General features: G+C 41.6%; 1 protein-coding gene across 1 annotated transcript; it reads left to right on the forward strand.

Moving 5' to 3' along the window:
• Window positions 1–25,528: 25,528 nt before the first annotated feature.
• On the forward strand, window positions 25,529–46,475 carry SDR16C5 (short chain dehydrogenase/reductase family 16C member 5). The gene is made up of 7 exons (XM_045162817.1): window positions 25,529–25,603; window positions 30,577–30,923; window positions 36,948–37,079; window positions 39,006–39,105; window positions 40,032–40,176; window positions 44,193–44,318; window positions 45,695–46,475. The coding sequence occupies exons 2-7, from the start codon at window positions 30,603–30,605 to the stop codon at window positions 45,819–45,821; spliced, it is 951 nt and encodes a 316-aa protein (XP_045018752.1). The 5' UTR covers window positions 25,529–25,603; window positions 30,577–30,602; the 3' UTR covers window positions 45,822–46,475.
• Window positions 46,476–72,089: the final 25,614 nt, after the last annotated feature.

Raw genomic sequence — 72,089 nt, forward strand, 5'->3', positions numbered from 1 at the left:
ACTGGAGGGAAGGATGGGACAGTGCTATCTCCTTTGCCTTCTGGTCTGCAGCATTGTTGTAGGCTGATATGAGACTTCCGTTTTGATGTCCCCTACAGTGGAGGATGGCAGCTTTGTTTGGTAAGAGTGCTGCCTCTAGAAGTTTGTGGATCAGGTCTGAATTAATAATGGGGGATCCTTTTTGGGTTAGGAAACCTCTTTCTCTCCATATTAGGATGTTTGAGTGAAGTATGTTATAGGCATATTTGGAGTCTGTGTGGATGTTAACCCTTAGATTGTTAGCCAGTGTTAAAGCTCTGGTGAGAGCTATTAGTTCTGCCTGTTGGGAGGTGGTGTGAGGTGGCAGAGGTGAACCTTCCGTTGTCTGGGTTCCGTGATTGTGACGAAGGTCCCCTGGATGATGGCATATCCTGCTGCAAAGGGTGGGGATTTTTGAGAGCTGCCATCAACAAACCAGTGTGGGGTGTCTGGGTCTAGGATGGGCTGATCTGTTAAATGTTGGAAGGGGTTTTAGGTAAGATCTACTGTTAGGCTGCAGCTATATAGGAGGGAGTCTGTTGTAGAGGACATGGGTAATAAGCTGGCAGGGTTAAGGGGAGAGCAGAGGGAGAATGAGAGCTGAGGGTCAAGGAGAAAGGCATGTAGGACCTATACCCTGGAAGAGGGAAGGGAGAGGAAAGCCTGATGTGATAGTAAGTCTTGGAAGGTGTGTGGAGAACAGACTGTTCAAGGGGCTTCCTAGAGAGTTTATTTGCTTCGGGTACGAGGGCTGCGATAGCAGCCATGGCCTGTATGCAGGGAGGCCACCCCTTGGTCACCATGTCAAGCTGTTTTGATAGCTAGGCTATGGGAGCCCAGGTGTCTCCAGCCCACTGACATAGAAGTCCCAGGGCCTGTCCTTGGTTGGAATGTGCAAAGAGAAAGAATGGTCTGGTGTGATCTGGCAGGTGGAGAGTTGGTAGTCAGAGGAGGCTCTGGGTGAGCTGGCGAAGAGGATTGGCCAGAGAGGAGGGATTAAAGAGGGGCTCATCCAGACATTCTTTAGTTACCTCATAGAGTGGCTTTGCAATGAGGGAGAAATTAGGCATCCAGATACGGAAAAATTTTGGGAGGCCGAGGATAGACAGGAGTTCCCTTTTCGTTTTTGGAAGTGGACAGTTAATCAAGGCCTGGATTCTATCTGGGGGAATAGTTATTTGTTGGTGGGATATGGAGAGCCCCAGGTAGGTGACGTTTGTCTGGGCTATTTGGGTCTTAGATTGGGACACCCGATAACCCCAGGATCCCAGGGCCCCAAGGAGTTTGGCAGTATGTTGGAGGCAGAGTTTTCGGGTTGGGCTACAAAGGAGAAGGTCATCTACGTTTTGGAGATGACTCGGGGCTAGGTCGAGTGTCTGTAGGTCCTTTTGTAAAGTCTGTCCAAAAAAGTGGGGACTGTCTCTGAACCCCTGGGGGAGAACTGTCCATGTTAGTTGTTGGGAAACATGAGTCTTGGGGTCTTGCCAGGTGAAGGCAAAAAGGGGTTGGGAGAGGGGGTGGAGGGAGATGGTGAAAAAGGCGTCTTTGAGATCTAATACCGTGAAGTGGGTTGCAGTCGGTGGTATGGTAGACAGAGGGGTGTAAGGGTTAGGGATGACTGGGAATGTCGATGTGATGGACTCACTGACTTTTCGCAGATCCTGGACCAGTCTCCAAGAGTTTGGTCCCTTCCTTACTGCCAGAATAGGGGTGTTGTGTGGTGAATGGTTAGGAATTAGGATAGAGGCTTGAAGAAGATGATCTATGATAGGCTTAAGTCCCTTGTGGGCCTTCGGGGTGAGCGAGTACTGTTAGGAGATTATAGTCGAGGGGTCTGTTAGGGTAATGTGGACTGGGGGATGATGTTTGGCTATGGATGGGTGATCAGTGTCCCTGACTTGGGGGTCTAAGGCGGGTAGATTCAAGGGATGGTCAGGGATGAGGGATAGGGATCATCCAGGTGCCATCTGCATGCAGAATACAGAGACTGTATCGAGGAGGGGGATATGGTAATAAAGACCCCCAATTTGGATAACAAATCTCTCCCTAGGTGTGCCATCGGGCACTGAGACATTATGAGGAATGAGTGTATAAGGGTCGATTTTACAAATTGACAGAGTAATGGAGGGCTGATTTTTGGCCTTAGGGGAACTCCAGAGACCCCCTTGATTGTGAGTTCTGAGTCTTAAGTTGGGCCAGAGTAGGAGAAGGTGACAGCACCCCACTCCAGTACTCCTGCCTGGAAACTCCCATGGACAGAGGAGCCTGGTAGGCTGCAGTCCATGGGGTCACTAGGAGTCAGATACGACTGAGCGACTTCACTTTCACTTTTCCCTTTCATGCATTGGAGAAGGAAATGGCAACCCTCTCCAGTGTTCTTGCCTGGAGAATCCCAGGGACGGGGGAGCCTGGTGGGCTGCCGTCTATGGGGTCACACAGAGGCGGACATGACTGAAGTGACTTAGCAGCAGCAGCAGGAAGTTAAGAGAGAGAAAGTGGTTCCAGTGTCTACTATAAAAGGTCTTTTTTCCGGCCACTACCCCGTCTACCCTAAGTTCCAAGCTCATGTTCGGGACACAGGCCGGGGGGCTGGAAACTGGGCCCCGTCATTGGAACAACTCTCGTAGGGTTGGGCTGGGGTTCTGGGGAGAAGTGGGAATCTCCCCAGAGGTGCCAGGGCGTCCCTGGGGACAGTCCACCTACCAGTGTCCCCATTGGCCACAGGTTGGGCATGCTTTTGTTGGGGGGCCCTGGGTCTGGGCATGCCTTTGCCCAGTGTCCTGACTGGTTGCATCAAAAGCAGGGTCCTGGGTGGGGGGCGGGGGCGGGGCGGGTCTTAAGCCCCGTTCTGGGATGACTTGGGCCAGGCTGATCTCTTCCCTTAATTGCTGCCGCCAAAAAAGCATATTTAGCTTTTCTCTCACGTTCTTTTTCTCTCTTAGCCTCCTCCTCTCTATTATTGAACACCTTGAAGGCTACTTCTAGAAGGTCTCTTTGGGGGGTCTCAGGGCCCTTTTCTAATTGTCAAAGCTTGCATCTGATGTCAGGGGTGGACTGGCTGATGAATTGAACGTGAAGGTAGAGTAACCCAGCAGGGGTGGTGATATACTTCTGGACTGCCTCTGTAAGGCATGCTAAGAATAAGGCCGGATTTTCATCTGCCCCTTGGATGATTTCTCTGACTTTATCATAATTGACATGGATATGAGTATTTTTCTGCATTCCTTCTAGAATGCAGGTAATCATATGATTGAGTCTCCTGTTACCTGGGTCCGGGGCTGGTAAGTCCAGTGGGGATCTAACTGAAGCACGGCCTCATCAGCAACTGGGCTATCCTGGTCTTGGTTATGTAAGTGATCGACATGGGCTTTTGCCACTTGCCAGATATAGTCTTTTTCATCTGGGGTGAGAGTGGCATTTAGGATATAATATACATCTCTCCATGTGAGGTTATAGGCCTGGGAGAGCCTCAGGAATTCTTTTCTGTATCTGGTAGGATTTTCAGAAAATGACCCTAACTTTTCTTCTATCTGGCTCATATCTGACAATGAAAATGGCAAATGGACACGGGTGGGGCCCTCTGGTCCTGCCACCTCTCTCAGGGGAACATGTGTTGGGTATGTGACCATGCTGGGGGCGGGGCGGGGTGGGGGGGAGAGGGAGAGTCAGGGAGATGGGGTAGCGGAGTCTAGGGGGATTCAGGAGAGGTTTCTGGGCCAGTAGGTGAGTTGGATGAAGGGAAAGGAGAGGGTTGGTGGGGTGGCGGGTAGGGAGGGGGCTTGTCCGCGGGGTCGAACTCCGGGGGTGCGGAAGGTCACGGTCTGCGGCTAGTTAAGGAAGAAGAGCCCTTTTGCTTGGGAGGCAAGGCACATAGAAGGACCTCGTGTGTGGAGCAGGCCTTGCATAGGGAGGGCCTGCTCCGAAGGACCCAAAAGCCTTGGGAATATGGGACCTCCAACCACTTGCCATTCCATTTAAGGAAATCGGTGAGATTTTGAAGAATGTTAAAGTCAAATGTGCCGACTTCAGGCCAGTGGTCTTGATTGTCTAATTGGTATTGAGGCCAAATCTGTGTACAGAGTTGTTTTAAACGGTTAGCTTTGAGTTCAGTGAGTGAGAGTGCTTTGAGATTTTTGAGAACACAGGTCAGAGGGGAATCTTTTGGGACAGATTGTCCAGAACCCATAATTGAAAGGCAAGCAGAGGCTCCTATTGGGAGATTGAGTTGTCATCCGTAGTCGCAATAGGAGTTATGAGAAGAGAGCTCTGTGTCGAGGCGGAACATCCCCCAACTTCACCTACAGAGTGGCCCTGGGCCAGGGGTCCCCAAAACCTGGAGAGGACTGAGTTCTAGGGCGCCTCTAGAACACCGTCCAGATCTTACCTTAATCTAGGGACCAGCTTGAGTGAAGTGTTGCATGTAGAGCAGTCGAATGGCAAGAGTTCCCTGTTCCGGAGATCGTCAGAGAGAGAGAGAGAGAGGGAAAGGGGGTAGAGCCGAGGCCTGGGGGTACGCAAAGCACCAATAAAGCCTTAGCTCAAGGCTTGCACCGCTCACGAAGTCACTAGGCATCCCCGAGGGGAACCTGAGCCCTGGCAGAAAAGTGAGCTCGGTGGATGTTCCCCCTCCCAGACTCTAGGAAAAGGGAAAACAACGAGAGAGAGGGAGAGTGAAAGAGAGTGAGGGAGAGTGAGATGAGTGCCTCGCCCCTTCCTGGGTTTCGGCACCAAGAATGTAAGGTATAGTTCAGGCTGAGGCAGAAAGAGGAAGATGACCTCAACAGAAGTAAGTTACCTTTATTCAGGCAAGGAGGAGCGACAGTTGGGCTAACGACAAGGCTGAGCGCACAGAGGGATCAGGGAGGCTCCATATTTATAGGGAGGTTTGTGGAAGCGATAAGGGAAACGTTAATCAGGCAGGATGTTTTGGGTATTCTTTAGTTGAGATGACATTTGTAGTTGGGCAGAGGGTGATAAGTCTTCTGGGCAGGTGTAGGGAGTGGACGGTTTCTGGACAGGGGATGATAAGTTCCAGATAGATGCAACCAGCCTGAAGCATCAGGGCGGGACCTAAAATTCTGTTTTGTGTTCTCCAAAGTTAGATGATTCAGCAAGGGCCTTTGAGACTGTTTTCTTTTCTAGGCCCAAAAGACTCCTTCACACCAGACATGGAACGGGGTGTGTGCTGGGTAAGTGGAGTCTGTACTATGGCCGGCAGAGGCTAGGGCAGGCCACACACACACACACACACATACACCCCAATACTAGTTGCAGAACCAATATGAGGGCAGATGTTGGGAGGTCTCGGAGAACCCTGCCTGGCCTAGCCCTGCTCCCTAGCTCCCTCCCCACAGCCTACAGGGTCACAGCTAAGCTTCCTGGCTCAGAGCCCTGTCCTCCCGAGTAAAAAAGACAGAGAAAGAGAACTAGGTACAGCATAGGAGCTTTCTGTCTATGCCTCAGCTGTGGCAAGATTTTAACCTGCTGCCTGAAAGAATCCCTGAAAACCACCCTTGTGAGAATCAAGGAAGGGATGAATACTGGTTTATACAACCACCGTTGCATATATCCTGAAAATAATGCTTTTCATTAAGAAAAAGAAAAAACAAGAAGAGCTTAAACACTTTCTCTGCTCCAGGAGCTCAAATTTACCTGCCAAAAATAAAAAGTAAACTCTCAGTTGGGGGGAGGGGAAAGGAAAGGAAAGAAAACAGTGGAAAAGGAGAGTGAATACTGAAGAGTGGCCTTTATGCTGTTGTTCAGTTGCCAAGTCGTGTCCAACTCTGTGCAACCCCATGGCCTTACCAGACAGTAAATCAGAGATAAAAAGTATCAAGGCCCATAAGCAAACAAGCAAACCAAGAAACAAAGTAAAAAGTTAGAAACACACAAATATACTTGAGAATTTAGAATATGATAAGGCAAAATTTCAACTGAGTCCATTAAAATGGATTTCAGAAAGAAATTCTATGGGTGTGACAAGTGTGTGCGTTAGTTGCTCAGTCATGTCCGACTCTTTGTGACCACATGGACTGTAGCCCGCCAGTCTCCTCTGTCCCTGGAATTCTCCAGGCAAGAATACTGGAGTGGATTGTCATTTCCTTCTCCAGTGGGTTTGGTAATCATTTAAAAAGGTAAAACTGAACCCACACTGTGCACCATGAATATAAACTGGAGATTGTGGAGCTGAAGCGACTTTTCGAGTGGCGCTAGTGGTAAAGAACCTGTCTGCCTGGTAAAGAACCTGCAGGAAATGTAAAAGATATGGGTTCAATCCCTGGGTGGGGAAGATCTCCTGGAGGAGGGCACAGCAACCCACTCCAGTATTCTTGCCTGGAGAATCCCATAGACAGAGGAGCCTGGCAGGCTACAGTCCATGGAGTCACATAGAGTCAGACACGACTGAAGCGACAAGCACGCTGCATGCACGCATGCTAAGCATGGTTAGAAACTGCTGAGTTCTAAGCTGGAGGGGTCCTATCACTTGATCCAAATAATCAAAGATCTAAAAATAAACAATAAAACTATACATCATCAGAAGAAAACACGTGTGAATTCCTTCACTTTTTTTTAATTTTATTTTATTTTTAAACTTTACATAATTGTATTAGTTTTGCCAAATAACAAAATGAATCCACCACAGGTATACATGTGTTCCCCATCCTGAACCCTCCTCCTTCTTCCCTCCCCATACCCTCCCTCTGGGTCGTCCCAGTGCACCAGCCCCAAGCATCCAGTATCGTTCATCGAACCTGGACTGGCGACTCGTTTCATACATGATATTTTACATGTTTCAATGCCATTCTCCCAAATCTTCCTACCCTCTCCCTCTCCCACAGAGTCCATAAGACTGTTCTATACATCAGTGTCTCTTTTGCTGTCTCGTACACAGGGTTATTGTTACCATCTTTCTAAATTCCATATATATGCGTTAGTATACTGTATTGGTGTTTTTCTTTCTGGCTTACTTCACTCTGTATAATAGGCTCCAGTTTCATCCACCTCATTAGAACTGATTCAAATGTATTCTTTTTAATGGCTGAGTAATACTCCATTGTGTATATGTACCATAGCTTTCTTATCCATTCATCTGCTGATGGACATCTAGGTTGCTTCCATGTCCTGGCTATTATAAACAGTGCTGCGATGAACACTGGGGTACATGTGTCTCTTTCCCTTCTGGTTTCCTCAGTGTGTATGCCCAGCAGTGGGATAGCTGGATCATAAGGCAGTTCTATTTCCAGTTTTTTAAGGAATCTCCACATTCTTCTCCATAGTGGCTGTACTAGTTTGCATTCCCAGCAACAGTGGAAGAGGGTTCCCTTTTCTCCACACCCTCTCCAGCATTTATTATTTGTATGACAGGCTTTTCTAACTATAACACAAATTCAGAAACCATGAAAGGAAACATGGATAAATTCAACTATTTTTTAAAAAGTATGTATGACCAAAAAATATCACAATCATAAAGCAAAAAGAGAACTGAGAGAAAATATTGAGTACACTTGTCACATTTAAAGGGTGAATCTGACTAGTATCTATATGCATACATATATATGCATATATGCTAGTAGAAATCAGGAAGAAAAATCAATATCCTAGAAAAATAGGCAAAAAGCATAAATTACAATTCACAAAAAAGAATTATAAATGATGCTTGAACAAATGATAAAATTCCCGATTGATTATTAGAAAAAGGAAAATTAAAACTACTCCCGAAACCTGGTGTTCATTCATCATATTTTTAAAATCCCTAAAGTTAACAACAGAGAGTGTTGGCCACCCCAAGAGCTGCACCTTTATACACAGAACAGAAAGAGAGCAAATGTAATGGCAGGAGCTTGGCATTAGCTCAAGTCATGCAATTTCTTCTTTGACCCAATAAACCCATATCTAGTCATCTGTCCTCCAGGTAGCCCACAAGGGTATACGCTGAAATTCATTGCATTCATTCCATCACTGTTTGGAATAACAAAAGGCTGCAAACCATCCACACCACTGAACACTATGAAGCATGAAAAACAAAGAAGAGCAAGGTCTCTATGTGCTAATATAAAAGTATCATCAGGATATATTTCTAAAGGAAAAAAAAATCAAAGCATCAAACATTACATCCAGTGCTATTTCTGTGTGTGGAACAAGTGAGAATTCAGAATATGAATATATAGAAACACAGCCATATACAAATATTAGTATTTATAAAAATGAACATCAGTTCAGTTCAGTCACTCAGTCGTGTCCGACTCTTTGAGACCCCATGAATCACAGCACGCCAGGCCTCCCTGTCCATCACCAACTCCCGGAGTTCACCCAAACCCATGTCTGTTGAGTCGGTGATGCCATCCAACCATCTCATCCTCTGTCGTCCCCTTCTCCTCCTGCCCTCAATCTTTCCCAGCATCAGGGTCTTTTCAAATGAGTCAGCTCTTTGCATCAGGTGGCCAAAGTATTGGAATTTCAGCTTCAACATCTTTCCTTCCAATGAACACCCAGGACTGATCTCTTTGAGGATGGACTGGTTGGATCTCCTTGCAGTCCAAGGGACTCTCAAGAGCATCAGATAGAGATAAAAGAAAATACTAAAAAATTATATTTATAGGTATATGTGTGTGTGTGTACAACATATGTATATGTGTGTGTGTAAAGAGAAAGCAGAAAAAATGGGGGAGAAGTAGGCAGAGCTTCAGTGGACAGGGGACACAAAGAGGATTTTGGAGGACTGGTAATTTTTTTCCTGACCTTAACTTTGAATCCTTTGGAAGACCCATTGAATTATGATGTGCACTTTTTGGTAATAACAGCTTGTGTATGTGTGTGTGCTCAGTCGCTCAGTCATGCCCAACTCTTTGCAAATCTATGGACTGTAGACTGCCAGGCTCCTCTGTCCATGGGATTTCCCAGGCAAGAATACTGGAGTGGGTTGCCATTTGCTCCTCCAGGGGATCTTCCCAACCCAGGGATAGAACTCATGTCTCCTGCATTGAAGGTAGATTTTTTACCACTGAGCTATCGGGGAAGCCCCAATAACAACGTACTTTAATAAATAAATTTATTGTTTAAAATGATGGGGCCATAGAAAAAGTTTTTAGGCATCAGTTGGAAGGTGACCCCACACATCAAAGTTGTGACAATGTCAGCCTAAAAATTTTTAATGGATTTAATTGATTCAAGTGTATTTAATCAATGAAAATTTAAGACTTAATAATAATAATTCCCCCAAAATAAGAGAATGTGAACTATTGATGCATGCTACAAGTTGGATGAATTATGCTAAGTGAAAAAAAAAACAGTCCCCAAATGTTACCTACTGTATGACTTTCTTGATAAGATGTGTTTGAAATGCTAGCATTCTAGAAATGGAGACCAGAGGAGTGGTTGTCATGAGTGGGTGAGCAGGAGGAGGGGATGAGGTGTGGGACTGTGGAGGGTGTGGTTACAAAAAGGCAATCTCAAGGGATCCTGGACTGTGGTGTAAATATATGTGAGGAAACTATAAAACAAAACAACACAGCAACTTCCCTGGTGGTCCAGTGGCCAAAACTCTGTGCTCCCAAAGCAGGAGGCCTGGGTTCAGTCCCTGGTCAGAGTTCTAGATCCCACATGCTACAACTAAAATCCAGCACAGCCGAAATTAATTAATTAATTTTAAAAAATAGATACACACACACTCACAACTGAATACAAGCAAAATTCACAGAATCTGATAGGAGGTTGACTGTATTAATGTCAATATCTCAACTACAATATTGTACTGTAGGTTTTATGGTTGTAAACTCAGTAAAGGATACTCAGGATTCTCTCTGTATTATTTACTATAACTGAACATGAACCTACCACTGTCTCAATCAAAAATCAATTTCAGGGGGAGGAGCCAAGATGGCGGAGGAGTAGGACGGGGAGAACACTTTCTCCCCCACAAATTCATCAAAAGAGCCTCTAAACGTCGAGTAAATTCCACAAAGCAACTTCTGAATGCCGGCAGAGGACATCAGGCACCCAGAAAAGCAGCCCAACTCTTCGAAAGGAGGTAGGAAAAAATATAAAAGACAAAAAAAGAGACAAAAGAGGGAGGGACGGAGTTCTGTCCCGGGAAGGGAGTCTTAAAAAGAGAGAAGTTTCCAAACACCAGGAAACCTTCTCACTGCCGAATCTGTGCCGAGCTTTGGAAGCACAGAGGGCAACATAAAAGGGAGGAAAAAAAAAAATAAACAATTAAAAATCGCAGATTGTGAGCCCTACAGTAACTCCCCCAGCGGAGAAGCAGCGCAGACGCCTGCACACGGCATTAGTAAGCGGGGGCTGGGCAGGGAAGTGCGGCGTGGGCTGTGTCCCTTAGAGTAAGAATCGGGCCTGAATGTCCTGAGCGCTATCTGAGCGAAATAATTTGGGCTAGCAAACCAGACTGTGGGATATCTACCACGCAAAAAGCCAGCCCTAGCCTAAGACACCGCCAGGCCCGCGCACAGAACAAAGGACTGAACAGAGATAGCCGGCTGCAGACCTTCCCCCTCTGGTGACAGGCAGCCAGAGCCGGAAGGGGGCAATCGCAGCCCCAGAGAGACACTATCTATAAAACTGTAAGCAGGCTTCTTTGCTAACTAAAACTTCTTGGGGGTCTGGACGGTCAACATCTGCCTGAGAAGGTGCGCCGGTTTTACACCCAGATAACCGAGTGGCGGGGAGGCGATAAGTCGCAGCATTGGCGCCCGCCAAACACATCACCTGAGCTGCTCGGATCTGGGAAGAACACAAAACGCAGGCCCAACCGAGTCTGCACCTCTGAGGACTACCCGAGTGCCTGAACCTGAGTGGCTTGGACCTGGGAGCTCAGCCCAGGGCCGGCCTCTGATTGTTCCCGGCGGAACAACCTAGAGCCCGAGCAGTGTGGGCAGGGAGGCTACACGCGCCGTGAGCGGGGGCAGACCCAGTGTGGCTGAGGCACTGCGAGTGCATGCCAGTGTTATCTGTTTGCAGCATCCCTCCCTTCCTCCCCACAGCGCGGCTGAACAAGTGAGCCTAAAAAAAAACAAATAGTGTCCTCCACCTTTCCCTTTGTGCCAGGGCGGGAACCAGACACTGAAGAGACCAGCAAACAGAAGAAGCTATAACAGAGGGAAACGCCATGGAAGCTACAGGCCATAGATTAAAACCCTGTGGTTACTACGGATTACATAGGAAGGGGCCTATAGATCTTGAGAAATATAAGTCGGACTAAGGAACTAGCCAAAAATGAAATGAACCCACAATACTCACAACAAAACCAGAGAAAGACCTAGATATATTTTTACTATTTTTACGGTCAATCTTTCTTTCTTTTTCCTTTTTTTATTTTTAATTTTTTTTTAAAAAAATTTTAAGTCCTCTATTGTCCTTTAATTTTCACTTTTATAACTATTACTTTGCAAAAAAAAAAAAGACCCTATTTTTTTTTCTTCTTCAGCAAACTTCATATATATATTTTATAATTTTTTGACCGTGTTTTGTTTTTTTTTTTCCTTTCTTTTTCTTCTTTTCTTTAACATTGTATTTTTGAAATTCCAAACTCTACTCTAGATTTTTAATTTTAGCCTTTTGGTATATGTTATCAATTTTGTACCTATAGTTTTTTTCATAATTTCTGTGACTTTTTTTTTCCTGTTTCTTTCTCTTCTTCTTTTATATAACATCGTATATCTGCAATTCCAAACTCTACTCAAGATTTTTAATTTATGCTTTTTGGTATTTGATATCAATTTTGTACCTGTATTTTCTTTATAATTTTTGCGACATTGTTTTTGTTGGTTTGTTTGTTTTCTCTCTTTATTTTTCTTCTTCTTCTTTTTTTTAACATTGTATTTTTGAAATTCCAAACTCTACTCTAGATTTTTAATTTTAGCCTTTTGGTATATGTTATCAATTTTGTACCTATAGTTTTTTTTTTATAATTTCTGTGACTTTTTTTTTCTTTTTTTCCCCTCTGCTTCTTTCTCTTCTTCTTTTATATAACATCGTATATCTGCAATTCCAAACTCTACTCAAGATTTTTAATTTTAGCCTTTTGGTATATGTTATCAATTTTGTACCTATAGTTTTTTTTTTATAATTTCTGTGACTTTTTTTTTCTTTTTTTCCCCTCTGCTTCTTTCTCTTCTTCTTTTATATAACATCGTATATCTGCAATTCCAAACTCTACTCAAGATTTTTAATTTATGCTTTTTGGTATTTGATATCAATTTTGTACCTGTATTTTCTTTATAATTTTTGCGACATTGTTTTTGTTGGTTTGTTTGTTTTCTCTCTTATTTTTCTTCTTCTTTTTTTTTTAACGTTGTATTTTTGAAATTCCAAACTCTACTCTAGATTTTTAATTTTTGCTTTTTGGTATTAGTTATAAATTTTGTACCTGTAGTTTCTTTATAATTTTCACGACCTTGTTTGTTTTTCTTTGTTTGTTTTTTCTCTCTTTCTTTTCCTTCTTCTTTTCATTAACATCACATTTTTGAAATTCCAAACTCTACTCTAGGTTTTTAATTTTTGCTTTTATGTATTTCTTACCAATTTTGTACCTTTAAGAACCCAATCTTCAGGACCCATTTTTCACTAGGGTACGAGATTACTGGCTTGACTGCTCTCTCTCCCTTTGGACTCTCCATTTTCTCCACCAGGTCACCTGTATCTCCTCCCTAACCCCTCTCTACTCTACCCAACTCTGAATTTCTGTGTGATCCAGACAGTGGAGAACACTTAGGGAACTGATTACTGGCTGGATCTGTCTCCCTCCTTTTCATTTCCCCCTTTTATCCTTCTGGCCACCTCTGTCTCCTGCCTCCTTCTTCTCTTCTCTGTATAACTCCGTGAACATCTCTGAGCGGTCCAGTTGTGGAGTGCACATAAGGAAGTGACTACTGGCTAGCCCACTCACTCCACTATTGATTCCACCTCATCTCATTTGGGTCACCTGTAACTCCCTCCTCCCTCTTCTCTTCTCCATGTAACGCTGTGAACCTCTCTGAGTGACCCTCACAGTAGAGAAACTTTTCATCTTTAACGTAGATGTTTTATCAATGGTGCTGTATAGAAGGAGAAGTTTTGAAACTACTGTAAAAATAAGACCGATAACTGGAAGTAGGAGGCTTAAGTCCAAACCCTGACTCCAGGGAACTCCTGACTCCAAGGAACATTAATTGACAGGAGCTCATCAAACGCCTCCATACCGACACTGAAACCAAGCACCACACAAGGGCCAACAAGTTCCAGGGCAAGACATACCAAGCAAATTCTCCAGCAACAAAGGAACACAGCCCTGAGCTTCAAGATACAGGCTGCCCAAAGTCACCCCAAAACCATAGACATCTCATAACTCATTACTCGACATTTCATTACACTCCAGAGAGAAGAAATACAGCTCCATCCACCAGAACATCGACACAAGCTTCCCTAACCAGGAAACCTTGACAAGCCACCTGTACAAACCCACACACAGCGAGGAAACGCCACAATAAAGAGAACTCCACAAACTGCCAGAATACAGAAAGGACACCCCAAACTCAGCAATTTAAACAAGATGAAGAGACAGAGGAATACCCAGCAGATAAAGGAACAGGATAAATGCCCACCAAACCAACCAAAAGAGGAAGAGATAGGGAATCTACCTGATAAAGAATTCCGAATAATGATAGTGAAATTGATCCAAAATCTTGAAATTAAAATGGAATCACAGATAAATAGCCTGGAGGCAAGGATTGAGAAGATGCAAGAAAGGTTTAACAAGGACTTAGAAGAAATAAAAAAGAGTCAATATATAATGAATAATGCAATAAGTGAAATTAAAAACACTCTGGAGGCAACAAATAGTAGAATAACAGAGGCAGAAGATAGGATTAGTGAATTAGAAGATAGAATGGTAGAAATAAATGAATCAGAGAGGACAAAAGAAAAACGAATTAAAAGAAATGGGGACAATCTCAGAGACCTCCAGGACAATATTAAACGCTACAACATTCGAATCATAGGGGTCCAAGAAGAAGAAGACAAAAAGAAAGACCATGAGAAAATACTTGAGGAGATAATAGTTGAAAACTTCCCTAAAATGGGGAAGGAAATAATCACCCAAGTCCAAGAAACCCAGAGAGTCCCAAACAGGATAAACCCAAGGCGAAAACACCCCAAGACACATATTAATCAAATTAACAAAGATCAAACACAAAGAACAAATATTAAAAGCAGCAAGGGAAAAACAACAAATAACACACAAGGGAATACCCATAAGGATAACAGCTGATCTTTCAATAGAAACTCTTCAAGCCAGGAGGGAATGGCAAGACATACTTAAAATGATGAAAGAAATAACCTACAGCCCAGACTATTGTACCCAGCAAGGATCTCATTCAAGTATGAAGGAGAAATCAAAAGTTTTTCAGACAAGCAAAAGCTGAGAGAATTCTGCACCACCAAACCAGCTCTCCAACAAATACTAAAGGATATTCTCTAGACAGGAAACACAAAAATGGTGTATAAATTCGAACCCAAAACAATAAAGTAAATGGCAACGGGGTCATACTTATCAGTAATTACCTTAAACGTAAATGGGTTGAATGCCCCAACCAAAAGACAAAGACTGGCTGAATGGATACAAAAACAAGACCCCTACATATGTTGTCTACAAGAGACCCACCTCAAAACAGGGGACACATACAGACTGAAAGTGAAGGGCTGGAAAAAGATTTTCCATGCAAATAGGGACCAAAAGAAAGCAGGAGTCACAATACTCATATCAGATAAAATAGACTTTAAAACAAAGACTGTGAAAAGAGACAAAGATGGTCACTACCTAATGATCAAAGGATCAATCCAAGAAGAAGATATAACAATTATAAATATATATGCACCCAATACAGGAGCACCGCAGTATGTAAGACAAATGCTAACAAGTATGAAAGAAGAAATTAACAATAACACAATAATAGTGGGAGACTTAATACCCCACTCACACCTATGGATAGATCAACTAAACAGAAAATTAACAAGGAAACACAAACTTTGAACAATACAATAGACCAGTTAGACCTAATTGATATCTATAGGACATTTCATCCCAAAACAATGAATTTCACCTTCTTCTCAAGCGCACATGGAACCTTCTCCAGGATAGATCACATCCTGGGCCATAAAGCTAGCCTTGGTAAATTCAAAAAAATAGAAATCATTCCAAGCATCTTTTCTGACCACAATGCAGTAAGATTAGATCGCAATTACAGGAGAAAAACTATTAAAAAATCCAACATACGGAGGCTGAACAACACGCTGCTGAATAACCAACAAATCACAGAAGAAATCAAAAAAGAAATCAAAATTTGCATAGAAACGAATGAAAATGAAAACACAACAACCCAAAACCTGTGGGACATGGTAAAAGCAGTCCTAAGGGGAAAGTTCATAGCAATACAGGCACACCTCAAGAAACAAGAAAAAAGTCAAATAAATAACCTAACTCTACACCTAAAGCAACTAGAAAAGGAAGAAATGAAGAACCCCAGGGTTAGTAGAAGGAAAGAAATCTTAAAAATTAGAGCAGAAATAAATGCAAAAGAAACAAAAGAGACCATAGCAAAAACCAACAAAACCAAAAGCTGGTTCTTTGAAAGGATAAATAAAATTGACAAGCCATTAGCCAGACTCATCAAGAAACAAAGGGAGAAAAATCAAATCAATAAAATTAGAAATGAAAATGGAGAGATCACAACAGACAACACAGAAATAAAAAGGATCATAAGAGACTACTATCAACAATTATATGCCAATAAAATGGACAACGAGGAAGAAATGGACAAATTCTTAGAAAAGTACAACTTTCCAAAACTCGACCAGGAAGAAATAGAAAATCTTAACAGACTCATCACAAGCACGGAAATTGAAACTGTAATCAAAAATCTTCCAGCAAACAAAAGCCCAGGTCCAGACAGCTTCACAGCTGAATTCTACCTAAAATTTAGAGAAGAGCTAACACCTATCCTGCTCAAACTCTTCCATAAAATTGCAGAGGATGGTAAACTTCCAAATTCATTCTATGAGGCCACCATCACCCTAATACCAAAACCTGACAAAGATCCCACAAAAAAAGAAAACTACAGGCCAATATCACTGATGAACATAGATGCAAAAATCCTTAACAAAATTCTAGCAATCAGAATCCAACAACACATTAAAAAGATCATACACCATGACCAAGTGGGCTTTATCCCAGGGATGCAAGGATTCTTCAATATCCGCAAATCAATCAATGTAATACACCACATTAACAAATTGAAAAATAAAAACCATATGATTATCTCAATAGATGCAGAGAAAGCCTTTGACAAAATTCAACATCCATTTATGATCAAAACTCTCCAGAAAGCAGGAATAGAAGGAACATACCTCAACATAATAAAAGCTATATATGACAAACCCACAGCAAACATTATCCTCAATGGTGAAAAATTGAAAGTGTTTCCTCTAAAGTTAGGAACAAGACAAGGGTGCCCTCTTTTGCCATTACTATTCAACATAGTTTTGGAAGTTTTGGCCACAGCAATCAGAACAGAAAAAGAAATAAAAGGAATCCAAATTGGAAAAGAAGAAGTAAAGCTCTCACTGTTTGCAGATGACATGATCCTCTACATAGAAAACCCTAAAGACTCCACCAGAAAATTACTAGAACTAATCAGTGACTACAGTAAAGTTGCAGGATATAAAATCAACACACATAAATCCCTTGCATTCCTATACACTAATATTGAGAAAACAGAAAGAGAAATTAAGGAAACAATTCCATTCACCATTGCAATGGAAAGAATAAAATACTTAGGAATATATCTACCTAAAGAAACTAAAGACCTATATATAGAAAACTATAAAACACTGGTGAAAGAAATCAAAGAGGACACTAACAGATGGAGAAATATACCATGTTCATGGATTGGAAGACTCAATATAGTGAAAATGAGTATACTACCCAAAGCAATCTATAGATTCAATGCAATCCCTATCAAGCTACCAACAGCATTCTTCACAGAGCTAGAACAAATAATTTCACAATTTGTATGGAAATACAAAAAATCTCAAATAGCCAAAGCGATCTTGAGAAAGAAGAATGGAACTGGAGGAATCAACCTGCCTGACTTCAGGCTCTACTACAAAGCCACAGTCATCAAGACAGTATGGTACTGGCACAAAGACAGAAATATAGATCAATGGAACAAAATAGAAAGCCCAGAGATAAATCCATGCACATATGGACATCTTATCTTTGACAAAGGAGGCAAGAATATACAATGGATTAAAGACAATCTCTTTAACAAGTGGTGCTGGGAAATCTGGTCAACCACTTGTAAAAGAATGAAACTAGAACACTTTCTAACACCATACACAAAAATAAACTCAAAATGGATTAAAGATCTAAATGTAAGACCAGAAACTATAAAACTCCTAGAGGAGAACATAGGCAAAACACTCTCTGACATACATCACAGCAGGATCCTCTATGACCCACCTCCCAGAATACTAGAAATAAAAGCAAAAATAAACAAATGGGACCTAATTAAACTTAAAAGCTTCTGCACAACAAAGGACACTATTAGCAAGGTGAAAAGACAGCCTTCAGAATGGGAGAAGATAATAGCAAATGAAGCAACTGACAAACAACTAATCTCGAGAATATACAAGCAACTCCTACAGCTCAACTCCAGAAAAATAAATGACCCAATCAAAAAATGGGCCAAAGAACTAAATAGACATTTCTCCAAAGAAGACATACAGAGGGCTAACAAACACATGAAAAGATGCTCAACATCACTCATTATCAGAGAATTGCAAATCAAAACCACTATGAGGTACCATTTCACACCAGTCAGAATGGCTGCAATCCAAAAGTCTACAAGTAATAAATGCTGGAGAGGGTGTGGAGAAAAGGGAACCCTCTTCCACTGTTGGTGGGAATGCAAACTAGTACAGCCACTATGGAGAACAGTGTGGAGATTCCTTAAAAAACTGGAAATAGACCTGCCTTATGATCCAGCAATCCCACTGCTGGGCATACACACTGAGGAAACCAGAAGGGAAAGAGACACGTGTACCCCAATGTTCATTGCAGCACTGTTTATAATAGCCAGGACATGGAAGCAACCTAGATGCCCATCAGCAGATGAATGGATAAGAAAGCTGTGGTACATATACACAATGGAGTATTACTCAGCCATTAAAAAGAATACATTTGAATCAGTTCTAATGAGGTGGATGAAACTGGAGCCTATTATACAGAGTGAAGTAAGCCAGAAAGAAAAACACCAATACAGTATACTAATGCATATATATGGAAATTAGAAAGATGGTAACAATAACCCTGTGTACGAGACAGCAAAAGAGACACTGATGTATAGAACAGTCTTGTGGACTCTGTGAGAGAGGGAGAGGGTGGGAAGATTTGGGAGAATGGCATTGAAACATGTAAAATATCATGTATGAAACGAGTTGCCAGTCCAGGTTCGATGCACAATACTGGATGCTTGGGGCTGGTGCACTGGGAGGACCCAGAGGGATGGAATGGGGAGGGAGGAGGGAGGAGGGTTCAGGATGGGGAACACATGTATACCTGTGGCGGATTCATTTTGATATTTGGCAAAACTAATACAGTTATGTAAAGCTTAAAAATAAAATAAAATTAAAAAAAATAAAATAAAATAAATCAATTTCAAAAAATTGGTAACTAAAGAGAAATAATTCTCTTTAATGCTTCATTTTTTAAGCATTTCCAACAGGCTCTGTATTTCAGGGAAAACAAATGAAGACTGATCTTTGCAGGAAAAGGTAGCTAACAATTAAAAGGAATGATCGAATTAGAAAATCATCATTTGGTAACACCTAACAAGAATACTGACTCATACCAAAATGATGCCAATATTAAACGTATTAGGTGTGTTTTAACTACTCATAAGTGGGAAAATGTAACCATCTAAAGAAGTAACCAGAGGTTTATTTCACCAAGGAGCAGACCATCACAGATATTTACATTTCCTGATGTGATACAATACAAATTGCACACTTCTGATCATTTGTCTAGATAAAAACGTTTTTGCATATGTCCTGTGAGATAATGGAAAACATATATTGGTCGCTGCCCCCAGTGCTTGGCACAGAGCCCCTGAAACTCTTGTAATTTCCCAAACGATAAGAGCAGGAAGTGCACCTTTGGTTCTGTGGTGGTGGTTCTGGGTAGGCTCCTGGATGAGAGTTGATCACCAGAAAGACAGAGCCAGGATTAGAAGGGTGGGATTTTCAGCCCCACCCCCATTCTCTAGAGAGGGGAGAGGGGCTGGAAATGGGGTTATTAATAATCATTGTTTATACCTATGTCAGGAAGCCTCCATAAAATCCCAAAATATCAAGTTCAGGGAAGTTCCAGGTGGATTAACACATCCCAGGTGGGTACTTAGTCATGTCCCAGGTAAGTACTTTCTAAGTCCCAGTCTCAGTCATGTCCTACTCTTTGCCACCCCAAGAACTGTAGCCTGCCAGGCTCCTCTGTCCATGGGATTCTCCAGGCAAGAATACTGGAGTGGGTCATCATTCCCTTTTCCAGGGAGAGTGATACACCACAGTACCTGCCCTCAGGACCCTCCCAGACCTCACTCTATCTCTTCATCTTCTGCATCCTTTTTATCATATCCTTTCTCTTAAGAACATCATAGTCTAGTGGAAGACAGAAACGTGTTAATCAGAAATTATGGCATGATAAATAGTTTGAAAGATATGACAAATGCTGAGCTTCTATAGTTATCAGATCTCAAAATATATCTCTTCTGCCATAATACCTTTCTTTCATGTCATTTTCTATTTTCCAAGACCTTGACAATACACTGAGAGCTTATTGACTACAGTCATAATAACATTTGAAGCACACTATTCAATTCAATTCAACAAACAATTACTGAGTACTTGTTCTATGCCAGGCATTGGTCTAGGTTTTATGGGGAAAGCAAAAAAATGAAGGGATAACAATTAATCTTCATGCAGCTTTCTGAGTCCCAAAAGGGCACAAAGCATGCTAAAGTTAGATGAGCAAGAGAGTCATTCTTTTCTTTAGATTCCCCACTGTGAAAGAGAGATTTTGGGTTTTTTTAATAGCAAAACTTTTCCTGTTACAGAAAAAGACTTTAATAAATGTGGTAAGGATGCTAAATTAGGAATTTACCATTTTTCAAGCTCCAGAATAATCACTGATTCAGGCAAGGGTTATGGGTGGATGTTAAAATTACTGAAAGCACCCACACCTACTTGAGTGGCTAAGATGCAGACACTGACAACACTCAGTACTGACAAAGACGAGGCACAACAGGAATTCTCATTCATTGCTGATGGGGATGCAAAATGGTATAGTCCTGCAGTTTCTCACAAAACTGAATATACTTTTACCATACAATCCAGCCATCACACTGCTTGGCATTTACCCACAGGAGCTGAAAGTTTTTGTCCACAGAAAAACTTTCACACAGATGTTTTTAGCAGCATCACTTGTATTTGCCAGCTAAGGTACAACTCAGGTGTCCTTCAATGGGTAAATGGATAAATAAACTGTGGTATACCCAGACAGTGGAATATTATTCTGCAATAAAAAGAAATGGGAAAAGAATTTGAAAAAGAATAAATACATGTCTATGTATAACTGAGTCACTTTGCTGTACACCTGAAACTGACATGATATCATTAATCAACTATGCTCCAATATAAAATTTAAAACTTTAAATAAAATAATCATAAAAAAGAAAAGAGCTCTCAAGCCACACACACACACACACAAAGAGAAAACTCAAATGCAAACTACTAAGTAAAAGAAATTAATCTGAAAAGACTACAGACTGTATGATTCCAACTATATGACATTTAGGAAAAGGCAAAACTATGAATACAATGAAAAGAACAGGGGTGGGAGAAGGGAGTGATGAATACAGAGAATTTTTAGGACAGTAAAACTACTCTGAATGGTACTGTAATAGTGGATACATGTCATTATACATCTGTCAAAACCTAAGAATAGAAGGAAGCCTAAGGTAAATTATGGACTTGAGGTGATGACGTGTCAATGTAGGCTCATCAATTGTAACCAACGCCCTACCTAGTGCAGGTGTTGATAGTGAAAAGGAAAGGAGTGTATGGAAGCTTCCTGTGTTTTCTGCTCAATTTTTCTATTTTCAATTTTCAAAAACTGCTCTAAAAATATAAAATCTACATATTTTTAAAATCATTAAGTGAAAGATTGTTGGGAGCAATATAGTCCTGGGGTGACCAGGTGCCCCAACTACACCACTAGGAATTGTCAAGGGGAAAGGTGCCTTTTCCGTGGAGAAAGCTTGTGGGTCCACCTTCTCCAAGGGACCAAATTTAGCATCTCTGGTGGTGAAACAGTCTGACACTAGACATTATGCCAGTTGCTGTAGGATGTGCTCAACAGTAGGTATGATATTTCCTTACCAAAAATACTTAAACTGTATATAACCAAGGCTTTAAATCTAACTGGATGGCATCACATACATGAGATTAAGTAAGCTCCGGGAGTTGATGATGGACAGGGAAGCCTGGTGTGCTGCAGTCCATGGGGTCACAAAGAGTCAGACATGACTGAGTGACTGAACTGAACTGAAATCTAACTTAAAATCTGCAAAGGGACATCCCTGGCAGTCTAGTGGTTAAGACTTCAGCTTTCAACACAGGGGATGTGGGTTCAATCCCCGGTCAGGGAGCTCAGATCCCACATGACTCACAGCCAAATAAACCAAAACATAAAGCAGAAGCAATATTGTAATGAATTCAATAAAGACTTTGAAATGGTCCACATCAAAAATCTTTTTTAAAAAATAAAATAAAATTTGCAAAAAAAAAACAAAAAAAAAAAAACAGGGAATGGAAGTCAAATGACACCAAGAGAAAAGACAGACAAATAAGGAATTATAGGACATTCTAGAAAACATGACAATGCATGACATTTAATTGGATCTCTGGGAGGAGGAAACGTCAACCCACTCCAGCATTCTTGTCTGGAGAATTCCATGGACAGAGGAGCTTGGTGGGCTACGGGGTTGCGAAGATTCAGACATGACTGAGCAACTAAGCACTGGGACAAGTGGGGAAATTTAAATACAGATCACTGCTAGATAATGTTTGGAATTAACATTAATCTCATGCGGTGTGATCATTTTACTGTGGTTTCGCATGATAACTTCCTCTTCAAGAGATGAGTGTAAGATACTTGTAGTGAAGGCTCATGCCTACAATGTACCTTGAAAGAGCTCACCTACAGAGTGAAAGAAATAAAAAGTAAATACAGTAAAATGTCTACATTGTTTACATATAAGTTTTTTTAATATTAATTTATTTATTTTAATTAGAGGCTAATTACTTTACAATATTGTATTGGTTTTGCCATACATCAACATGAATCCGCCACAGGTATACACGTGTTTCCCATCCCTAACCCCCCTCCCTCCTCACTCCCTGTACCTCTCAAAAATATACAAGCAACTCCTGAAGCTCAATTCCAGAAAAATAAACGACCCAATCACAAAATGGGCCAAAGAACTAAATAGACATTTCTCCAAAGAAGACATAACTGATGGCTAACAACCACATGAAAAGATGCTCAACATCACTCATTATCAGAGAAATGCAAATCAAAACCACGATGAGGTACCATTTCACGCCAGTCAGAATGAGGTACCATTTCACGCCAGTCAGAATGGCTACGATCCAAAAGTCTACAAGTAATAAATGCTGGAGAGGGTGTGGAGAAAAGGGAACCCTCTTCCACTGTTGGTGGGAATGCAAACTAGTACAGCCACTATGGAGAAGAATGTGGAGATTCCTTAAAAAACCAGAAATAGAACTGCCTTATGACCCAGCAATCCCTCTGCTGGGCGTACACACTGAGGAAACCAAAATTGAAAGAGACACATGTACCCCAATGTTCATTGCAGCACTGTTTATAATAGCCAGGACATGGAAGCAACCTAGATGCCCATCAGCAGATGAATAGATAAGCAAGCTGTGGTACATATACACAATGGAGTATTACTCAGCCATTCAAAAGAATACATTTGAATCAGTTCTAATGAGGTGGATGAAACTGGAGCCTATTATACAGAGTGAAGTAAGCCAGAAAGAAAAACACCAATACAGTATACTAATGCATATATATGGAATTTAGAAAGATAGTAACGATAACCCTGTATGCGAGACAGCAAAAGAGATACATATAAGTTCTTGGAACACTTATGTACTATTCAAGTTTTATGTGTGTTGAAAAACTGTTCATTATAAAAATTGAGGGAAGACTTCCTTGGTAGTCCAGAGGTTGGGAATTTGCCTGCCACTGCAGGGGGCACGGGTTCAATTCCTGATCCGAGAAGACCCCATGTGCTGCAGGTCAACTAAGCCTCTTTACCACAACTACTGAGCCCTTGAGCCCTAAAGCCTGTTTTCCACAAGAGAAGCCACTACAATGAGAAACCCAGACACCACAACGAACAGTAGTCCCTGCTCACCACAACTAGAGAAAGCCTAAGCATAGCAACAAAGATCCAGCGAAACCAAAAATGAATAAATTTGCATCTGTGACTGATTTGTGTAGATGTATGGAAAAAACCACTACAATATTGTAAAGCAATTAGCCTCCAATTAAACAAATTAATTTTTTTTTAAAAGAAACAAATAAAATTGGGGGAAATGATGTATCCTGATCATCAACATGCTGAGATGAGTCAACCACTGTTTCCTAGTTTTTCCTAACTGACCTAGAAGTAAAATTTCAGGACACCCTCATAAGGGCTTATGCCTGCAAGTCAGCTTAAACGTGTGCCTTCACAGCACTTACACCTTGACTCCAGCCCTCTGTGGGATTTGAAAGTTTAGGATGCAGGTTGCCCACTGTTGGTAATGTACACACAGGTAAAGCACAGGCTCCATTATCTGACACTCATAGGGACCACAGAAGGTGTGGGAAGACTTGAAAACACAAAGAACAGCTTGTAGCTGTTGATCTGAGTTCTGTTGCTTCATCCTGTGTAAGGAGGACTCCACTGGAATGTAGTATTTCTGCAGAAATGACCCGGGAGCATATGCTCATACCTGTTGCTCAGAGCCAGCTTCTCTGGGCGTAATTTATTCTGCCCCCCACCTAGGGGGTGGAGGTTGTGTCATCTCTAGGGTCTGTTTGATCTTTTCTGGTTTTGCTTATTTTGGGTGGCGTAAGGGAAGAGGTGGTGAAAGGACATGGGAGAAAGCCAAGAAGGAGCCTAAGAAAGATGCTTGGGGCACTGCTGTGCACACCTGTGAGTACACGGATTTAACCTTATGACAGGGCGCCTCATTTAGCAACAGCTGACACCAAGATTGCAATTTAGCTTAATCCCTGCGCAAACCTGGCTCCCACACCCGCCTCAGCAGTGTCACAGTGGAGGCACAGTCTCAACAGCACAGAAAATCTTTCCATTCTGCCTCAGTGGGCCTCCTTATGGATGCCCAGCTGCAGACTTACTGTCATTACCCAAGAGTTGAGGGTGCAAGTGATAAAAATCAATCTTTGCATGACACTTTTACAGTTTACAGAATGCTTTGTTATATGCGCTTCTTCAATATTTTTAACATTTTGAGAGTCAGCTATTTCTACAAATACGTCTTGCATGCTCTCAGCCAACACTCTAATGTGAAGGGCTCAGGAGGGTCTGAAAAATGAAAGAAGATCCTTGTGATTCCAAGTCCAGTTTACTGAACAAGAAACTATATGCATGTAGTCAAAAGAGCACACATCCTGCACTCAAATCCCACTTCAACTCATACACTGTGTGCCCCCGACTGCTGTCACTACCTGAGTCGCTTACTCACTCCACAGGACCATTTTGGGACTTACAAAAAACAAGGTAATCGAAAGATGTGATGTGGTTTAAACTTGATAAGTGTTTGCTCATTATAACACTTCATGAGTTTTTTCTAACTACCTGGTTGCCATGACTCCCCAAGCACCACCTGGGAGTAATCATTTTTCTCACCAATACTTCCTACATCCAGAAGGAAGAATATACTTTACTTGTACTTATTCCCTTTGTTGCATATCTGAATGCTTTCTGCAGCCGGAGAGTGCAGTCTGTTAGTCAGTTCAAGGAACGTTTAAACAATGAATGATTGGAGAAATGTCAAAACTCCTGTCCTCAGAATGGTCCTCAAGCGTAACAATCTGTGGATGATTTTTAATAATTTTCAGAGAAAGCTACTTGAACTTCAAGATAAATCATCTACTTTGAGGATAAACTTCCTTCCACAGAAAAAGGATGAGAAAAGTTGAATTTTTGTTCTCCATGCAAGAATTATGTGATGCAGAATCCCAGCTCTGCTCCATTTGTGTTTATTCATAATAGATGATAAGATAAGGTTGCCGCTCATGATTGTAACATACTACATGTTGCCAGGATTGCACCTGAGCCAAAAAGTCTATATAACTTTGGCCAGGCAAGAATTTTCCATAGCTGAAACTCTTTCCTGAATGAACACTTGAAATCTGCATGAACTCTTGGTGAACGTTAAGGTAAGTAGAAGTCTCTAAATTTTTCCAAGGATGATACCTTTTGGGATATAATTAGTATTCTTAATAAATCTAAATTGTTAACAGGAAAGACCTAGAATGCCCTTTCTCTTCCTCTGTCTGAAAGGCAGACTTCAAATTTGCACTTGAGCAATGGCACCCCACTCCAGTACTCTTGCCTGGAAAATCCCACGGACGGAGGAGCCTGGTGGGCTGCAGTCCATGGGATCGTGAAGAGTCAGACACAACTGAGCAACTTCACTTTCACTTTTCACTCGCATGCATTGGAGAAGGAAATGGCAACCCACTCCAGTGTTCTTGCCTGAAGAATCCCAGGGACAGAACAGCCTGGTAGGCTGCCATCTCTGGGGTCGCACAGAGTCGGACACGACTGAAGCAACTTAGCAGCAGCAGAGCTCAAATGCCAATGCTTCTGCCCATTTTCTTATCTTCTACTGAAAACCACATTCCCTGTCCCTAACCCTGGGACCAAGCTTTATCTGCAGCAATTTCACTCTGCAACCCTGTGTTTCTTTGTCATCTCCCAGAACTGGACTCCCTGCTTCTCAGGTCCAGGGATCATAACTTAGCATCTTTAAAACTCAATGCCTAGAGCCTGTGATATAGAGTGAAGTGAGTCAGAAAGAGGAAAACAGATATCATAGAATAATGCATGTGTATGGAATCTAGAAAAATGATGAACCTATTTGCAGGGCAGGAATAGAGACGCAAACAAGAACAGACTTGGGGACACAGCAGGGGAAGGAGAGGGTGAGAGAAACTGAGAGAGGAGCATTGAAACATATATATCACCATATGTAAAGTAGATAGCCAGTGGGAATTTGCTGTTTGGTTTAGGGAGCTCAACCCAATGCTTTGTGACAACCTAGAGGGGTGGGATGGGGTAGAGGGTAGGAGGGAGGTTCAAGAGGGAGGGGACATATGCATACTTACGGTTGATTCACGTGTGTATGACAGAAACCAACACAACATCATAAAGCAATTACCCTTCAATTAAAAAAAAAGACTCAGGTTCAGTACATACTCATTGAATTTAACAAAGGCCCTGATGCTTTCCTGGGAATTTTTTTGGTCCCGTTGGAAAACACACACAAATATTTATAACAGTGTTCTGGCAATAATGCTCTTTTCTAACTTTTCTCAGGAGAAGGCAATGGCACCCCACTCCAGTACTCTTGCCTGGGAAATCCCATGGACAGAGGAGCCTGGTAGGCTGCAGTCCATGGGGTCGCTAAGAGTCGGACATGACTTCACTTTCACTTTTCACTTTCATGCATTGGAGAAGGAAATGGCAACCCACTCCAGTGTTCTTGCCTGGAGAATCCCAGGGATGGGGGAGCCTGGTGGGCTGCCATCTATGGGGTCACAAAGGGCTGACAGCAAGAACTTTGATGAAGCAAGAACAGATGAAGGAAGCCTGGGTCCCCGACTCTAGCATCCTCACTTGGGTCCTAGAAAAATCCCAAAATTAATTCCCCAATGACTTGAAGTAGATGTAACACAAAGATAATTCTTTCCACCAGACTCAATTTTTTTTTCTTTACTATATCTCTTAGTGCTTGGAGCTTGGCTGTAAGGTCACTATGCGGGTTCAGATTCCATCTTCGTCATTTTTAACTGTGACCATGGACTAGTTGGCTTAGCCTCTCACTAACACTGTTCTCTCAACTGTAAGACAGGGTGGCCCTTGGAAGAGCTAATTGAATCAATGCATTCAGAGACTTAGAACTTGCCTGGTGTGTTGGAAGATTCCAAATCTATTGCTGCTGTTTTTATGATGATGATGCTACTTCTTGTTCTTTCTTCAAGAAGCTCTGGTCTGGTGTTTTGTTTTGTTTTTTTATCAAAGTAGTATAGTTGACTTACAATTGTATAGAAGTACAGCACAACTTACTATGTTGTGCTAGTCTCTGCTGTACAGCAAAGTGACTCAGTTTTACACATTCTTTTTTAAATATTCTTTTATGGCTTATCCCAGAAGATTGGATATAGTTTCCTGTGCTATTACAGTATGACCTTGCTGTGTAGTATCTATTCTAAATATAATAGCTTGCATCTCTAGCCACAGATTCCAAGTCTATCTCTGTGCCTCCCTTGTGCCCCTTGGCAACCATAAGTCTGTTCTCTATGTATGTAAGTCTGTTTCTGTTTCATAGATACACTCATTTGTGCCGTATTTTAGATTCCACACATAAGGGATATCATATGATATTTGTCTTTCTCTGTTTGACTTACTTCACTTAGTATGATAATCTCTAGTTGCATCCAGGTTGCTGTAACAGGCATTATTTTGTTCTTTTTTATAGCTGAGTAGTATTCCATTGTGGGAGAAGGCAATGGCACCCCACTCCAGTACTCTTGCCTGGCAAATCCCATGGATGGAGGAGCCTGGTAGGCTGTAGTCCATGGGGTCACTAGGAGTCGGACACGACTGAGCGACCTCACTTTCACTTTTCACTTTCATGCATTGGAGAAGGAAATGGAAACCCACTCCAGTGTTCTTGCCTGGAGAATCCCAGGGACGGGGGAGCCTGGTGGGCTGCCATCTATGGGGTCACACAGAGTTGGACACGACTGAAGTAACTCAGCAGTAGCAGTATTCCATTGTATATATGTACCACGTTTTCTTTATCCATTCATCTGTCAACACACATTTAGGTTGTTTCTATTTACTTCAGTTCAGTTCAGTCACTCAGTCATGTCCGACTTTTTGCTACCCCATGAATCACAGTACGCACCAGGCCTCCCTGTCCATCACCAACTCCCAGAGTTCACTCAAACTTATGTCCATCAAGTCGGTGATGCCATCCAGCCATCTCATCCTCTGTCGTTCCCTTCTCCTCCTGCCCCCAATCCTTCCCAGCATCAGGGTCTTTTCCAATGAGTCAACTCTTTGCATGAGGTGGCCGAAGTATTGGGGTTTTAGCTTTAGCATAAGTCCTTCCAAAGAACACCCGGGGCTGATCTCCTTCAGAATGGACTGGTTGAATCTCCTTGCAGTCCAAGGGACTCTCAAGAGTCTTCTCCAACACCACAGTTCAAAAATATCAATTCTTCGGTGCTCAGCTTTCTTCACAGTCCAACTCTCACATCCATACATGACCAATGGAAAAACCATAGCCTTGACTAGACGGACCTTAGTTGGCAAAGTAATGTCTCTGCTTTTGAATATGCTATCTAGGTTGGTCATAACTTTCCTTCCAAGGAGTAAGCATCTTTTAATTTCACGGCTGCAATCAGCATCTGCAGTGATTTTGGAGCCCCAAAAATAAAATCTGACACTGTTTCCACTGTTTCTCCATCTATTTCCCATGAAGTGATGGGACCAGATGCCATGATCTTCATTTTCTGAATGTTTAGCTTTAAGCCAACTTTTTCACTCTCCTCTTTCACTTTCATCAAGAGGCTTTTTAGTTCCTCTTCACTTTCTGCCATAAGGGTGATGTCATCTGCATATCTGAGGTTATTGATGTTTCTATTTATTAGCTATTGTGAATACTGCTGCTATGAATATAGGGTTGCATGTATCTTTATGAATTATAGTTTTGTCTGGGAATATGCTGAGGAGCGGGATTTCTGGATCACATGATAATTCTGTTTAGCTTTCTGAGGAACTTCCAGTCTGTTTTCCATAGTGACTGCACCAACTTATATTTCCACCAACAGTGTAGGAGCTGTGGTCTGTTTTAATGTGGGTTTTAAGGATGACCACATTAAACTCCTACATGAAATAATTGTGTAAGAATGTTCAAGTATAACAGAAGATGATTATCAAAAATCAAGGACACATCATCAAAAAGAAAAAAAATGCTCCATTATTTTATTTTTTAAAAGGCAGGTCTGGGAAAAGGGCACACTAGCTCCAGAAAAAGCCCATTCGAATGTTAAAAGTCTAGACTTCATTCAGGAGACCTCTGTCCTCAGCTATTTTATTAGCTGGCTATATGACATTCAATAAGTCTGGGTGCATGTGTGCTAAGTAGCTTCAGTCATGTCTGACTCTTTGCAACCTCATGAACTGTAGTTTGCCAAGCTCCGCTGTCTGTGGGGATTCTCCAGGAAAGAATACTGGAGTGGGTTGCCATGCCCTCCTCCAGGGGATCTTCTGACCCAGGAATTGAACCTGTGTCTCTTAGGTCTCCTGCATTGGCAGGCAGGTTCTTCACCTTTAGCTCCACCTGGGAAGCCCTTGAACAAGTCTACTCATTCTTTTTTGTCTCAGACCCCCTCACTATAAACCAGTAGTAACTGTACCTGGTTTGACTCTGTCAGAGGGATATTATAAGGATTATGTGAAAATATAGAGCTTCCCAAGTGGTGCCAGTGGTAAAGAACCCAACTGCCAATAAAGAAGACTGAAACATGGGTTCAATCCCTGGGTCAGGAAGATCCCTTCAAGGAGGGCATGGCAGCCCACTCCAGTATTCTTACTTGGAGAATCCCATGAACAGGGGAGCCTTGCGGGCTACAGTCCATAGGCCAGAGTTGGACATGACTGAACAGACTTGGCACCCACACATGCATGTGAAAATATAAAAAGATTTGTATTGCAAGAAATATTACTTCTATATTAATTTCTATTAGATATAAGATCATGAATTGAGTTCATATAACAGAAAAACGACCATGTGAGAGTCCAGAGTCTTAGTTTAGGAGTCATGCAATGTATGTCTTTCACTATGAAGCTCTCCTAGTAAATTGAGATCTACCTGTAAATCAAATTAGATTACCTGTAAGGAAGTACCCTGCAAGTTGGAAAGATTCTTGTCAACATAAAATGTTTTCATGCTCATTACTTATATAATTCAAACATTCAACGATGGTAGCAGTTGTTGCCAAAATATGTATTTTGAAGAACTGATGTCTCAAAGGTAAATTCCCTTGGACTAAGTGTTTTATGTGTGTTGCAACTGTGATAATGTCATGAATTTATCAGTTACTTTTTTCCTAATTAGGACGTTACTTTCTTCAGTGAATCAATATGAATGTGCTTCTCGACACCTCCACATTTTTGGGGAAATTTCTATATTATTTTTTAGAATCTTTATATTACAAGATAATTCCCAAGAAGAAAAAGGATGTTACGGGAGAGATTGTCCTTATAACAGGAGCTGCAAGTGGACTCGGGAGGTTATTGGCTATCAACTTTGCCAGTCTTGGAGCCATTTTAGTTCTATGGGACATTAACGAAGAAGGCAACATGGAAACGTGTAGAATGATCAAAGAAAAGAGGGATGCAAAAGTATTTGCCTATACGTGTGACTGTAGTAATAGACAAGATGTCTACAGAGTTGCTGATCAGGTAAGCTGACTGGTGTGCTTAGTTCTTTGCCCAAGAAAAGGACTGCATCTAATATGTGCTTTTCCAAAAAGAAGAGGAGAAATTTTGTCGTATACTTCTTTTCCTATGCCTCTCGCTTGAGTCTGCATGTCAGAAACCTGACTTTGTAGAGACTTCCCTGGCAGTCTAGTGGTTAGGTTCTAGTGCAGGGGTCGTGAGTTCAATCCCTAGTCGGGGATTGAAGCCAAAAAAAAAAAAAAAAGAACCTGAATTTGTGGTCTCCAGAAAAGGAAACAAGAAAACAATGCAACTGTAAATTTGATGAGCCTTTTGAGTTGTTGCCAGCTGCTTTTCTGGTGACTCATTGCCACCAGAAGTCTGTAGAAACTAGAACTAGCCCTGTCTAGCTACCTGTCCTCTCCAGGTCCTTGTTCCTTTATCAGTAAAATGAAAAGATTGGACCAGATGATCTTCAAGGGGACACAGTATTAGGTCTCTGTATTGTATGATTCCAGTGTACACCCACTGTCACCTAGTTCTGAGGGTAGAAAGTCAGGAGGATGGGGAAGAAGCATATTTCTAGACTACATTTCCTCTTAGATTTAACTTATGGATATTCGTTCTAACTTCACACTTGTCGTTGTTCAGTTGCTAAGTCATGTCCAACTCTGCTACCCCATGGACTGCAGCATGCCAGTCACTAAGTACTGATAAATGCTTTAATTATAATAGGTATTTATTGTGTAATTATATATAGATCCCAGGGATATTGTAGAACAGAACAAGTGGGCTCAAAATCAGGTCTTATTTTGCCAAAGCAATGTGGCAAGAAAGGTTCATAGATGGAGGTCTTTGGGGCTAGCTCAGGGAAGGAGCCTGCGGGGGAGTGGCGGTCCCAGGACCACCACTAAGTCACAGATCAGGACTCCGAAATTTGCAGCATCAACATATATAATCTTTTGTTTTTCAATTAATTTATTTTGATTGGGGGATAATTTACAATATTGTGATGATTTTTGCCATACATCAGCATGAATCAGCCACAGGTATACATGTGTCCCCTCCATCCTAAACCTCCTTCTCCACTCCCTCCCAACCCCATCCCTCTTGGGTTGTCCCAGAGCACCAGCTTTGGGTGCCCTGCTTCATCCATCAAACTCACACTGGTCATCTACTTTCTATATGGTAATGTATATGTTTCAGTGCTATTATCTCAAATCATCCCACCCTCATCTTCTCCTGCTGAGTCCAAAAGTCTGTTCTTTACATCTGTGTCTCCTTTGCTGCCCTGCGTATAGGATTGCCAGTACCATCTTTTTAAATTCCATATATATAGGCATTAATATACAGTATTTGTCTTTCTGACTTACTTCACTCTGTATAACAGGCTCTGGATTCGTATATAATCTTTATAGTAAAGTGGGCACAATTACATTGTCTCCTCTACTGATGACAGGAAGCCAAGGCATAGAGCAAATTAGTGACAGAGTAGAACCAGGTTCCATCTGCCTGGAATCAAGACCCCTGCCACATCCCCAGCAGTGACCCACCAATGTGTCAGCAATAAAGACCCCCTCACAGTCCTCTTCCTTCTATCAAAAGCACTGTAATTTCCATCACCCCCAATGAATCTTTCCCTCTTGTTTAAAATTTCCTTGCTGTATAGTAGAAAATGAGGCCAAAAACTTTAATCAAAAATTGTCTTTTCACCATTTAAATGTATCTTGGACTTTTCTTTTCTCACAGTCCTATAAATAGAATTCTTCTAAGTCAACCATTTTATTAATATTGACTGTTCTGCATAATTTCAATTACTTATCAACTTCCAAGAAACCCAAATATTAATACTACTGTTAGACTTTATCTACCAGAATGTCAATAAGCCATGGACATTATCCAGACCCCTGAAATTCATAGGAAACTTCAATAACAGCATTCTAAAGGGCAAAGTAATGGGACTTTCCTAGAGGTCAGAGGTTAAGACTCCAGGCTTCTACTGTAGGGGCCTTGGGTTTGATCCCTGGTCAGGGAGCCAAGATCCCATATGCCATGGGGCATAGCCAAAAAAACAATGATAATATTTAAAAAATTTTTTTAAATAAAGGGCTCAGTAATTTCCCAAAATTTGACTAAGGTAACTTTCTCATCTCCACCACAGAGACCCAGTATACGAATGAATTTTTTGTTAGAATAACCAGCGTCATGCTTTATTCCCAAATGTCCAGGTCCAATCACTTATTTATATTTGTTAGTGTATCTGTGTGCATGTTCACATATGTGAGATTTGTTAGTTACAGAAGAAATCATTTTGACCACAGATAAGTAAATCTAAGTAAAAGAGAGCTTTTATTTTCTTGTATGTGTGTCGAAAACTCAGTGAGAACCACTGTGATTCTTCTCAAAAGCCAAAAGCTATCCTTTGGCAAAATCTTAACTTCTGAGAACCTCTGTTTCCTCATCTATAAACTGAGATTGGAATGCTTTCCTAAACTCGCAGTGAAAATTAAATCCTATTGCCTAGATAAAGTTCCTCTTAGCTCTGGGTCCCTAAGACTGAGGGATCTTCTTGGACAGGATGATGGGGACCATTCAGTTCAGTTCAGTTCAGTTGCTCAGTCATGTCCAACTCTTTGCGACCCCATAAATCGCAGCACGCCAGGCCTCCCTGTCCATCACCAACTCCCGGAGTTCACCCAGACTCACGTCCATCGAGTCAGTGATGCCATCCAGCCATCTCATCCTCTGTCGTTCCCTTCTCCTCCTGCCCCCAATCTCTCCCAGCATCAGAGTCTTTTCCAATGAGTCAACTCTTCGCATGAGGTGGCCAAAGTACTGGAGTTTCAGCTTTAGCATCATTCCTTCCAAAGAAATCCCAGGGCTGATCTCCTTCACAATGGACTGGTTGGATCTCCTTGCAGTCCAAGGGACTCTCAAGAGTCTTCTCCAACACCACAGTTCAAAAGCATCAATTCTTCAGTGCTCAGCCTTCTTCACAGTCCAACTCTCACATCCATACATGACCACAGGAAAAACCATAGCCTTGACTAGACGAACCTTTGTTGGCAAAGTAATGTCTCTGCTTTTGAATATGCCATCTAGGTTGGTCATAACTTTCCTTCCAAGGAGTAAGCGTCTTTTAATTTCATGGCTGCAGTCACCATCTGCAGTGATTTTGGAGCCCAAAAAATAAAGTCTGACACTGTTTCCATGTTTCCCCATCTATTTCCCATGAAGTGATGGGACCGGATGCCATGATCTTCGTTTTCTGAATGTTGAGCTTTAAGCCAACTTGTTCACTCTCCACTTTCACTTTCATCATGAGGTTTTTTTAGTTCCTCTTCACTTTCTGCCATAAGGGTGGTGTCATCTGCATATCTGAGGTTATTGACATTTCTCCTGGCAATCTTGATTCCAGCTTGTGCTTCTTCCAGTCCAGCGTTTCTCATGATGTATTCTGCATATAAGTTAAATAAGCAGGGTGACAATATACAGCCTTGACGTACTCCTTTTCCTATTTGGAACCAGTCTGTTGCTCCATGTCCAGTTCTAACTGTTGCTTCCTGACCTGCATACAGATTTCTCAAGAGGCAGATCAGGTGGTCTGGTATTCCCATCTCTTTCAGAATTTTCCCCAGTTTATTGTGATCCACACAGTCAAAGGCTTTGACATAGTCAATAAAGCAGAAATAGATGTTTTTCTGGAACTCTCTTACTTTTTCCATGATCCAGCGGATGCTGGCAATTTGATCTCTGGTTCTTCTGCCTTTTCTAAAACCAGCTTGAACATCAGGAAGTTCACGGTTCACATATTGCTGAAGCCTGGCTTGGAGAATTTTGAGCATGACTTTACCAGCGTGTGAGATGAATGCAATTGTGCGGTAGTTTGAGCATTCTTTGGCGTTGCCTTTCTTTGGGATTGGAATGAAAATTGACCTTTTCCAGTCCTGTGGCCACTGCTGAGTTTTCCAAATTTGCTGGCATATTGAGGGCAGCACTTTCACAGCATCATCTTTCAGGATTTGAAATAGCTCAACTGGAATTCCATCACCTCCACTAGCTTTGTTCATAGTGATGCTTTCTAAGGCCCACTTGACTTCACATTCCAGGATGTCTGGCTCTAGGTCAGTGATCACACCATCGTGATTATCTGGGTTGTGAAGATCTTTTTTGTACAGTTCTTCTGTGTATTCTTGCCATCTCTTCTTAATATCTTCTGCTTCTGTTAGGCCCATCCCATTTCTGTCCTTTATCGAGCCCATCTTTGCATGAAATGTTCCCTTGGTATCTCTGATTTTCTTGAAGAGATCTCTAGTCTTTCCCATTCTGTTGTTTTCCTCTATTTCTTTGCATTGATCGCTGAGGAAGGCTTTCTTATCTCTTCTTGCTATTCTTTGGAACTCTGCATTCAGATGCTTATATCTTTCCTTTTCTCCCTTGCTTTTCGCTTCTCTTCTTTTCACAGCTATTTGTAAGGCCTCCCCAGAAAGCCATTTTGCATTTCTTTTTTTGCATTTCTTTTCCATGGGGATGGTCTTGATCCCTGTCTCCTGTACAATGTCACGAACCTCATTCCATAGCTCATCAGGCACTCTATCTATCAGATCTAGGCCCTTAAATCTATTTCTCACTTCCACTGTATAATCATAAGGGATTTGATTTAGGTCATACCTGAATGGTCTAGTGGTTTTCCCTACTTTCTTCAATTTAAGTCTGAATTTGGCAATAAGGAGTTCATGATCTGAGCCACAGTCAGCTCCTAGTCTTGTTTTTGCTGACTGTATAGAGCTTCTCCATCTTTGGCTGCAAAGAGTTTTTATTAAATATTTAAGAATGCCTTACACCAAAGATTTCCCATCCTCCAGAGGCCCAAGTTCCTCCCCAAGTCGGTCTAAGATCAAGCACTTGCTCACACTGGCTCCCTCATCAAGCCAAAAGCTCACATCTCTTGGGTGTTTGTCCCTGTACTGCCCCTCTCCAAAGCAGAGGGGCTTAATCCCTCTGCCCAACATTGGTGCAGCAACAGTAACCCTTCGTTTCAGAACCTGTTCAATTTGATGACATCAGGAGCAGTTTTTCCCTAATATCTCCCACCATGTGATCTGGAAGCCTCAACACAGAGCAGTAGGTGGGACCAGGACAACCAAGTCAAGTTTTTTCTGAACTTCCTGTTTGGAAAAAAGAATAGATTGTCATGACAGCACCAAAGATACAGTTCAGGGCAAAAACATCTTCAAATCATCGTTTGAATATACATCATGCTTTACATCATGTTTTACCCCAGGCCAGCTTTATCAAGGTCACTGCAGTGTTTCCTGGAGCCTAGCTTTCTCCGAGCAGGGCTGGTGGTAGTAGGTTCCGTAAGCAGATGAGGTAAGCAATTCAGAAGGAAGGGTGAAGGAAGACCCTCAGGACACAGCAGTGGTAGCACAGCTGGAAACTCAGGGAAGTAATTGGGCATAGACAATTATCAGACCTGGGGAGGTCTTTTTGACAGAGGTCACAGGCCCACAGACACCTGTGATCCCACAGGTGGGATCCAACATACCTGTGTTTGGGATGTCTTTGTGCTCAGGACTGGCCATGCCCTACAGGGATGGGATGCGCTCATGCACCCGGTCACAGAGGAGTCAGGAAGAGGGCACCTACAGAAGTAACTGCCCCACACACCAGGTTGAAGAAAGACACAAGCTTTCATCCCTGTGTGAAAGCCACACAGGGAAATAGAGACAGCACTCTGCAGTACCGCTGGCATTCACCTCTGGCAAAAAGGGATGGTAACATGACAAAAATAGAGGCAGCGAAAATACACTGCAACACCCGGTCCTCTCTGCACACACACAAAGATAAGCAAAACTGGCAAATCAATGTGTTTTTTTACACAATCAATCATAAAGCTACTTTAAACTTGCTGAATTTCTATGAGCGAGATAAAATAGCTATGTTTAAAGAAACTACCTGAATAAAGTAAAAAATAATAATAATAATAATGGCATGGAAAAATAAGTAACCTAACGTAAATGAATTATTTGCCTCGCTTCTGCACAGGTTAAGAAGGAAGTGGGCAATGTGACCATCCTCATTAACAATGCAGGGGTCGTGACGGGAAGAGAGTTCCTCAAAACTCCAGACCACATGGTGGAAAGATCATTTCATGTCAACGCCATGTCTCACTTCTGGGTAAGTCTTCTTTCTTTTTCATTTTGTTTTGTTGGTGAATATGAGAATTTCATGTAGCTCTATAAGTGAGAGTCACTCAGTCGTGTCCAACTCTTTCTGACCCCATGGACTATAGTCCATGTGAATTCTGGCCTACTGGAGTCGGTAGCCTTTCCCTTCTCCACGGGATCTTCCCAACCCAAGGATCAAACCCAGATCTCCCTCATTGAAGGCAGCTTGTTTACCAGCTAAGCCACAAGGGAAGCCCAAATTCTATAAACAACTAGTCAATCATTTATCTGTTGATAGACAATTTGTGAGTTCCCATTGATAGACTAAGCAGAACTCTTGGCCTATCCAGAGTTGGAGGCAGAGGTGGTTATGGGCTTGACGGCCAAAACATCTTTTGTTTACTGGTATTATTGTTCAATTGCTGAGTCATGTATGACTCTCTGCCATCCCATGGACTGCAGCATGCCAGGCTTTCCTGTACCTCACCATCTCCCGCAGCTTGCTCAAACTCATGTCCACTGAGTTGGTGACGCCATCCAACCATCTCATCCTCTGTCGCCTTCTCCTCCTCCTCCTCCTGCCTTAAATCTTTCCCAGCAATGAAGTCTTTTCCAATGAGTCCATTCTTTGCATCAGGTGGTCAAAGTGTTGGAGCTTGAGCTGCAACATCAATCCTTCCAATGAATATTTAGGTTCGATTTCCTTTCAGATTGACTGGCTTGATCTCCTCAATGTCCAAGGGTGGCAGGCAACATTCCTTGTCCACACCACAGTCTGCTAGGTGCCTCCATGCTTTTGCTGTATGACTTTGAACTTCTTTTAAAATTTTATGGGGAGCCAAATATTTCTTGTAAATTGACCCAAATGAATATTCTTCTAAAGTCTTGAAGTTTTTTAAGTTGACACTACAGAGTAACACAGTTACTGTTGATATTAAAAGGTTGTCCAAAAGGTAATTTTTTAAAATTGCAAAAGGCAGTGCAGGTAGAGAAACAAAGTCCAAGTAATTGGAAACCTGTCCAAAGTTCAAAAATACTAGTTCTTTTTTTTTTTAACAATAAAGTCATCATTTGTTGCAATTCAACTGAACACATATTTGCCATCTTCATAAACTGAGCTATTTTATGGAAATAGTGATAACTGATCTAATCTATAACCAGGGGGAAAACATTTAGGAAATTCAGTCATTGAACTTTTGCATAAGAAAAATGGAATCTTACAACAAATACAATAAAATAAAGACAAGCAAATCTGACACTTGTTTGTATTACACCCCTCATGTGATCAAATCAGGGAAAACAGATATACCTATTTATCAAACACATGTCATTATTTCAGAGCTACCTTGATTGTACATATATGTAAACCTGGATTCGTATGTATGTCTCTGGTTAAAATGATATTCCCAAAGTTTCATTGATATGTTTTTGAGGACTAAATGCTTCCTCAACACATACTTGCATTCCTTTCTCTTCCCTTTAATGCTGGGAATCTGTACATCCAGAACAAATAATGTCTTTATAATATAAATTTATCTTCTAGAATGTCTTTAAAAAGCCCTCCACTGACACATACGGCTAGAAATACAAACAGACCCTTGAAATATCCAGTCACCTTTTCCCTGTGAGGAAAACATTATTTTCAACTGGAAACAGAAAAATGTTAGCAACATAAGAGATGCCAGTTGGATCCCTGGGTCAGGAAGATCCCCTGGAGAAAGGAAATGGCAACCCATTCCACTATTTTTGCCTGGGAAATCCCATGGACAGATGAGCCTGGCAGGCTGCAGTCCATGGGGCTGCAAAGAGTCAAACATGCAAACATCAGGTGTTAAATAAATATTTATTAAGTAAGCTTATAAGTTAATCACATACTTGAGCAGAAAGAATAATAAATGAGTAATGAATATTGACACAGTGTGTTTATATCTTCCAGACTTGTAAGGCCTTCCTTCCTGCCATGCTTGAAGCTAACCATGGTCACTTAGTCTGCATTTCAAGTTTAGCAGGAATTGTTGGGATCAACGGACTGTCAGGTGAGTGCTCCACCCTTGACTTTGTATCTCCAGCTCACAGCACCCAGAAGTCAGGACTCTGCTAAGGCATGGAAAACTCTTCTGCACCAAGGGGAAGTCTCTAGTACATCTGGCTCTGTTTGTAACGCCAGGATTCCTTCCCATTTCCCAAATTTGAATTCCACACATAAGTGATATCATATGGTATTAGTCTTTCTCTGTCTGGCTTACTTCACTTAGTATGCCCATCTCTAGGTCCATTCATATTGCTGCTCCCCTCCTCTATATAAAATAACAGTGGTGGGACTTCCCTGGTGGTGCAGTGGTTAAGAATCTGCCTTGCAATTCAGGCGATGTGGGTTGGATCCCTGGTCAGGGAACTAAGATCCCACATGCCATGAAGCAACTAAGCCCATGCACCACAATTAGAGAGTCCACAAGGAAAGATCCTGCATGATGTAACTGCAACCTTAGGCAGCCAAATACATTTATTTTAAAATAATAAAATCACTCTCTTCTTAATAAAAAATAACACAAAGAGAAAAAAAGAACCAATTGGCTTTGTAGTCTTCTTGGGTTAAGAGAAATTGAAATCATTTTCATTTTGTTGTTGGTATGCTGTATAGAGCTATAGAAGTGGAGTGGCCACAGAAAATGACTTTAAGTGATGCTTTCCCTGGTAGCTTAGATGGTAAAGAATCCGCCTGCGAATGCAGGAGACTCAGGTTTGATACCTGGGTCAGAAAGATCCCCTGGAGGAGGGCATGGCAACCCACTCCAGTATTCTTGCATGGAGAATCACGCACTTAGGACATAACTGAGTGACTGACACTTTCACTTTGCCCCCAGAATAAGCCAAAGAAAGGGAAGGGAGTTTCCATTTTCAAAACAATTCCATGAATTAACTTGTCAAAGTCTGTTGCTAACAGCTCCTCCCTCTGTTTCAGATTACTGTGCCAGCAAGTTTGCAGCTTATGGCTTTGCGGAGTCTCTCCACTTTGAATTAAGGCTACTACAAAAAAGTAAAATTAACACCACCATTGTTTGCCCATATTTTATCAAAACTGGAATGTTTGAGGGCTGTTCAACCAAGTAAGTGAAATCTTACAGTAATCTTCACTCTTATGATATTCTTCCATATAGGTAATTATCATCTTTCATTTTGAAGTTTTGAAATATGAAAAGTAAAACAAAAGACACCAGTTGAATGCCTGAGTTAGTCAACGAAAACATTCAACCTGCATTAAATTAATGAGTTTACACCATAATAATGGTGTATAATATGGTTAATATGGATAATAATATGGTTATGAGCGTATGGTATTGTGAAAACATAAACTTAAATTGCTAATCAGAATATTACAATATAACAGAAAAGTTGGTAGTGAGAAGTTATTAAAATCTTTAGCATTGTTGTGTTGAGAAGATAATTTCTTTTCTAAAAAGAATAGTGAAGTAAAAATCATCCAAAAGATAAAATATTTTGAAAGACTGACTAATATATGTGGGGAAGTATTGGAGGATGATATAAGTTTATATTTGGTAGAATAGACCAAGGAAGAAGCAAGTGAAATACGAAGACTTTTATACAAAGGAGCCAATCAGCAGAGTATACTGAGAACTATAGACATGGTCTATGTAGTCATTACAATTGCTAAAAAGGGGACTGACAGGAACCAAATGCTATGATCAGCTATATCTGTAGGAAAGAGAGACAGCCAACAAAAAGCCTGTCTAAAAAGCAATGAGGCTATTTAGAGTCTAGGGAAATCATAAAATTAAAAAGTGTCAAAACAGGTGATGGAGTTGACAGTACTGCAGGGGAAAAACTCTCACAAAGAAACATCTACCATGCAAGTCAACATTAGCAAAGACAATCATTTAAAGTATTTGGAGATTGACCAAAGAGCATGCAATCCACTGAGAAGTATTTATTTAACAAAACCTACAGAAATTCGGTAAGAACTCTGAGAGGCCTTGGCATTGGAACCAGGAACTACACTCATCCTCCACACAACAGCTCTGCCTTGCAGAACAGCTGTTTCAGGGGCTTGGCAAACCAGTGGTAATTCCCATGTCCCCCAGTCTCTGGAGGGGCTTGCCAGGTGGCTCGGTGGTAGAGAAACCGCCTGCCAATGCAAGAGCCATAAGAAACTCGAGTTCGATCCCTGGGTAGGGAAGATCCTCTGGAGGAGGAAGTGCAACCCACTCCATTATTCTTGCCTGCAGAATCCCATGGACAAAGGAACCTGGCGGGCGATAGTCTGTAGGGTCACAAAAAGCCACCGAGCATGCAGCATGCACACACACACACTAGTCCCCAGAGAGGGAGAACTCTGCTGGGCAGTTTGGCAGCAGGTGAATACTGAAAGATCCCAATTTCTGTGGAAGGCCTATAATGAATGGATAGACTCAGTCAGACAGTGTTTGCTCCTCCACCTCCAAGGTAGGAAAGACCTGGGGAGAGGCTATTGTTGAAGAAAGCAATTCCTCTTTCCACAGCTCTTTGTTGTTGGAGCAGCAGTCATGTGGCAAAAAATCTATGTGTGGTAGACTTACCCAACAGTAAAAATTAGCAGACCCCAAGCCCCAGGTTCTGGGTGCTGGAAGATCCATACAGGCTAGTAACAGCAGCTGAGTGGCAGCATTACTTCCTACCATTCCCCCAGACTCTGTTTGATAACTAGGGTGAGAAACCCAGTGAAGAGTCATTTTCTCATCACCCAACTCCTGCTTCATAACAGAGGTTCTGACAGACAAGGTCACAGTCAGCAGCAAAGACTGGCATCTTTCTCCCTCTGCCATTGGATAAAACCATAAATCAGAGCATCTTCAAAAAAAAATAGCACCGCCAGCTAGCAAACTACAGCATAAGAGGTAGATACAATACAAATAGAGGCAGACCAACTAGAGGCTTAAGAGAAAGAGGCAGTCAAAGATTGCCCGGTTAAAACCACAGTTTCCCTGGATGGAGTCCTTCAAGGAATGACATCAGAAGCCACACCTTGGAGGAGAGATAGAGCTCATGGAACTAGTTTCAGCCAAGTGACTGAGGAAATAAACAAGCAAACAATTGCAGAGGACAATTATCCAGAGTTGCTACCATATATCATCTAAAATGTTCAGTTTTTAATAAAAAAGTATGATAGGCAAATACACAGAAAAGTGTGACCCATACATGAGAAAAACCCATAGGCAATGGAAATTGCTTTGAAAAGGACCCAGGTGTTGGACTTAGCAGACAAACTTCAAAGTAAGCTATTTTAAATCCATTCAAAGAGCTAAAGAAATCCATATTTTTAGAATGGAGATGTTTCATCAAATATTAATAAATAAATACAGATTTTTTTAAGCAAATGTAACTTTGGGATTGGAAAAGAAGAGTAAATGAAAAGGAAGATGCACTAGAGCAGCTCAACAGTAGATTTGGGCTGGCAGAAAAAAAAAAAAAGTGAACCTCAAGACAAATGAACAGAGAATATGCAACCAGAAGGAAGAGAAAACATAAATGGAAAAAAAGGAACAGATCCTCAGAGAATGCTGGGACACCTTTAATCACATCAACATATACACAAGGAGAGTAACAAAGAAATAAGAGAAATGATCAAAAAAACCATTTAAAGAAATGATGGCTGAAAACCTCCCAAATTTAATGAAAAACATTATTTACATATAAATGACTACCCACTCCAGTATTCTTGCCTGGAAAATCCCATGGACAGAGGAGCCTGCCAGGCTACAGCCAATGGAGTTGCAAAGAGCTAGACACAACTAAGTGATTGAGCCCACACACAAAAATAGAATTTTTGACAAAGTGTGGTTCAAGAAACACAGAAGCATAATATAAAAGTATAAAACGTCAAAATAATGTCTAATGGGAGCTTCATTACATGCTCATCCCATTTCAACTCCAATTGATTTTGCAAACATCTGAGTTTGCTTACTGTAGTAACAATAGTGTGCCTAAAATAAAGCCACATTATACATGCTCAGGAGCGCTTTCCTTTGGGTAAAATAATTTTTCAGTTTCACTTCTTAATAGTATACAGCTATCTGATGTTTGGGCTGAAAGAGAGAAAAGAAAAATATGGAAAAAGAAAAAGAAAAATCTCAAAGCACTTCCTTCCATAGATCTAGACCATCACAGAGGAGAAAATCAATAAAGGCCAGGAGTTCACTCCAGGAAATGAAATACGTTAGCTTTTGTTTACTCGCTAAGTCATGTCTGACTCTTGTGACCCCACAGACTGTAGGCCACCAGGCTGCTCCATCCATTACATCTCCCAGGGAAGAATACTGGAATGAGTACCCATTTCCTTATCCAGGTGATCTTTGCGACCCAGGGATTGAACATGCATCTCCCAGGGCTCCTACATTGCCAGTGGATTCTTTGCCACTGAGCCACTGGGGAAGCTGGAAACGTGTTAGCACTGGTCCCAATATGATCACGAGAGAAAACACAAGGCTTTTTCTAATATTTACACATGATTTGCATATTTATAGACATATGTTGATGACTTGATATCTAAAATTTAATAATTAGTGCTCACCATATTGAAAAGCAGAGACGTTACTTTGCCAACAAAGGTCCGTCTAGTCAAGGCTATGGTTTTTCCAGTGGTCATGTACGGATGTGAGAGTTGGACTGTGAAGAAAGCTGAGCACTGAAGAATTGATGCTTTTGAACTGTGGTGTTGGAGAAGACTCTTGAGAGTCCCTTGGACTGCAAGGAGATCCAACCAGTCCATTGTGAAGGAGATCAGCCCTGGGATTTCTTTGGAAGGAATGATGCTAAAGCTGAAACTCCAGTCCTTTGGCCACCTCATGCAAAGAGTTGACTCATTGGAAAAGACTCTGATGCTGGGAGGGATTGGGAGCATGAGGAGAAGGGGACAACAGAGGGTGAGATGGCTGGATGGCATCACCGACTCGATGGACGTGAGTCTGAGTGAACTCTGGGAGATGGTGACGGACAGGGAGGCCTGGCGTGCTGCAATTCATGGGGTTGCAAAGAGTCGGACACGACTAAGCGACTGAACTGAACTGACTGATGGCAGCAAAAAAATACCACTTTAACAATATAACTTTTTGTGATTTTCTTATTCCAGGTATCCACTTTTGTTGCCCATGCTGAATCAGGAGTATGCTGTCCAAAGTATTTTAAATGCTATTTTAGAGGAGCAGTTGTACTTGATAATACCCAGATTCTCGCATATTGCATTGTTCCTGAAACAGTAAGTGAATAATGACTTCTCTATCATTTTGGTTGTTTGTGAACAAATTGCTCTCATCATTGCTACCTCTTTTACCAGAAAGCAACCTTGTATCTTTCTTAAGGTTGAAGGAAGAAGAATATCTAAACAATGCCAGGGCAACTTATTGGACTAATTCTAGCTATGCTTGGTTATTCCAGACACTGAGAAAATTCAGAAACTGTTGGTTCTTACAGAGTGCTAAGTTGCTCCAGTCGTGTCTGACTGTTTATAACCACACAGTTATAGCCTGCCAGTCTCCTCTGTCCATGGGATTTTCCAGGTAAGAATTCTGGGGTGAGTTGCCATTCCCTACTCCAGGGGAATCTTCCTGACCCAGGGACCAAACACACATCTCTTATGTCAGCAGGTGGTTCTTTACCACTAGTGCCACCTGGGAAGCCCTCTTAGAGAATAAAAGTTATTAACTTCAAGAAAAACAAATAGAACCCTGATGACGGGAAGTGAATTCTATCAGTTCAGCTGACATAAAATTCTATTTTGAAAACAAAGGACCAATAAACCCGAGTGCATTGCCAGAAAAATATTAAGGATTTTTGACAAGTTTCTCACTTCCTCTGGTGAAAGAGGACCTGTAACTTCATGCTTAAAGTTCCAGAGTCTTTGTGAGTACATTTAGGCCAGGCCCACTATCTTCTCTGAAGAGAAGAGAGAACAACGTGTAAGATTCATTAAGTGTCTACCTGGGCCGGACTCTGCATGACAGCCTTGCGTGGTTTATCACACTTGGAGTAACTGAAGCTTAAAGACAGTTAGTCATTTTTGCAGGATTAAACTGCTAATGGGGCTTCCATGGTGGCTCAGATGGTAAAGAATCTGCCTGCAATGCAGGAGACCCGGATTTGATCCCTAGGTCAGGAAGACCCACTGAAGAAGGGTATGCAACCCACTCCCAGTATTCTTGTTGGAGAATCCTATGGATACAGGAGCCCTCAGGCCCCAGTCGAAGAGGTCGCAAAGAGTTGGACACAACCGAACAACCAACACACACTTTGTGGCCTGAGCACTGGGACTGTTCAAAGCTCTGTAGACAGCATTCAGTCCCCATGATGCAACATTTCCACGTTTGTCCCTCTCAGCAGTGACAAGCACACAGTGTGAGCCACGAGAATTCACATGTAATCTTTACAAAGATATTTCTCTTTTGTTTATTTATTTATTTGTTTGGCCGCACTACGTGTTATGCGGGATCTTAGTTCCCCCGCCAGGGATGGAACCCACGCCTCCTGCAGTGGAAGCCCGGAGCCCTAACCATTGTGCTGCCAGGGAATTCCCTGAAGATGTCTCTTTGACTCCTTCTAAAGCATTCTGAATTTTTTTCCTCTGCTTTTATCTAGAATATCATCTCCAAACATGATGATGGCCATGGCTGAATACCTTGGAATGGACATTTCCCTGACTTCATTTCTAAAACGAGAGAAATCAGGGGAAGTTCAGACCAAAACCGAGAGGAAACAACAGTAGCTAAAGCTCCAGATGTGGTAATAAGTGTCATGAGGAGCAGCCACCGGAAGTTTTGTTCATGCTCAGAGCACTCCAGACTTCCAGCAATGACCAAGGCTTCCAGAAGTGCTCACTGGGACATAGATGACACTCTCACAATCTCCCTAGGCATTCACATTACATACTCAAGTTTCCTGTCACTTTTTAGTTTGATTTAAAAAAAAAACAACAACACTGCAGCCGTTTCAATGTCAGAGAACTCAGAGAATACAGTGTATTAATAAAAACATATTAATGCAAATTAACCTTAATTTAATTTTTAAATAGAGTAGATGACACTTTTAGAAAAAGAGTAACTATAAATAGACTTTTTAAATTGCAGTTTTAGGCTGATAATTTTTAAACACTATATGTAAAGAAAATTTTTAGTACAGCTGTTAAGAAAAATAACACTTTTCTGTGTGCTTATTAATTCCTACTGGAGCTGGATGACCATATCAAGATCCTTAGGGAAGCACTGAATCTGTTTATTCAATAAAATAAGTCCGCAACTAATCATGTTTGTTTGTATCTGAATATGCCTGTAATTCTTAGCTTCTTTATGTGTTATGATGTTTCCTGGTGCCACTAGCAGTAAAGAACCAATGCAGGAGACATAAGAGACTCAGGTTCAATCCCTGGGTCAGGAAGATCCCCTGGAGAAGGTCATGGCAACCCATTCCATGTAGCCCTGGCAGGCTACAGTCCATGGGGTCACAAAGAGTCAGACACGACTGAAGTGATTTAGCACACAGCACGCACATGTGCTCAGTCATGTCTGACTCTTGTGACCCAGTGGACTGTAACCTGCCAGGCTCCTCTGCCCATGGGATTCTCCAGGCCAGAATACTGGAGTGGGTTGCATTTCCTTCTCCAGGGAATCTTCCCAACCCAGGGAACAAACCCACATCTCCTGCACTGGCAGGTGGATTCTTTATCACTAGCTCCAGCTAGGAAGCCCTCTTCTTCCTTACTCCATAAGGAAAAAAAAGTACATATTAGACTCTGTATTGCTGGTTTGAAGAAGAGACTTATTTTTATAATTCAGTCAATAAATTAGCCTTAACTGTGATGGGTTTGCATACACGACATGAGCCACCCCTGTTAAAAATGTTACGAGTCTGGGGAACACATGTATACCTGTGGCGGATTCATTTTGATATTTGGCAAAACTAATACAATTATGTAAAGTTTAAAAAAATAATAATAATAAATAACCTAAGGATTGAAAAAAAAAAAAAAGTTACGAGTCGCCAGTCCAGGTTCGATGCATGATACTGGATGCTTGGGGCTGGTGCACTGGGATGACCCAGAGGGATGGTATGGGGAGGGAGAAGGGAGGAGGGTTCAGGATGGGGAACACATATATACCTGTGGCGGATTCATTTCAATATTTGGCAAAACCAATACAATATTGTAAAGTTTAAAAAAAAAAGTGAAAAAAAATAGGTGAAATTGATTTGAATAGTATATTTGACTATTTAACTATATAATAGTATATTTGACTATTTTGGATATATTTAACCCAATATATCCAAAATATTCAACACATAACCAATATAATAATTATTAAATATCTTACATTTTAAAAAAAATGTATATACTAATTCGAATGTGCACCTCACCTGACAGCCCCGGCAAACACTCCCAAGTGACTCTGTGAGTTCGGAAATGTATGTGATTGAGCTGAATCACAGGATAGTAACCTAGCTTTGTCTCTGACAGGTCAAGAGCTAGTGATAACAGCAAAACCAAAAAAAAAAAAGAAATATCAAGTATATATTTCCCTCATAGCTCAGTTGGTAAGGAATCTGCCTGCAATGCAGAAGACCCCGGTTTGATTCCTAGGCCGGGAAGATCCACTAGTGAAGGGATAGACTACTCAATCCAGTGTTCTTGGGCTTCTCTTGTGGCTCAGCTGGTAAAGAATCTACCCACAACGGGAGACCTGGGTTAAGAAGATCTCCTGGAGAAGAGAAAGGCTATCCACTCCAGTATTCTGGCCTGGAGAATTCCATGGACTGTGTAGTCCATGGGGTCACAAAGAGTCGGACATGACTGAGTGACTTTCACCCTTATTTGTTAACCAACAAGTGAGCATTCAATATATAAAATCTATCCTATTATTTGGGGCTTCCCAGGTGGCATTAGTGGTAAAGAATCCACCTGCCAATGCAGGAAACATAAGAGTTGTGGGTTTGATCCCTGAGTGGGGAAGCTTCCTGGGAGGAGGGAATGTCAACCCACTCCAGTATTCTCACCTGGAGACTCCCATGGGCAGAGGAGCCTAGCGAGTGACAGTCCAAAGGGTCGAAAAGAATCAGACACGACTGAAGAGACTTAGCATGCATGCACATCCTATTATTTGGAACATAGTATTTCTACATTTATGCAAAGAAAGTTTAATTTGCAATAAACTAGAGGAAATTTTTGAACTAAAAGAGGAATAAAAATTCCAAAATGCAATAATTTTCAGGAAATGAGTTAATCTTTTAACAGTTATGTAGGTAAAAATCTTCATAAATTTTTGACATCTCTGACTTCTTAAACCAAGTATTCAAACAACTATATACATTTTCCTTAATTTTCATAAATTTCCATTAATTTTCCTTAATGCCTAAGGAGAATTAACATATTTCTGTCTATCTGGGTTGACCCCCAGGAGTGGCTTTTGAATGGCACTTATCTCTAAGTAAACTAGTCCCCACACCCCTGCTGGGCATCACCTTCCACTTCACTCAGCAAGGAAGGGTCCTGCTACTTCTAATCAGGCCCCTCTTATTTTCAGTTGTCAAGCTTCAGGAGGGTCTTTTATGCGTTCACTTGTTCATTTGTTCTGCCTCGTTCACTGAGTACCTACTCTGTGCGGCAGGCTTCCCCAGTGGCGCGGTGATAAAGAACCCACCTGCCAATGCAGGAGACACAAATTCAATCCCTGGAGAAGAAAATGGCAAGTCACTCCAGTATTCTTGCCTGGAAAATTCCGTGGACAGAGAAGCCTGGTGGGCTACAGTCCATGGGGTCACAAAGAGTCAGACGTGACTGAGCACACACACACACCCCACACACATTCTGTGTGGCACTAGAAACACAGCAGCAAATAAGGCAGTCACTTGGTGAGGGATGAGATCTTTGTGACAACTTTCAGCCACACAGGGGCTTCGGTTTTGCTTGGTCTTGCCTGTTTCCTAGTTGTCGGAACTCTAACTTCTCATCTTGTAGGTTGACAAGGTTTAGAAACTGCAGTCTGTTTCTCTGTGCTCTTGCATTTAGGTTGTGGGTAAATGCTAACCTATGTTTTGTTTTTCTTCAAGAGACTGTTCCCTGAGGTTGACATCCTAGCTCTGTTCCCCTGGTAATCTGGTTAAGAGCCAACATTGCTTAAGTTTCTAAGCAATGTTGCTTATGAGGAAAAGGATCACCGATTGGTAACTTGCAGCAGACTGAGAGGAGCTGTGAATGCATCCTAAGGGCGTGATGGGGAGGGATGACTCCCTGAAGCTGAGTAGGGGAATCTGGTACGTGGGATGCTGTAGGCAGTGCCCATGTCAGCTCTGTGGGGCAAAGACCTTGTTAAGTCCTACACTTGCCCTGTCTGCATCTCCCCACCCCAGAGCTGGCCCCACAAGACTATTGATGTCTGTGCTCAAGGCTGTCTGGACTGGGGGACTGCCACCACTTTCCCACTCCTCCTCTCAGCCTCAGAGTGGACCCCTGTCCCCTGAGTCTGAAGGTGGAGTTGAAACTAAAGGATTCCCTGGGGGAATGGGGGGTAGGGGCAGGCACTGAACTTTCTCTTCCTATTTCATTGCTTTCTGAAACATGAGAATATGTAAGAATTGTTCATGTAACTATGTTCCACATTTTCAAATAGAGCAATGAAATTTGTCCAGTAGAAGCAACAAAACTGAAGAGATTATTGAGTCTGAAATTTGGTCACATCTATTATTTCCTTCCACCAAGTTCTCAAAAACCGCAGTTACCCTAGCCCTTTTCACATGATGGCTTTCCTCACCCTTTCCCTGTACTTAAAACACTTCGTGGGGATGTTTTGGGAAGTGAAGATTCATGTAAGTCTGTCACCCCCTTAATGTCTGTGTCAGAAGCTTTCTCTCTTTTACAATTTAATAAAACTTTATTACACAAAAGCTCTGAGCAATCAAGCCTCATCACTGACCTCAGATTGAACTCTTCTTCTCCAGAGGCCAAGAATCCTGGCATCATTTGTGGTTCAGCAGCAACCTTTCATGTTAGGGGCTCATCCAGGATTCTTCAGGACAAGGTAAGGATGCTTGGAGCTCTAGTTCTTTGTTCTCCTAGCAAACATGCTTTCTGCTGTACTTCACTAACTCTACAGTGTGCCTGTGTGAATGAATGACATGCCCTGCAAGTGAGGGAAGCAAGTGAGGAACCCTGCACTGCGGTTCTGCGGTGACCTCATACAGCTTATGGCAGAAATCCTGACAGGTTTATACCAACCTGCCAATGGACTTCCCTAGTGGCTCAGATGGTAAAGCATCTGCCTACAATGCAGGAGGCCTGGGTTCAATCCCTGGGTTGGGCAGATATCCTGTAGAAGGAAATGGCAACCCACTCCAGTATTCTTGCCTGGAAAATCCCATGGACGGAGGAACCTGGTAGGCTACAATCCAGGGGGTCGCAAAGAGTAGGACACGATTGAGCTGGTAAGCTACAGTCCATGGGGTTGCAAAGAGTTGGACATGACTGAGCACTTACTTTCTTTGAGAAGTGAAGATTCATTTTTGCAACAGGAAAATATTATAATTGATAGTTACTCTCTCCTTGCAAAGCGAAAGTCGCTCAATCATCTGAGACTCCATGAACTGTAGCCTGCCAGGTTCCTCTGCCCATGGGACTCTCCAGACAGAATACTGGAATCCCTGCCCTTCTCCAGGGATCTTCTCAACCCAGGGATTGAACCCAAGTCTCCAGCATTACAGGTAGATTCTTTTTCTTTTTTTTAATTGGAGGCTAATTACTTTACAATATTGTGGTGGTTTTTGCCATACACTGACATGAATTAGCCATGGGTGCACATGTGTCACCCCGTCCTGAACCCCCCTCCCACCTCCTTCCCCATCCCATTCCTCTGGGTTGTCCCAGTGCACTGGCTTTGAGTACCCTGTCTCATGCATTGAACCTGGACCGGCGATCTGCTTCACATATGATAATATACACGTTTCAACGCTACCCTCTCAAATCATCCCACCCTCACCTTCTCCCACAGAGTCCAAAACTGTTCTTTACATCTGTGTCTCTTTTGCTGTCTCGAATATAGGATCATCATTACAATCTTTCTATATTCCATATATATGCGTTCAGTTCAGTTCAGTTCAGTCACTCAGTTGTGTCCAACTCTTTGCAACCCCATGAATCACAGCACGCCAGGCCTCCCTGTCCATCACCAACTCCCGGAGTTCACTCAGACTCATGTCCATCGAGTCGGTGATGCCATCCAGCCATCTCATCCTCTGTTGTCCCCTTCTCCTCCTGCCCCCAATCCCTCCCAGCATCAGAGTCTTTTCCAATGAGTCAACTCTTCGCATGAGGTGGTCAAAGTATTGGAGTTTCAGCTTCAGCATCAGTCCTTCCAATGAACACCCAGGACTGATCTCCTTTAGAATGGACTGGTTGGATCTCCTTGCAGTCCAAGGGACTCTCAAGAGTCTTCTCCAACACCACAGTTCAAAAGCATCAATTCTTCAGTGCTCAGATTTCTTCACAGTCCAACTCTCACATCCATACATGACCACTGGAAAAACCATAGCCTTTGTTGGCTTTTCAATATACTATCTAGGTTGGTCATAACTTTCCTTCCAAGGAGTAAGCATCTTTTAATTTCATGGCTTCAGTCACCATCTGCAGTGATTTTGGAGCCCCCAAAAATAAAGTCTGACACTGTTTCCACTGTTTCCCCATCTATTTCCCATGAAGTGGTGGGACCGGATGCCATGATCTTCGTTTTCTGAATGTTGAGCTTTAAGCCAACGTTTTCACTTTCCTCTTTCACTTTCATCAAGAGGCTTTTTAGTTCCTCTTCACTTTCTGCCATAAGGGTGGTGTCATCTGCATATCTGAGGTTATTGATATTTCTCCCGGCAATCCTGATTCCAGCTTGTGCTTCCTCCAGCCCAGCGTTTCTCATGATGTACTCTGCATATAAGTTAAATAAGCAGGGTGACAATATACAGCCTTGACGGACTCCTTTTCCTATTTGGAATCAGTCTGTTGTTCCATGTCCCGTTCTAACTGTTGCTTCCTGACCTGCATATAGGTTTCTCAAGAGGAAGTTCAGGTGGTCTGGTATTCCCATCTCTTTCAGAATTTTCCACAGTTTATTGTGATCCACACAGTCAAAGGCTTTGGCATAGTCAATAAAGCAGAAATAGATATTTTTCTGGAACTCTCTTGATTTTTCCATGATCCAGCGGATGTTGGCAATTTGATCTCTGGTTCCTCTGCCTTTTCTAAAACCAGCTTGAACATCTGTAAGTTCACAGTTCACGTACTGCTGAAGCCTGGCTTGGAGAATTTTGAGCATTAATTTACTAGCGTGTGAGATGAGTGCAATTGTGCGGTAGTTTGAGCATTCTTTGGCATTGCCTTTCTTTGGGTTAGTATACTGTATTGGTGTTTTTCTTTCTGACTTACTTCACTCTGTATAATAGACTCCAATTTCATCCACCTCATTAGAACTGATTCAAATGTGTTCTTTTTCATGGCTGAGTAATATTTCATTTTGTATACGTACCACAGCTTTCTAATACACTTGTCTGCCAATGGACATCTAGATTGTTTATTGTAAACAGTGCTGTGATGAACATTGGGGTACATGTGTCTCTTTAAATTCTGATTTCCTTAGTGTGTATGCCCAGCAGTGGGATTGCTGGGTCGTTTGGCAGTTCTATTTCCAGTTTGTTAAGAAATCTCCACACTCTTCTCCATAGTGGCTGTACTAGTTTGCATTCCCACCAACAGTGTAAGAGTGTTCTCTTTTCTGCACACCCTCTCCAGGATTTATTGTTTGTAGACTTTTTGATAGTGGCCATTCTGACTGGCATGAGATGGTGCCTCATTGTGGTTTTTGATTTGCATTTCTGTGATAATGAGCAATGTTGAGCATCTTTTCATGTGTTTGTTGGTCATCTGTATGTCTTCTTTGGAGAAATGTCTGTTTAGTTCTTTGGCTAATTTTTTGATTGGGTCATTTATTTTTCTAGTATTGAACTGCTTGAGCTGCTTATATATTTTTGATATTATTTGTCAGTTGCTTCATTTGCTATTATTTTCTCCCATTCTGAAGGCTGTCTTTTCACCTTACTTATAGTTTCCTTTGTTGTGCGAAAGCTTTTAAGTTTAATTAGGTCCCATTTGTTTATTTTTGCTTTTATTTCCATTACTCTGGGAGATGGGTCATAAAGGATCTTGCTGTGATTTATGTCAGAGCTCATTCTGCCTATTTTTCCCTCTAGGAGTTTTATAGTTTCTGGTCTTACATTTACATCTTTAATCCATTTTGAGTTTATTTTTGTGTATGGTGTTAGAAAGTGTTCTAGTTTCATTCTTTTACAGGTGGTTGACCAGTTTACCCAGCACCAATTGTTAAAGAGATTGTCTTTTCTCCATTGTATATTTTTGCCTCCTTTGTCAAAGATAAGGTGTCCATAGGTGCATGGATTCATCTCTGGGTTATCTATTTTGTTCCATTGATCTATATTTCTTTGTGCCATGTCTTTGTGCCATGCAGGTGGATTTATTACCATCTGAGCCATCAAGGAAGAAAAGTTTTCCTAATCCAAGGCAATAAAAATAGTTATGTTAAAATGTTAAATATATATATGTGAAAACAGTGTTAATTATGAATTAGCCACTTTTAAATTAAATGCTTAGGGCTTCCCAGGTGGCACCAGTGGTAAAGAACCCACCTTTCAATGCAGGAGAAATAGGAGACATGAGTTTGATCCCTGGGTGTGGAAGTTCCCCTGGAGGAGGACATGGCAACCCACTCCAGTATTCTTGCCTGGAGAATCCCATGGACTCTCCAGGAGGAGCCTGGCGGGCTACAGACCATGGGGTCACAAAGAGTTGGGCATGACTGAAGTGATTTGGCACAGCACAGATTAAATGCTTGAGAAAATTTACAGGCTGAAGAGATTGAAGTTTTGATACTCTAAAATAGATGGCTAGAATCCTCCATGGGTTTGGAAAATGAAAGCATTTTCTTTTGCATAAGTTTATTTTTTAAAGTAGCCATTTATTCTCCTTGATATTGGAAAGGAGGTAGATTTTGACTTAACATAACAAAGAACTATCTAATAATAACAGTGAGATAAAAACGACTTCAGTGTGACTCCTGAAAGATGGAGTTTCCCATTTCTGAAAACCAGAGGAAGTTAATGACTAAATTATCTGGATCCCTTCCAATCCTAAAAAAAAAAAATCTCTAGTTAGGACTCATAATTAATCTTTATTGAGATCCTACGTGCAAAGCACAAATATTTGTCAAATTACTGAGCATACTTTTGACTCACAATTAAGACTTGATAAGAAAAAGAAAATAAGAGACTGAGGGTAAAGAACCCACCTGCAATGCAGGTGACTCGGGTTTGATCCCTGAATCAGAACGTTCCCCTGAAGGAGACCCTGGCGACCTGCTCCAGTATTGTTGCCTGGGAAATCCAATAAACAGAGGAGCCTGGCAGGCTACAGTCCATGGGGTCACAAAGAGTTGGACACGACTGAGAGACCAAACAACAACAACAAAGACGAGTGTAGTAACACAGCACATCTCCAAACACTGCTGGAAGAACTACATTGCAATAACGCATGGAGAGTTCTTAGCACAGTACCTAGAACGCAGTTACTGCTACTGCTTCTAAGTTGCTTCAGTAGTGTCCGACTCTGTGCGACCCCATAGACGGCAGCCCACCAGGCTCCCCCGTCCCTGGGATTCTCCAGGCAAGAATACTGGAGTGGGTTGCCATTTCCTTCTCCAATGCATGAAAGTGAAAAGTGAAAGAGAAGTCGCTCAGTCGTATCTGACTCTTAGCGACCCCATGGACTGCAGCCTTCCAGGCTCCTCCATCCATGGGATTTTCCAGGCAAGAGTACTGGAGTGGGATGCCATTGCCTTCTCAGAACACAGTTAAGGTTCAGTTAATTCCAGCTCTCCATAGTTTATTACTCACGACGAGAAGCAGACGCTGTCGTCAAGATGGTGGCCCTGTGTGGAGTCTGGCCCTGGTGCCACCGATTGCAACTGTAACTCTTGGCAAGTCACCCTCTTAGGCTGCAGGTGTCCTGTCTGTAACACAAGTCCTCAATTAATACACGGAAAGATCTTAGACAAACACGTAGCAAGTTGCAAGCATTGCACGAGTGTTAGCTTTGAATATCTCTCATTACCATTATTTACTTCTTACAACAACCAGGACAGGTACGTGTTATGATGCTCGCCTTACAGAGAAGAAAACTGAAGCTCCAGTAGGTTCAGCAGCAGCTCACCCAAAATCACACCGCCACAGAGGGGTGGACAGGGGTCTCAGCCTGGCTGCCGCCCTTCTGACTTCAAGGCCCAAACTCAAAAACGCTTACTGTTCCCGAATGAATACAATGCATATCTGACCTTGCTGACTGGATGGTGAGGGGCCCACAGCCCCTGAGTCATATCTGCAAAACCACAAGTCAAAAACTTTTGGATTTAACTGATTTCCAACATCCTTCCCAGCTAGTGTGTTAGTCATTCAGTCACGTCCAACTCTTTGTGACCCCATGGATTATATCCCGCCAGACTCCTCTGTCATGGGATTTCCCAGACAAGAATACTGGAGTGGGTAGCCATTCTCTTCTCCAACGGATCTTCCCCACCCAGGGATCGAACTCAGATCTCCACATTACAGGCAGATTCTTTACAGTGTGAGCCATCAGGGAAGCCCAACATCTTATAAACCCAGGTCAAAACTGGATAACATCACCTGCGGACTTTTCTGCTATCTAATTTCACTGCAGTTTCCACCATATAGGCTGACATCCCTGAACTGGTCCAGACCAAGGAAACAGATCAACAAACATGTGGTGATCTGTGCTGTTGTCACACAATGTCAGTCTCTGCACGCAAACCAGAGGAAGAAGTCCGTTTCCTCCTCTATTTCTATGGAGCCAGGGTCCAGGGTCACTTGTGCCCACTGCTCTGCTCCCTCTCCTTCCCGTGCACCCTGGAAACCCCCTCCTCGGAAACAGCCATATTGCGGCAGAGGCCAGGCTGGGCTCCTAGTGTACCTAGAAGCGGCCAGTGGCTGGGAACAGAGATAGGATAAAGGAAGGCCCCTTAGGGTGGGAGAGAAGTCAGGTTCACATCAACAGCTGGTCCTCACAGGAGCTAGGATGTCCCCACTCTGGGAGAGAGGGCTCTCCACCTAGTAAACCTAAAGGGGTGCTTCTCCACATTTTATTGTCATTTTTCACATGGTAGAGACAAAATTGTGGCAGCCGATGTGTAAAACCCACAAGAATGAATTGGATAACATGGAAGCTGCCTGTGAATGACTTTCTTGAAGAACATGTGAATCTACTGATAAATTTTCAAGGAGTCAGTTAAGCCTAAAGCTGAAATGATTGCCCGTCTTGGAACTTGAGGTTCCGTCTATGTGTGAGGGGTATACCTGGGAGATGGTGGGAATGGGTGTGGTGGATGGAATGACATGGGGTGGGAGTGGTGAAAGCCTGGGTGTGGGTGCAATTAGAGACATCACATGATCAGCTGGGACTCCCTAGTGCCCCTGCATGGGGGCACCATCTGTGCCCCTCTGGAAGCCAGTGGTCGGGCCCACAGGGAAGGTTCACAGGGTCCCTGTCAAGCACCGGGTTTTGCAATTTGATGAAAAAATCCTCCTGTGCACCTGGCATTTCAAACCCTGCCTCAGTCCTGCCATAAATAAGAAATACTGCAAGAAACCGAGCACAAGTGAAAGCTTGCGACATATGATGAGATTCAGAATTCTCCTGCTTCTTAGCGATTTCATCAGCCAAAAAAACTGCAGATTATGAATCCTTAACAAGATAGAACCTGGTAAAGAATAACACCAAGCTGCGTCTTCTCTACAGGCTAAAGTCTAAAAGCTACTCAGTGGTCCCCAACCTTTTTGGCACCAGGGACCAGTTTTGTGGAAGACAATTTTTCCACAGACCAGAGACAGGGGGTGGTTTCAGGCTGATTCAGGCACATTACATTTACTTTATCTCTATTATCACCAGATCAACTCCACCTCAGATCATCAGGCATTAGATCCCGGAGGTTGGGGACCCCTGATAAGTGACAAAATATTCACCTGAACATCATCACCATTATCAGCAACAATAAAAAGAGAATGAATATATAACATAAAAGAGTTGCCATGGTTTTAGTTGTGTGAAAGAATCACAATATTTTTTTAAGTAAACCTTTTCTTGAAATAGAACATATATTCAGCAAGGTACAGACAGTGCATATAGCTTGACATATATTTTCATAGTGAATGCGCCTATGTGACCTCCATCCAGATCATGATGTTGTAGACAATAGAGGGCACTCTAGAATCACCTTCAAGCCATTTCTGTTTTTACTCCAGTTAGGTAACCACCATTCTGACCTTTAACACCAAAGATAAGTATTGCTGGTTTTGACAATACTAAAACGTTAAGAAAGAAAGATTGGTATAAGTCAATGGTCTTCAAACTTGTTTGAACAACCCCTAAAACTTTTAAAGTCTTCCCATTTGGCTCAGTGGTAAAGAATCTGCCTTCCAAGGCAGGACACAGGAAACTCAGGTTCGATCCCTGGGTCAGGAAGATCCCCTGGGTCAGGAAGATTCCCTAGAGGAAAGCACAGCAACCCACTCCGGTATTCTTGCCTGGAGAATCCCATGGACAGAGAAGCCTGCTGGGCGACAGTCCATGGGGTCCCAAAGAGTCAGACATGACTAAGTGACTCAATAACAACAAAAACTTTTTAAATTATTTATCCTGAGAAGTGGTCAAGATGGCACAGCAGTAAGACCCTCCTTACACAGGAGGAGGATCTCACTTTCTCCCATGGGTAAACCAAAATTACAACTATTTATAGAGCAACCATCAGGAGCCCAACCTGAAGACTAGCAGAAAAGATTTACAACTAAAGACATAAAGAAGGAACCACAAGGAGATGGGTAGGAATGGTGGACATGCAGTATAATTAAAATTATAGTTGTGGAGTTTCTCCCTATAGACCAAGAGGTCGGAGTCCTGTCTGCATCAGACTCCCCAGATCTAGGGTCCTGTACCAAGATGAGCCCCTGGAATGTTTGGATTTGAAGACCGGCAGGGCTTACTTCTGGGAGAGCCAAAGGGTTTGGGAAATAGAAACTCCGCTCTTAAAGGGCAAATGTAAAATTTCAGATGCTCCGGGACCCAGGGCAGAAGCAGTCAGTTTAAAGAAGCCTGAGTCAGACTCACTTGTTGATCCTGGACAGCCTCCTGGACAGGCAGGGGGCAACTGCAACTCCCACTGGGGACACAAGTTCTGGCAGCAGAGCTCATTCTATCACAAGGACATGGAAGCAAGCAAGCACAATGTTGGAACCCTTCCTCTAATTCATTACTGCCAGGACAGGTCCCACCTGCCAGCAGCTTGACAGTAGCTCAGGGACCTCTTGGGCCCCACAGCCAGAGGCCCCAGGATCCAGACTCACCTACCAGGACTACAGCAGCCCAGCAGCCAGCTATGTCTGGACCCTGCCCACCCATTAGCAGGCCAACACTAGCTTCAGGACCCCTTGCCCCACAGTCAGTCACTCTGGGACCTGGCTTCACCAGCCAATAGACCAGCACTAGCCCTAGGATGATGCAGGCTTCATAGCAAGTGATCCAGTCCCACCCACCGGTGGACCAGTGGCCTCTGCACTAGTCAGGACCTGACAACTAACCAGACCAACACCAACACCTACCAGCATGTTCACAGTAGTCAGCCTGTCACAACAGAAGGGTCCACACAGCCCATACAGAGGACACCCCTAGAGCATATAGCTCTGATGACCAGAGAGAAATGCACCACTGGGCCCCAAAGGACATCTACATTCAGCCACTTCTCCAAGATCAAGATAACCAACATACCAAATACAGAGAATTAGGCAAAAGGAGGCAACAGAGGAATATGTTCCAAGAGAAGGGACAAGATAAAACCACAGAAGAACTAAATGGAGTAAACAATCTACCTGACAAACAGTTCAAGGCAATGATAGTAAAGGTGCTCAAAGAACTCCTGAGAACAAGGGATGAGCAGAGTGAGAAGTTCTGTTTCTAACAAAGAGTTATAAAATAGAGGAACCAAAGACGAAGAATACAATAACCAAAATGAAAAATGCACCAGAAGGAATCAGTAGTGATTGGATGATAGAGAGGAATGTATCGATGAACTGGAAGATGGAGTAGTGGAAATCACTCATGTTGAACTGAAAAGACAGAAAAGAATAAAAAGAAATGACAATAATTTAAAAGCCCTCTGGGACAACATCATGCATACTAACATGCACATTGCAGAGATTCCAGAAGGAGAGGAGAGAGAGAAAGGGGCAGAGAACATATTTGAAGACGTAATAGGTGAAATCTTATCTAACCTGGGGAAGAAAACAAACATCCAGGTCCAAGAAGCACAAAGAGTTCCAAAGAAGACCACAACAAGACACACTGTAATCAAAATGGCAAAAATTAAAAATAAATACGGGATGTTAAAATCAGCAAGGGAAAATGAGTTTCATATAAGGGAACTTCCATAAGACTATCAGCTGACTTTTCAGCTCAAATCTGCAGGCCAGAAGGGAGTGACACATAATATTTAAAGTGATGAAAGAAAAAAAAATAATAAAGTGAAGAAAGGGAAAAACCTACAACCAAGAATACTCTCCTTGGCAAGGTGATCATTCAGGTAAATGGGCAGTAGACCTAAATAGATATTTCCCCAAGGAAGACATACAGATGGCCAAGAGGCACATGAAAAGATGTTCAACATTGCTAATCATTAGAGAAATGCAATTCAAAACTACAATGAGATATCACCTCACTTCAATCAGAATGGGCACCAAAAAAAATCTATAAACAATAAATGCTAGAGAGGGTGTGGAGAAAAGGGAACCCTCCTACACTGTTCGCGGGAACATAAATCAGTGTGGCCACTATGGAGAACAGTATGGAGGTTCCTCAAAAAACTAAAAATAGAGTTACGATCCTTCAGACTCACTCCTGGGTGTATATCTGGAGAAAAACATTGTTCAAAATGATACACACACCCCAATGTTCATTGCAGCACTGTTTACCAGAGCTAAGACATGGAAGCAACTTAAATGTCCATCAGCAGAGGAATGGATAAAGAAGATGTGGTACATATATATCAGATCAGATCAGATCAGTCGCTCAGTCATGTCCAACTCTTTGTGACCCCATGAACTGCAGCACGCCAGGCCTCCCTGTCCATCACCAACTCCTGGAGTTCACTCAGACTCATGTCCATAGGAGTCAGTGATGCCATCCAGCCATCTCATCCTCTGTCGTCCCCTTCTCCTCTTGCCCCCAATCCCTCTCAGTATCAGAGTCTTTTCCAATGAGTCAACTCTTCGCATGAGGTGGCCAAAGTACTGGAGTTTCAGCTTTAGCATCATTCCTTCCAAAGAAATCCCAGGGCTGATCTCCTTCACAATGGACTGGTTGGATCTCCTTGCAGTCCAAGGGACTCTCAAGAGTCTTCTCCAACACCACAGTTCAAAAGCATCATTTCTTCAGCGCTCAGCCTTCTTCACAGTCCAACTCTCACATCCATACATGACCACAGGAAAAACCATAGCCTTGACTAGACGAGTCTTTGTTGGCAAAGTAATATCTCTGCTTTTGAATATGCTATCTAGGTTGGTCATAACTTTCCTTCCAAGGAGTAAGCGTTTTTTAATTTCATGGCTGCAGTCACCATCTGCAGTGATTTTGGAGCCCCCAAAAATAAAGTCTGACGCTGTTTCCACTGTTTCCCCATCTATTTCCTATGAAGTGATGGGACCGGATGCCATGATCTTCATTTTCTGAATGTTGAGCTTTAAGCCAACTTTTTCACTCTCCTCTTTCACTTTCATCAAGAGGCTTTTTAGTTCCTCTTCACTTTCTGCCATAAGGGTGGTGTCATCTGCATATCTGAGGTTATTGATATTTCTCCCGGCAATCTTGATTCCGGTTTGTGTTTCTTCCAGTCCAGCGTTTCTCATGATGTACTCTGCATAGAAGTTAAATAAACAGGGTGACAATATACAGCCTTGATGTACTCCTTTTCCTATTTGGAATCTGTCTGTTGTTCCATGTCCAGTTCTAATTGTTGCTTCCTGACCTGCATACAAATTTCTCAAGAGGCAGATCAGGTGGTCTGGTATTCCCATCTCTTTCAGAATTTTCCACAGTTTATTGTGATCCACACAGTCAAAGGCTTTGGCATAGTCAATAAAGCAGAAATAGATGTTTTTCTGGAACTCTTTTGCTTTTTCCATGATCCAGCAGATGTTGGCAATTTGATCTCTGGTTCCTCTGCCTTTTCTAAAACCAGCTTGAACATCAGGAAGTAGTGGAATATTATTAAACCATTTTAAAGAATAAAAGAATGGCATTTGCAGCAACACAGATGGACCTGGAGATTGTTGTTCAGTCTCTAAGTTGTGTCTGACTCTTTGCGACCCCATGGACTGCAGCACCCAGGCTTTCCTGTCCTTCACCATCTCCCAGAGTTTGCTCAAACTCACGTCCGTTAGTAATGCAATCCAACTACCTTATCCTCTGTCACTCCCTTCTCCTCATGCCCTCAATCTTTCCCAACATCAGGGTCTTTTCCAGTGAGTCAGCTCTTCATATCAGGGGGCCAAAGTATTGTAGCTTCAGCATCAGTCCTTCCAATAAATATTCAGGATTGATTTCCTTTAGGATTTACTGGTTTGATCTCCCTGCTGACTTTCAAGTGTCAGAAGACTCTCAAGAGTCTTCTCCAGCACCACAATTTAAAACCAAGCCTTCTTTAAGGTCCAACTCTCACATCTGTACATGACTATTGGAAAAGCCATAGCTTTGACTAGATGGAACTTTGTCAGCAAAGTGATGTCTCTGCTTTTTACTGTGCTGTCTAGGTTTGTCATAGCTTTCCTTCCAAGGAGCAAGTGTCTTTTAATTCATGGCTGCAGTCACCATCTGCAGTGATTTTAGACCCCAAGAAAACAAAGTCTGTCACTGTTTTCATTGTTTTCTCATCTATTCGCCATGAAATGATGGGACCAGATGCCATGATCTTCGTTTTTTGAATGTTGAGTTTTAAGCCAACTTTTCACTCTCATCAAGAGACTCTTTAGTTCCTCTTCACTTTCTGCCATATGAGTGGTATCATCTGCCTATCTGAGGTTGTTGATATTTCTCTCAGCAATCTTGATTCCACCTGTGATTTATCCAGCCTGACATTTCACATGATGTACTCTGCATATGAGTCAAATAAACGAGTGACAATATACAGCCTTGAAGGGACTTACTTCACTTAGGATGATAATGGAGATTATGATGATAGATGATAATGGCAATCATCATCCTAAGTGAAGTCAGACAAAGAAAGGCAAATATCATATGATATTATTTATATGCAGAATATATATATATATATAGACACAAATGAACTTATTTTAAAAAAACAGAAACAGACTCACAGACTCAGAGACTGAACTTATGCTTACCAGAGGGAAAAAGATAGGGGGAGGGATAGATTGGGAGTTTGGGGTTGACATGTACACATCATTATATTTAAAACAGATAGCCAACAAGGGCCTGATATACAGCACAAGGAGCTCTGCTCCATATTCTGTAATAACTTAAATGGGAAAGGATTTGAATATGAATAGATACTTGTATATGTGTAACTGAATCACTTTGCTGTACACCTGAAACTAACACAACGTTGTTAACCAACTATACTCCAATACAAAACTAAAATTAAAAAACAAAACCTCACTTCTAAATTCTAGCACTAAGGTACAGAAGGCAGGAAGCAGTATCAGGAGTCAGGCACCTGGATAAGGAGGCACTGCCCCCTTTCTGCACTGTGCTAGCATTCCTATGCCCTTGAGAATCTCCTCCTCTGGGGCTATCCATTCTAGAATTATCCAATTGTCACCCCAGAAGGGCCAGCATCCCAGGGCAAAACATGAGTAAAATTCAGAGAGCGTGAGAAGTACCCCCACTTTTCATGCAGTAGGGCCAGCTTGATTTGAGAGAGCCAGGAGAGCAAAGGCTAGTCTGGGGCAGATTACTTTAGGAAAGAGCTGCATGCAACTTCAGTTGTTCAGTCATGCCAACTCTTTGTGACCCCATGGACTGTAGCCTGCCAGGCTCCTCTGTCCATGGAATTCTCCAGGCAAGAATACTGGAGGGGGTAACCGTTCCCTTCTCCTGGAGATCTTCCTAACCCAGATATCGAACCCGGGTCTCCTGAATTGAAGGGTGATTCTCCACCACTAAGCCACTTGGGGAGCCATCTATAGCCAATACAGGCAGCTAAGCCCTTCACTAGCAGTTTCCTGACCACAGATAGAATCAAAAGGGGAAAGAAATCCAAGAAGAGAATGGCAAAATGAAGAGGAGAAGACGTATCAGTGTCATGAGACATTGACTGTGTCTGAACTGCCTTCCAACATGACACAAGCCTCCTTAGTATTGCAATCCAGGTCAAACCTACGTAAACTCATCACAATGCCACCCATACCATGTTTACTCAGAGGAAAAGAAGGGGCGGGGTGGAGGTGATTATGATCTTGGGATAAATAGAAGGGCAAAAACAAACTGGTATCAACTCACCTCTTTGTCTTTTTCTGTGAGAGGGGTCTGAGGAGTGTTTGGCTGTGTGATCAGCCCTTCTGAGAAACATGGCACCAGGGGATTCCAGCCCTGTGTCTGTTCTATCGCCGTCTTTTTTTCCCAGTCCTGGCTCTCTGAACTTCTGACTTTCTGTGGTGTACAGTTCCTCTGCCCAGCCAGAAGCCAGCACAACTGTCCCCCACCTCCTTCCATCTTGGGCTGCTTATCCACATGTATTGTTCTTCCTACTCATTTACTGAGTCAAACGTACTTGTTGCCCACTTCGGTCTTGGCTGACACTGCTTTTCTCTGTTCATGGAACAAGCCAATGTATTTAGAAGCTAATTTTGCTCTCTGAGAATTTTATAATTTCCTTCGACCAACTCCAGGCAGTATCCCAAAATAGTACATTTTGGCAATACTAATATATTTTGAATGTGTCACCTAATCTCCAAAGGCAATCTCTTCTCTCTCTTTTTGGAGATTTGGAATTAAAACTTTTTTTTCAAATTATAGTTGATTTGGGGCTTCTCTGGTGGCTCAGATGGTAAAGAATCTGCCTACAATGCAGGAGACCCAGGTTTGATCCCGGAGTCAGGAAGATCTTCTGGAGGAGGAAATGGCTACCCATTCCAGTATTCTCGCCTGGGAAATCCCATGGACAGAGGAGCCTGGTAGGTTATAGTCTACGAGGTTGCAAAGAGTCAGACACAGTTGAATGACCAACACTATCACTCTCTCTCTCATAATTGATTTACAATGTTCGGTTGACAATCTGTTCTTAAAATGAGTCTTTTCTAAACAGAAAGTATGTCCATTTCAGTCATTATTTTGATTTTTAAGATTACAAAATAATGCATGGCATTTGTAGAAGGTCTAATGATAAGAAACATACAGATGTAGAAAACAAACTTGTGGTTACCAAGGGAGAAGTGCAGGAGGATAAATTGGGAGATTGGGATTGACATATACACACTACTACATAGACATAGATATATAATGAGATATATACATATATAGCTATCTATATAACATAGATAACTAATGAGAACCTAGTTTATAGCACTGGGAACTCTACTCAGTACTCTGTAATGACTTTTATGGGAAGAGAATCTAAAGAAGAGTAGATATAGAAGGATATATAACTGAGTCACTTTGCTGAACAGCAGAAACTAACACAACATTGTAAATCAACTATACTCCAATAAGAAGTAATTTAAAAAAAGAGAGAAACATATACCCTGACTCAGGAAGCCTCCCTTAATGGCCCTCACTTGATTTGGTCCCCTCCTAGGGGTAACCACTGTGAACAGTTTGGTGCTTCTTCTCAGACGCATTCCTGTATGTGTTTTCATCTGTATTTATGCACACACACATGCACACAAACAGTGCCATCTTAAATTTGAATTTCATGGAATAAGACTGTATTTTTTTTTTCATGTAACATAACCTGGAGATCTCTCCCTGCCAGTATATAGAGTACTGCTGCTGCTGCTGCTGCTAAGTCGCTTCAGTCGTGTCCGACTCTGTGCGACCCCATAGACGGCAGCCCACCAGGCTCCGCCATCCCTGGGATTCTCCAGGCAAGAACACTGGAGTGGGTTGCCATTTCCTTCTCCAATGCATGAAAGCAAAAAGTGAAAGTGAAGTCGCTCAGTCGTGTCCAACTCTTCGAAACCCCATGGACTGTAGCCCACCAGGCTCCTCTGTCCATGGGATTTTCCAGGCAAAAGTACTGGAGCGGGATGCCATCGCCTTCTCCTATATAGAGTTCTAACTTCATTCTTCTTTTTTTTTAATCTTTACATCACTTTTTTATTCAACAATATATCATGGAAATATTTATACATCATTATGTGTAGGTTTTCCTGCATTCTTTCAAACTACATTTTTCTTTCTAATGCATATTTTAGTTTGTTTCCAGTTTTCTCCTGTTAACCTAGGCTGAAATAAATATCTTTGTGTGTGGAGAGGAGAATTACCCTAGCAGAAATTTTTGAGATATGAAATTGGTGCATGCTTTTTTTTCCAATTTTTTTCTTTTTTTTAATTTATTTTTTAATTGAAGGATAATTGCTTTACAGAATTTTGTTGTTTTCTGTCTAACCTCAACATAAATCAGCCATAGATATACATATATCCCCTCCCTTTTGAATCTCCCTCCCATCTCCTTCCCCATCCCACCTCTCTAGGTTGATACAGAGCCCCTGTTTGAGTTTCCTAAGACATACAGCAAATTCCCATTGGCTATCTATTTTACATATGGTGATGTAAGTTTCCATTTTACTCTCTCCATATATCTTACCCTCTCCTCTCCTCTCCCCATGTCCATAAGTCTATCCACTATGTCTGTTTCTCCAATGCTGTCCTACAAATAAATTATTCAGTACCATTTTTCTAGATTCCATATATATGCATGAAAATATGATATTTATCTCTCTCTTTCTGACTCACTTCACTCTGTATAATAGGTTCTATGTTCATCCAACTCATCAGAACTGACTCAAATGCATTCTCATTTATGGCTGAGTAATATTCCGTTGTGTATAAGTACTACAACTTCTTTATCCATTCATCTGTCAATGGACATCTAGGTTGCTTCCACATTCTAGCTATTGTGAATAATGCTGCAATGAATGATGGGATACATGTGACTTTTTCGATTTTTGTTTCCTCAGGGTATATACCTAGCAGTGGGATTGCTGGGTCATATGGTGGTTTTATTCCTAGTTTTTTAAGGAGTCTCCATACTGTCTTTCATAGTGGCTGTATCAATTTACATTCCCACCAACAGTTCAAGACCATTCCCTTTTCTCCACACCCTCTCCAGCATTTATTGTTTGTAGACTTTTTGATGATGGCCACTCTGACTGGTGTGAGGTGATCTAATTGTTGTTTTGATTTGCATTTCTCTAATAATGAGCTATGTTGAGCATCTTTTCATGTGTTTGTAAGCCATCTGTATGTCTTCTTTGGAGAAATGTCTGTTTAGGCCTTTTCCCACTTTTTGATTGGGTTCTTTTTCTGTCATTGAGTTGTATGGGCTGCTTATATATTTTGGAAATTAATCCTTGGTCAGTTGTTTCATTTGCTATCATTTTCTCCCATTCTGAAGGCTGTCTTTTCACCTTGCTTATAGTTTCCTTTGCTGTGCAAAAGCTTTTAAGCTTAATCAGGTCCCACATTTTACTTTTGTTTTTATTTCCATTACTCTAGGTGGGTCATAGACAATCTTGCTTTGATTTATGTCATCAAGTGTTCTCCATATGTTACATTTAGGTCTTTAATCCATTTTGAGTTTATCTTTGTGTATGGTGTTACGAAGTGTTCTAATTTCATTCTTTTACATGTAGCTGTCCAGTTTTCCCAGCACCATTTATTGAAGAGGCTGTCTTTGCCCCCATTGTATACTCTTGCCTCCTTTGTCAAAAATAAGGTACCCATAGTTGCATGGGTTTATTTCTGGGCTTTCTATCTTGGTCCATTGGTCTATATTTCTGTTTTTATGACAGTAGCATACTGTCTTGATGACTGTAGCTTTGTAGTATAATCTGCAGTCAGGAAGATTGATTCCTTCCTCCATTTCCATTCTTCTTTCTCAAGACTGCTTTGGCTATTCGGGGTCTTTTGTGTTTCCATATGAATTGTGAAATTTTTGTTCTAGTTCTGTGAAAAATGCCATTGGTAATTTGATAGGGATCATATTGAATCTGTAGATTGTGTTTGATAGTATAGTCATTTTCACAATATTGATTCTTCCTACCCAGGAACATGGAGTATCTCTCTATCTGTTTATGTCATCTTTGATTTCTTTCATCAGTGTCTTATAATTTTCTATGTACAATTCTTTTGTCTCCTTAGGTAAGTTTATTCCTAGATATTTAATTCTTTTTGCTGCAGTGGTGAATGGGATTGATTCCTTCATTTCTCTTTCTGATTTTTCATTGTTAGTATATAGAAATACAAGTGACTTCTGTGTATTGATTTTGTATCCTGCAACTTTGCTAAATTTTAGCTCTTGAAATTTTCTGATACTATCTTTAGGGTTTCCTATGTACAGTGTCATGTCATCTGCAAACAGTGAAAGCTTTACTTCTTCTTTTCTGATCTGGATTCCTTTTATTTCTTTTTCTTCTCTGATTGCTGTAGCTAGGACTTCTAGAACTATGTTGAATAATAGTGGTCAAAGTGGACATCCTTGTCTTATTCCTGATCTTAGAGGTAATGCTCTCAGTTTCTCATCATTGAGAATAACGTTTGCTGTAGGTCTGTCATATATGGCCTTTGCTGTGTTGAGGTAGGTTCCTTCTATGCCCATTTTCTGAAGAGTTTTGATCATAAATGGGTGCTGAATTTTTTCAAAGGCTTTTTCTGCATCTTTTGAGATCATCATATGGTTTTTATCTTTCAATTTGTTAATATGGTATATCACATTCATTGATTTATATATACTGAAGAATCCTTGCATCCCTGGAATAAACCCAACTTGATCATGGTGTATATGCTTTTTGATGTGTTGCTGAAGTCTGTTTGCTAAAATTTTGTTGAGGATCTTTGCATCTATGTTCATCAGTGATATTGGCCTGTAGTTTTCTTTTTTTGTGTTGTCTTTGGTTTTGGTATCAGGGTGATGGTTGCCTCACAGATGAGTTTGGAAGTATTCCTTTCTGTGCAATTTTTTGAAAGAGTTTTAAAAGGATAGGCATTCAGATCAGATCAGTTGCTCAGTCATGTCTGACTCTTTGCAACCTCATGAATCGTAGCACGCCAGGCCTCCCTGTCCATCACCATCTCCCAGAGTTCACTCAGACTCATGTCCATCGTGTCAGTGATGCCATCCAGCCATCTCATCTTCTGTCATCCCCTTCTCCTCTTGCCCCCAATCCCTCCCAGCATCAGGGTCTTTTCCAATGAGTCAACTCTTCGCATGAGGTGGCCAAAGTACTGGAGTTTCAGCTTTAGCATCATTCCTTCCAAAGAAATCCCAGGGCTGATCTCCTTCACAATGGACTGGTTGGATCTCCTTGCAGTCCAAGGGACTCTCAAGAGTCTTCTCCAACACCACAGTTCAAAAGCATCAATTCTTCGGCGCTCAGCCTTCTTCACAGTCCAACTCTCACATCCATACATGACCACAGGAAAAACCATAGCCTTGACTAGACGGACCTTTGTTGGCAAAGTAATGTCTCTGCTTTTGAATATGCTATCTAGGTTGGTCATAACTTTCCTTCCAAGGAGTAAGCGTCTTTTAATTTCATGGCTGCAGTCACCATCTGCAGTGATTTTGGAGCCCCCAAAAATAAAGTCTGACACTGTTTCCACTGTTTTCCCATCTATTTCCCATGAAGTGATGGGACCGGATGCCATGATCTTCATTTTCTGAATGTTGAGCTTTAAGCCAACTTTTTCACTCTCCACTTTCACCTTCATCTAGAGGCTTTTTAGTTCCTCTTCATTTTCTGCCATAGGCATTAGCTCTTCTCTAAATGTTTGACAGAATTTTCCTGTGAAGCTATCTGGTCCTGGGCTTTTGTTTTGGGGAGATTTTTTTTATCACAGCTTCAATTTCAGTGCTTGTAATTGGGTTGTTCATAATTTCTATTTCTTCCTAGTTCAGTCTTGGAAGATTGAACTTTTCTAAGAATCTATCCATTTTCTTCCAGGTTATCCATTTTATTGCCATATAGTTTTCATAATGGTCTCTTATAATCCTTTGTATTTCTTCATTGTCTGTTGTAACCTCTCCTTTTTCATTTCTAATTTTGTTGATCCTTTTCCCTTTTTTTCTTGATGAGTCTGGCTAAAGGTTTGTCAATTTTGTTTATCTTTTTAAAGATAACTTCATTCTTTTTGTCTGCCTCAAAGAATTCTATTATATGACTACACTATAATTATTGGAAAAGATGTGTATTTAAGGAGTTTCTGTTTTTTGCCACTGCAAACAAGCTTCACTGAGAATTCCTTCTGAACAAGTGTCAATACTCCTATGTGATTGATCCCTAGATGTGAAAGAACAGGGTCAGAGGCATGAAAGCTGCTGCCCAATTGCCTTCTGGAAAGGACACATCAACATCTGCCCTCAAACCAAATCCATAAGCATACCTGTGTTCCCATACCAGCATCATTTCTGGGTTTTCACCTAACTTTGTAATGTCTCCATATCAATGGATGAATCAAAAGGATATTCTTTTTCAATGTGCATTTTCCTGAATACTAGTGAAATGTAGCATCTTTTCAGAAGTTTTCAGTCACTTGTACTTATTGCCTATGAGTTTTCTGTGCATATCTTTACCCATTTTTTTCTACTGCCTTACTCAGAGTGGTTTATACAAAGTCTATAAATTATGGCTAATTGTCAATTCTTTATGTGAAAATATTTTTCCATAGTCTATTGCTTGCTATTTTACTTTGCTTATGATATTTTTTTACTGTATGATAGTTCATACTCTTTATGGAGTCAGATAAAAAATTGTTGGTTTCCAGTGGCAGAAGTAACAAAACAATGTTTGTATATTTTATTTCAGTACTTTTAGTGCTTTGTTTTTCTTGTTATATCAAGACTCGTACTCCATCTGGATGATCTATATCCTATTTCCACTCTTTGTGTTTATTTACTGGATTGCAGTTACTCAGGGATTTTGTTGGGAAGAATGACTCATTTCTCCAGTGCCTTCCCTGAGTGTGTTTAAGGTATCTTTTGCTCTGGTTTCTGGAAATAGGATCCATCTGCTTACTGACCTCTAGTCAGTCCCCACTGAGACAGCCTTTCTTTTTTTCTAACACTATTATGTTCAAATTCACTTTAACATCTTCCCCTTCATTTCACAGGAATTTTGGAAGAAAATAGGGATAAGTGCCTATACTTATCCTGCCATCTTGAATGGAAACATCTGTGTGTGTCTGTTCTAAGAAAAATTTTTACCGTGAAATAAAATAAAAGCACATAATAGAAAATTTAGAAAATACAAAAAGACACAAAGAAAAAATAAAATCAACCAAAATTCCACTATTCAATAATAATAATAAAAATAATGTGAAGACATTGGTGAATTCACTACCAGCATTTCTAATGCATGTAGATAAAGTTTTCATAGAAAAATAGGATCATATCATATATTGAGTCTTATACTATGATATTTAAACTTATATCACATGAAGAGTATTTTTCTATATCCTTGAGAATAGGATTTTATTTTTTAAAATGACTATAAGTACTCCATCTGCACATATTTCTTAGAAATTAAAGATCAATTTATTTTTAATAATATATGTGTTTCCAGAAAAAGTAATATATTTCCATGAGTCAAAGCAATCAAAATGTTCTTCCCAGTGGCCGGTTTTCCTTCCTGGAATCAACAAATGATATCCAATTATTTTGTAAAGATTAATGTCATGGATGGAATGGGATGAGAGGTTCATATATTTCTAGCTCCTGATACATACTTGCTCTCCAGAAATGTTTCATTTACATCACTACCATATGAAGACATTCTCTCTTTTTTTCAAATATTTGTCAATTTGGCAGGCAAGAAATAACTTAATATGCATTTTTATAAGAATAAAGTTAGAGCATTTTCTTTCATGTGTTCATCAACCATTCTACATCCACCATCAGAAACTGTCTGTTCCTAGACTTTGGCATGAAGGACCCTTTAAAGGTAATTATAGTTTTCAGGCTTCCAGTCACCTATGAGTGCTCCCCATACCAAGTCAAAAGGAGGCCTTTTCCAAAGGCAGTGCCTCTAGTTCCCTGAAGGGCATCATCAGGGGAGCCCACTGCTTCACATTCATGTTGTTTTAAAGAGCTTTCTAAAAATGCTGGAGACTTCTTTCTTGAGGTCTACTGTGAACTACTGACCAGAAAAAAGAGGGACAGTGCAGAGAAACCATGAAGATGATAGAAGGCTGGCGTTTCCCAATGTCCCCCTGATGGGGACAGAGTAAAGGGACAAAGTAAGTGATCCCACTCATGGACTTCCCTGTAGCTCAAATGGTAAAGAATCTGCCTGTGATGCAGGAGACCAGGATTTGATCCCTGGGTTGGGCAGTTCCTCTGGAGAAGGGAATGGCAATCCCCTGCAGTCTTCTTGACTGGAGAATTCCATGGACAGAGAAGCCAGGTGGTCTACAGTCCGTGGGGTCGCAAAAAGTCAGACACAACTGAGCGACTAACACACACAAGTGATCCCACTAGGGGATTGGCAGTAGAAAAGATATGGGAGACATCTTTAAGTTAATGATTACTCAAAAAAAGCAGGTTAGTTTAACAACAAGACCAAGCAGGCTTGCTTAGCAACAAAACCATGACAGAGAAGCACAGGCTGTACCTCCAAACAATAAAACGATGGTGACATGAGCCCC

Source organism: Bubalus bubalis, chromosome 15 (assembly GCF_019923935.1).
Source record: "Bubalus bubalis isolate 160015118507 breed Murrah chromosome 15, NDDB_SH_1, whole genome shotgun sequence".
NCBI classification, from domain to species: Eukaryota; Metazoa; Chordata; class Mammalia; order Artiodactyla; family Bovidae; genus Bubalus; species Bubalus bubalis.

Coding starts and splice junctions, on each gene's coding strand:
- SDR16C5 (XM_045162817.1), top strand. CDS start 30,603: ATGAATGTGCTTCTCGACACCTCCACATTTTTGGGGAAATTTCTATAT. Junction 40,177..44,192: donor TTTGAGGGCTGTTCAACCAA/GTAAGTGAAATC, acceptor TTCTTATTCCAG/GTATCCACTTTTGTTGCCCA. Junction 44,319..45,694: donor ATTGCATTGTTCCTGAAACA/GTAAGTGAATAA, acceptor GCTTTTATCTAG/AATATCATCTCCAAACATGA.